At 36.4% G+C, this 72,089-nt stretch overlaps 1 protein-coding gene and 1 long non-coding RNA gene across 5 annotated transcripts; both read right to left on the bottom strand.

Annotated features, from left to right (window-relative positions):
• Positions 1–4,371: 4,371 nt before the first annotated feature.
• Positions 4,372–54,475, bottom strand: LOC129758244 (longitudinals lacking protein). Of its 4 annotated transcripts, none has more exons than XM_055755713.1 (8): positions 54,324–54,475; positions 37,694–37,898; positions 37,357–37,626; positions 37,126–37,279; positions 36,346–36,912; positions 36,188–36,274; positions 7,496–7,966; positions 4,372–6,803 (listed from the first exon to the last, which is right to left on the bottom strand). In XM_055755713.1, exons 2-8 carry the CDS (start codon positions 37,865–37,867, stop codon positions 5,638–5,640), a joined length of 2,889 nt encoding a protein of 962 aa, XP_055611688.1. In that variant the 5' UTR covers positions 37,868–37,898; positions 54,324–54,475; the 3' UTR covers positions 4,372–5,637. The 4 variants fall into 4 exon arrangements, with proteins under 4 accessions (XP_055611688.1, XP_055611689.1, XP_055611690.1 ...); XM_055755714.1 differs by lacking the exon at positions 54,324–54,475 and adding an exon at positions 39,429–39,580; XM_055755715.1 differs by lacking the exon at positions 54,324–54,475 and adding an exon at positions 38,923–39,302.
• An 8,796-nt stretch (positions 54,476–63,271) lies between these two features.
• LOC129755778 (uncharacterized) lies at positions 63,272–66,970 on the bottom strand. The gene is made up of 4 exons (XR_008739328.1): positions 64,882–66,970; positions 64,743–64,816; positions 64,595–64,674; positions 63,272–64,523 (listed from the first exon to the last, which is right to left on the bottom strand). It is a non-coding gene; the product is annotated as an uncharacterized LOC129755778 (long non-coding RNA).
• Between the last annotated feature and the right edge of the window lie 5,119 nt (positions 66,971–72,089).

The following is a 72,089-nucleotide window of genomic DNA, read 5'->3' on the forward strand; positions in this document are numbered from 1 at the left end:
TTTCACGTGTCTTTTATGTCCGGATAATATTGGCTTGAAAAACAAGAATCGCTCTTCATGATGTATGTAAAAACAAAGGTATCAAAAACAATCATAATTTTAATAGTGACTACTGTTCTAGATCACATGCACACATCAACTACTCAACATTTGTAAAATAACATGAAGGCACATGTACGAAAATGCATATTTTCATGTTTTCTAAGGAATACAAGTTTATCAATATATTCAATTTAACCTAGTTTAACTTTAAAACAATCTTATGATATTTTTATTCGTTGAGGTAAAACGTTGTTTTTACTACATTTCATATAAAAGTTGTTCTCTCACATACGATTAAAACAAACGGTAACAGAATAAGACAAAATAAATTTCGTCTGGTTTCGCTGTATAATTTTTTTTCTTAAACTTTCAAGTTTAAAACGGTAAAATTTTTCTTTGAAAAAAAAAATTAAATGTCTTAAAGAAATGCAATATGTCCGCTGAGTTTCTTTTATTTGACTGTTTTTAGGAAACTGTTTTACTGTGTTGTTCATAGTCTGACTTTTTCTTTGCCCTCACTATGTGACTTGTGTGTATATCAGGAATGGAATGCTAAATACTGAATTTGATTGAACGAATAACGGAACGTTGTTCTGTCTAATTTTTTTTTGAAGGATTACAATTTTACTCTTAAGTTTTATAAACTTTTTCTCTGTACTTGAAATCAACTGGAATGATCTTTTGAATGAATCTTTTCAATAATAATTTTCGTATAAAATATAACTTTGTGTGGAAGACTTAACAATCGATTTATAAATATTTTTTCGTCGTGATAGATAGCAAAAGTATTGCAGTTGGGGATTGATAATCAAACGTTGAATCCCATTCTGCATTCCATTCAACTTGTGAAGATAGCCTAATGAGATAATCCGACATTCGCTTCAGATTATTGATCCCTACACTGTATTATTTAAATCCAACACTAGACTGGTTGGATCTTCAAGAGCTATAACCTTATCGCCTTCCATTTTGAAGAAACGTTCTTTATGCATTCGCTCCATATGGCGCCCTATGTGCATTTTTTGTTTAGCTCTGTAAACACAATATGGACACTGAAATTGCGGTTCCTTTCCGCACTCCCACTTCTGATGATTTCGAAGAGATGATTTCAATTTGTAGACCCGTCCACAGTCTGGGCAAGCGAAGCCAGCCCCACCGTTTGTATCGAGAGATCCACATTGACCACTTATGCTACCACTAGAGTTTCCACATCCGCTGCTTCCAGTGCTACCCACGGAACCAGGCTTGGTGTCGACGGGACTCACTGAAAGATCCCGCGGAAAAATCAGTGGCAAGGCACCTTCACGAAATGTTGTAACCAACGGCATCGCTCCGCTCGAGGAGAGCAAGGGCATTGCTAGACGGGCATCCAGCTGATCCCATGTTAGACCACCGATTTTCGTGATGCTTAAATCCTCCGCTATAAGCAAAAAAGAAAAATAATCAAAATAAAAAAAAAATAAAGAATACTTCAAGCATAATAGAGAACTTAACAAAATAAAGTTAGTCATCGATAACAAAAAATCATCTTTTCTCTCGTTTGATATGGCTGTTTAGCTATGAGCAACCGAATAAAAAAATAAAAATAAAAATGATGAATCTTCTTTAAAGCCGCCAATGTAAGTAAAAAAAATAAGGAAATTAAATCTTAAACCGTGTTAGATAACCTAAAATAAATAAAAAAAATGTATGTATATATTTGTATATAGTTAATACTAATGTTAACGAAGTCATGAAAATGTCCAATCAGGCCTTCGCGAGGACAGGAAAGGTCCAATTTTTAACAGCCTTATTGAACATTTTCTTACCATTCCAATAACAATATACAGTACATGATAAAAATTAAAACGAACACATTTTGTATTTGAATATATTGTTTGTATAATGTATACATCATTTCAATAATAGGTAATGTAAATAATGGTTCTGGTAATTAAATTTACAATAAATATGACTACATTTTTTGTGTAATATACTCGTTCGGGATATTTTACATGCTCAATGGTATCTCTCGCGTAACTATATTCGATAGTTTGTAATTACTCACAAATTGATCGAAAATTTGAATCTTGGTGTAGTGTTACAATTTTGTTAATCTGATCTAGCTGTGCATAATTGTAAGTTATAAAAAATATTTGGCACAAGTTTTATCTAGCTCTTAGAACTATTTTTTTCCTTTTTTTGATCTCTAGAAAACTATCCGTCATATTTGGACCACAACATAAACTAGAAAATCAATTACAAAACCCATTTATTGGCATCTTGGTATCGGAATGCTTGTTCTGGAGTAATGAACTTCTTAAAACTTACTTGAAATCAAAGATTAACAAGATGAAATCATTAAGGTGTTAGCTTTCGTTCCGTTGTTTAATCTGCATCTCGATAAACTTACATAAAAATTTTATAACATTTTTATCTTTGGGAAAAAAACAAAACGCAAATTTACTTCCCACAACTTGTGATCCCATCTTAAAAACTTAATTATTTTTCTCTCTCTCTCTCTCTCTGTTCTTGGCGTTTAATCACGACTAGTTTTGTGGTTTTTATATTTATTTTTGACACAATAAGTGTTTAATTATTCAACAAAAATGAAAATATTATGATAGTTGTGCCTTCTTGATTTCTTTTTGACCGATAATTTACAAGCTACCTATACCTATCTATGTGCAAAATAATATTAGTGAAAGTTTTGTGATTCAAAAACAGAAATTAAATATAACAAAAAAACCTCGACAAAACCGTGACCCGGCACTGAGATGTCAGTCAAAACTATCGGATCCAAATGTTTTGCTCGAAAATAAAAAACGAGAACATTTCCAAATATTTTGTACATATTAAAAGGTGTAAAGTCCTAATTTATAAGGTTTGGAAATTTCTGTTTTAACGATGTGTTTTAAAAATTTCAAGTTGTAAGTGCAGCACCTATCCGGTTTGAATTAAATTTGCACATAGACGTAAAAATTATTTAAACGGAATGTGATTTAACAAAAAAGATAACATCCTTATTTCATTAAAACTAATGTTCTTCGAATCTTGAATCAAAGTTCTGGTTTGGTATGAACCTGATTAAAAAACAATAATTAACAGGCATTTGCTTCATCTCATCAATCAATAATTTGTACTACTTCATACTGTTCAAATTGGAAAAAGTTGGTGTTTAAAAACGGAAAGATCGAATTTTTTTTCCAGCGATCCCGAAATCGTATTGTGGTTTGCTCAAGCCTGTTTATTGTTCGTTAATTATGCCTTCTTCTACATATTATGTTGAGGCTACCTAAAAGATGTTGATCCTTATAATTACTTTAATGTGATTTAAAGACAAGAAAACCAAAAATTTTTGAAGGCATCTACGAAACTAACAGAAATTTAAAATCAACGAAATCTTAACTTAGCATCTAACGCGAAGAACATTCTTTTAACACTGATTATTTTGCTACCAAGCATTTGGGGTAGTTCTGCTTGTAAAACACATAAACAAAAAATCTATGCCACATCTTCACCAGCACCATAATTATCATCACTTTCATCGTTTTGTCGGTCTGGAGGTGTTTTGGCGACATTATTATTACGACAATTGATTGCACTAAAACATGAATCATTCAGCACATTTCGTTCTTTGAAATCACAGCTTCCTTCCCTACTACTGCCAATCGCACTTGTTAGCACCCTTGAAGAAACATCCAGATTTGATGTCGATTGATGTGTCTGTTGTAGGGAATGCGACAGTTGCAAATTTCGTGCGGAATCTTGATTGGAAGAACGTAGGTGAGAATGATGATAATGCATCGCCGGAAGAAGCTCATGTTTAATTTTGTTATGCGTCTTCAAATTGTGTTTATATTTCGTTGAGAAATCACAATGCGAACAATGGTACTGAGGTTTGACGCCACATTCTTTTTTCTCGTGACGCTTCCAGGTATATTTGGTACGATACAGTTTACCACACTGTCGGCACTTGTATATCTCTTGGCCGAGATTCTTGTACTTATTTTCCAGATACTTCCACATCAACCAAGATCGCGGTGGAAGATTTCCCGATGGCAGCAGCATATCTAAAAAGAGGAAGAAATATGTTAGTAAAATTATTTTTATCTAATGACCAGCCTTTGTCATATTTTGAGTTGATGTTCCTGAATTGATTTCATTCCTGACGGATTACCTGAAAAGAACAAAAAAATACTTATTTAGTAAAAGAAAAATTCATCTCATTCTTACACTAATTTATTGACAATGGATGTACAAAACAATATGTTGATGATTGACACACATGTTGACCTTTCTTTCCTGTATGGATATTTTTAAGATTAAATAAAACAATGAAAAAACATGTAAAATTGCAAATTTTGTTTGAAATTTCCATTCATTTATTTTCTTAGCTTGGATAAATATATATAGTCAAATTTATTGTTTATCATCTGGTTTTCTTTATAAACTTTTTGTTCGCAGATACTTGAAAACGGATTAGATCTTAATCAACTGTACATTTTAACTGGTATATATGTTGATTCAAACTGTTTGTTTACATAATCAATTAGACAATCTACTCAATATTAATGATAATCTGTCTCAAACTTTCTCAATTTTAATATACAGGCATTGATCGATCATTTCCATTTACCAATACATGTAGATCACAAACGTATTTTTGAATTTAGGGTTTCTGGTTATGTGATTTCTAAGCTTGCCTGTTTCTTCATTTTTTTTTTTTTCAATTTGACAAATCTTATTCTTTTATGAATCAAGTAAATTGCAGTTCTTTAAAGACAATTTGTTTTTTTGAATTGTCATTGATTTATGAGCAAATCAAATAAATCAATACTAACATGTTGTTTTTCATAAACATTTTCATGATGACTATTTTAATATATATCAGCATTTACAATGTTTTTGATGTTTGAGTGAAATTTCCTAATTCAACTGATGTATCAAACGGGGTAGTCATGTAAAACAGATACATGAAAGCTGCACATCTTATATCTGCACAGATATATCCATTTTAAACAGTTTTATGCATCAGATTGTGAAATGTGTCCGCATTCAAGAATAAAAACAAAAGAAATGCATTCATTACTTGACTCTTAAAATTATTCAGTTTTGGAGCAATGCCTAGTATGTATGCACTGTGCATTTTGCTGTTTTTAGCAAAGAAAACATATTTTAGTTATCGTAAACACGTTAATCAATTATGTTGCTTTGATCAATCCAGTCACTAAAATCATCGAAACGAATCTATGTGCTGCAATGATAAAAAAAACGTTTTGGCTTCAATTAGTAATCACTTACTTATAGCTGATTTAATCCTATGTTAGGGACTGTTGCTTCAAATTTGAGTACAATTAATAATAAAACACATACTTTGCTACTAGTTGTTCGTTGTTCTCTTTGATGGAATTACACGAAACTGAACAACAATGTGAAGCGAAATCGTGATTTTTAAATTTGTAATACCAGATTTTTTGATAGCATCGCTGATAGAAAGTAGAACTCTGTTACAGAGTAGAAAAAAAAATATAAATAACTGTTCACACAAAATCATTATTTATAAGTATAGCGAAGACTGCGCGTAATCTAATTCTCTTGCCACGCAAATTGTTCTTATCCCTGACTGTCCATGGATTCAGGTTTGATGCTATCCAGCATATGTAATGATTCGCGGTTTTTCGATTTACGCCGGCTCTCAAGCTGTGGCATATCAGAATGGTGCTTCCGAATATGGACACCCAAATTGCCCCGCTGTTTGGCCTTGTAGGTGCAGTAAGGGCACTGATGCATGGCTTCCTTCCCACCACACTCAACATTCTCGTGACGGCGGAGTGTCGATTTCCAACGATATCGTTTACCACAATGACGACAAACGTACTGACGCATCTCGTTCTCGTCATTATCGCTGACAACCGATTCATTCACCGTGTATTCAAAATTTTTCATGATGCTGGTATTTGCCAGAAGTGCATATTTGTCGTCCATGGTAGTGTTGAGAATTTTAGCTTCTGGTTTTAGCATCTTTTTGGTTGCGGATGCTTTAACAGCCTGCTCATGACACTCAACACCCGACGACTCTTCGATTTCAGCATGGGTAGGTTTCGATCCGTAAGTATCGCCAAAGCTTACTTGTACATCTTCCGGGAGCTCGATGTCATCGATCACCGAGTAGTCCAAATCATCGATCATGCCAGCCGTAAAATCATTGCTCTGGGACGTATTCGATGTGGAAGTTTCGTACTCATTCACCGTATATCGAGTTGTTGTAACTGGTTTTGAAATGCATGATATCGGTATTTGCTGAATATTGCTTACGTCAATGGTTTTCGGACCTTGTCCGGCAAATTTTCGCGATAACGAGAAATTCAGCAATTCGATCTTAGTTGTTGTTCCGGCGCTGGTTTCCTGCTGAGATGGGACGCCTATTTGCTGGCTGGTGGTGACTGTCGGTATGGTCAGAATTGGTAAAGCTGTAACCGTCTGAACGGAAGGATTTTTATGCTTAGAATATTTGATACGCGGATGGGTTGGTTTCAATATTTTCTTAGAAGATATGACTTGATGTTGGTTGCTTATTGTACTGACGCTATTGAGAGTGCTGCTGCCAACGTTGGAGACAAGCGTTGCTCCTACCGGAATCACCGCTGTACCGGCCGTTGTTATCACATCATTGGCACCGACTTTCAGTATTGAAACCGGCGTGGGTCTTGAATGCTGTTGCGTCAGACTTACGTTTTCAATAGATGATACTTTCGGTGTTGCTTTCAATGGTAGGATGTCTGTAATAAGAATAAATATGTACATTTATTTTAAAATAGGAATTTTATATCGTGCTAGTTTCAGGATTGGGTTAGCATGAATGGCAAGCGTCAAACACAATATCAAACGCTAAAAATGCGTAGTCAAACAGAAACATACTCTAATAAAATGTAAAAAAGTAAATATGGTTACCAGTCCTGAGTCTTCGTCAAGACTCGTGATGCACTTGTTTCTTTTGTCTATTCGTTTGATGAAATATATTACTAAAACAGGTGTCTTGTTTATGTATGTACGTTTATAAAATAAAGACAAACCAAAAGAGAAATGTTTTATTTTTATATTAAAAATCCACAACCGATTATACCTATGTGTAGAATGTGTGATCTTGAAAACAATGATGCCCTAAGGAGTAGGTTAAAGTTGAACTTATGGAGGTATAGTGTAAAATTTGTGACCTATTAGAGAAAAAAAGCGTTTCCCCATCTTACACAATAACTTAGTTGAATCCAATGAAAGCTTTGTTATACAAGAAAGTTTTACATAAAGAAATTAAAATTAAAATGCTGGTTCATGTTATTGTGTAAAACGGAGAAACATCAATGAAGAACTCTACACCTTTAATCGAGAAATATGACGGAAATAGAAGAATGATTCCAAAAATCCAAATTAAAAGACCCATATGGAAAGAAGAAGGGGAAGAATTGAACATTACCGCACTCATCGAATATGTAGGTCGTAGTGGTTGTGCCATCGCCTTGTAATTCGGTTTTCTTGATAATTTTGTCCTTTTTTAACAGCTCCTCGATGCGTCCGGTGTCTATGACGGTTGCAGTTTGCACTGGATTAACGGTGGCGCCATGTAACTGGGTCGTTTGTATAGATTGCGATGTCAGCTGAAGTGGTGGAGGTTGCTGTGGTGGCAACGCAGCTGTGGTGAACAGAATATATTTGTTATCCTTCTTTGATACCACAATATTCTTGCTCTCTAGCAGGCAATCATTTAGATCATTCAGAATAATTGGCGTCGATTGAGTGATTTGGGTCATCTGGGTTGTACCAACGGAAACAGACGGCAATGCTGTTGTGGAAATTGGCGCTGAAGTAACCGATATGGTTTTGATTTTCTTTGCAACACCGGAGTTTGTAGGAATAAGTGTCACTTTGGTGGCAAGCGGACGTTTATCTGTAAGAAGGATAATTTATTAGCAACATCTTAAAAGGGCTTAAGTTATTGTTTTACAAATAATAAGAAAGCACCCGACAATTGACCATTTACTCCGTGCTCTATAAAATTAAAAAAACCAAGTTTAGTAGGAATAAATCGAAGAACGAATTGTCGTGTTTTGTATGTACACGTGCATGTTATTTGATATCAATATCTAATCTAAAAGTAAAAGAGATTATATATAAACGAGTGTTTATTTTAGATAGACTATTATTAACTATCGTTAATTTTTATTTGAACTGCAATCTTATCATATCACACACGAAATTTTATAGAAAATTGTCTTTTTTATCCGGAAAAGATAGTTTGTCATATTACACTATTTTTAATTGATTAACAAACGGAGATACAATAACTTGTGGTACAAAACCCACCCTTCTGTTGTCCTTTTTTCACATTAATTGTGAAATAATTTACTGATAATATCCCTATGTGTTTGGATGCCTGGATTCAATGTGCCGCTGTAGTTGATTGTTTCGTTTACAACGTAACGGACAGTACGGGCAAGCATATTTTGGTTCCTGGTTACACTCCAAACGGGCATGGCGACGCATATTTTTGGCCAAAGAATAGGCTTTACCACACTTCGGACAATCGAACCGGGTATCGGATGTCGTTTTGGGTCGCATATGAGCTGGTATTTTACGCTCTTTTCTTGTTATAATAAGATTTTCTCGACCATCCAGAATATCTATTTCACTACTTCCGGTGGAGATAATGAATTCCAAAGAATCTGAATAAGTCGATTTCATACCATAACCCATCGGTTCGCAACGCTCGATTGATGATTCGGAGTTGTGAATATTGTTTACTTCCTCTAAATATTCAACATTTTGGAGCACAACACCTGTAACAAAAAAAAATAATTAGACATAATTCTAAAATAGTTAATTCTACTACAACTTTGAACCTATACAACATGGCAATCAATCATCGATATAGAAAAAAGTCTAAAATTACATAAACATTATATTTTCAATTCAAAAATAAATCTTAAGTACTCAAAGTGGGTGGGTTTCTTCAAAATGCTTCAGCAAAGTCTCCCGAATGGCACAACTGAAAACACAAAGATGACACTTGAAACTGAGGTTCGAAAAAGCCTGACGATCGATCTTCCCGTAGCGTTGATACGATATAATTTCCTTCGCATGTTGCTCGGGTTGTTTCATTGTAGTATTGGTCGTCCCACTGCTGTCACTGCTATAATTCCTGTTGTCTTCTCTCAATAAATCGGGAACGTGCTGAACAGCAATATCAACCGAATTTATATCGATCAATTCGCTACCGGCTATTATCACTTGTTCAATTGCCATTCCTGGAGTAGACATTTCCAGCGTTTCTTTAGCGGAGCCAGCTTACATGAAAAAGATAAATTAGCAAAACAAAAATCGATTATGATTGTAAGAGAAAAAAAGAGAAAGTATAATGCAATAGGTTGTCTAGCTTTACCATGTGCTACAATAACGAGTAACATATTTGTTTCCCTCATACAAATCATGAAAACAATTTAGGTTGAACTAACATGTTAAAAAAACCTCATTTTCAAATAAGGATATCGGCATCATATAAACTCCATATCCAAAAGCAATTCGAAAACTTTAAAGATAGCTTGAAAACCAATTTGAGATAATTATTGTAATAAAAAACACCATAAATACATTTCTTCTGGAGAATCTATTGATATAAACATAAACTATTTTGACTACCAACCTCAAATAAAATGTTATAATAAATGAAACATTTGAAGTTAAAATCCCTTGAATGATCGTTTATTGGCTACAATAATTTGGTTTCGATTACAGCTCTTTGTGTGAAAGTTATAAAATATTTGATAAACTTTTTCGTCTTCTATCAAATCGATCTTAGAAAATAAATAACAATCGTATGATGAGTCAACAAAAACAACAAACTACAACAGTTTTTCTTATCGATAATGATATACACTAGCTTCCGAAAGAAGCTCGGACGACTCTTTTACACTTTGAATATTAACATGATCAATCGCTAAGCGAGACTAGGATTCCTGCATTAATTTTCACGTGTTTGTATGTTTTTGGTTCATATTAATTTAAGTTAATACAAATGTAAAGCAAAACTCTGCTCTATTCTTTGTTTTTCTGTTTTGGCGTACATTATGAAGGTACTTTTAAAAATAGTACTTTATGCAAACACCGGATTCAAGGTGTCGTTTCAGATGGGAACCTTGAGAAAAAGCTTTCCCACACATGACGCATCGAAACTTTTTCATGCCACCGCATTCGTATCTGTGAAAAGAACAAGTATAGGAAAATATGTAATCATACGAAGAAAGAAAAAAAAAGGCTAGACAATGTGAAAAAAATTGTAGGAAAAAAAGGTGAAAACAATAGTTTACCTGATATGGCGTTGCAGGGAGCTTGCATCCTTATAGTTTTTATCGCAATTGCGCCTCGGACACTGATAGCGGCCATCGGCGTTAAGAAACTTGGACAGATCGGAAAATTTAATGTTATATAACAGATCGTTTAATTGTAGCAGACGCCTTCCATCCCGGCAGCGGGCGTTTGCACTTGTTAGATCTGGAAAATTGTAGGGGTTGAAGTTGAAGTTTAATTCGTTCTTCACTTTGTATAACGGCATTTTGCTAATTATTATTTTTTAACAGGTAATGTGGATTCGCAACACTGGGTATCGATAGCAACAAACGAGAAAAAAAACGTAAAAACAAGAACAAATGAAATCAAGACTTATTAAATTTGGCGCTGTAATAGGAGAACGATAAAATGAAAAATAAAAACGGAAAGAAAATTATGAAAATGGAAGCACTAGAAAGATAAGGCTGATGGATTCATTCTTCGTGACAATGTGGGCTCGGGTTTTCTCGCTTAACCTACAAAAATAAATCGTAGTCTTGGTTGATTTTACTCAATGTTTATGCACTATCTTTTATTGAGATTAATGTAAATTACATTTTCTTAATTTTAGAAAAATATCTTCAAATGATCTCAACCACAGATGTGTGATTTTCGTTTATTACATTAAATATCCCAAGTATATTATAATAAAACTAGAACTAAAATGGCATTTTCATTTGGTTCGAATTTTCCCTTAAAATTAATAGTTGTAAGTGAGAAAACCATATGATGGAGAAAAGAAAAGTTAGCAGTTAAAAGAAAAATACATCAGTCAATATGTTTTGCAGCTTAGATTATACAAATGAACAAAATGAAATGACACGTCGAACAGTTTTGAAAGTTGAGTAAAACAAAATGACGAATACACGAATTGTGAAATTATTGAAGTTGAGTGGGTACATTCTTCAGTGCGTAATCAAAGAAAAGTGTTTTGAAGTTTTGCAACAGCGACGATTGCGAGGTAACTTGGTCAATCACTTCCTGTTTCATCATCAGGGCGTCTACAGAGAATTTATCTCCGCCTTCACTGCCGTTTGGTTTGTTGAAATAATCATTCTCGGTTTTGATTCCACCGACTCCGCCGAGCTCTTTATCCATTTGGATACCGTGCTTGGAGGCCATGTGCCGAACTAGATGATACTTGCGGCGAAATTTAGAATCGCAGTGATCGCAGTTAAAACGTGGCGGAATTCCGATGCATTCATCTCGCATATGTCGTTGCAGGTGGCGTTTTCGTAAGTAGCTTTTATCACAAACGGTGCACTGGAATCGCTGACCTGAGTTTGCATAGCTCGCGTAAAATAAACCTGCCGAGGATTTGAAGTCTGGAAACAGGCGAAGGTGAGAAACAAAAAATGGTGAAGAAAATGACGAAACGAAAAATGACTGGAAATAACTCAAAAACCTACGGAAAAATATGTATAACAACATAAAATACAAACAAACCAAAAGAAGAAGAAGAACAAAAAATAAACAAATATAAACTACCGAAAAACGCGTCTAAGGTTCTTGATTTTCTATCTAAATAATATTCCTAGAATACTTAATAAACGTGCACTAATTCTTCTATTCTCAAACAGTTTTGTTTTGTCTAACTTGTTGTAATGTGTACAATTTATTTATGCCTTATAACTTTGTTATCAATAGTTTTAACAAATAACGAAAGAACGACTATTTCACAAATTCTTTTTGTGTACACCGTGTTTCTGCTTGAGGTGCAGTTTGAGGTCATACTTCCAGGAACAAGAAAAACTACAATATTCGCACTGGAATGGGCTTGAATTGATGATCATTTTCGGTGAAGCGCTTGACAATGACATAGCAGCTGGGGTTGAGGTTGAGTTTATACTACTCAAAGATATTTGTTTATTCGTTTTGGTTCCATAGGTTGGACAGTTGGAACCGCATCGTCGATCGCAACATTTGTAGGACAGTTGTTGAATAGTTACTTCCGGTTCGAATGCGTGGTGCGCCAATTTCGAGGTGACCTGTGAGTACATGGATTGTACTGTGAAAGCCTGCGCCGACGATGGTAAGCCGGAATGCAAAAACGATGCACTGACAAATGAGGATGTGGCTGAGTGAGGTGACACCGTGCTTAGCACATCTGTAAATGCACATGGGAGTGGGAGGAATGATTTTACACAAAACTTCATCTCGCACACACTATCACCTATTGTAGGTTAACATGAGTTTTATAATTATATATTAGAAACAAACTTACAAAAACGAAGGAATAAAAAATAAGTTTGTATAGTGTGAAATGAAAGCTAGTTTTTACAAGTGCCACTGTTTATTTCTGTACAAGCGAGTTTTTTTTTACACAATCAATCCCATGTGCGACGATAACGTTTAACAGGTATTAGTGGTGCGATATCAGGGTGTGTCCGGCGAATGTGTCCCAATAGTTGATCGTTCCGTTGGGACACATGATGACAGTAGGGGCATTGAAAGTTTTTATCTATGCCACATTCGTGACGTAGATGTCGGGCTAAGGTTATTTTACGCCGGTACACTCGAGGACATCGAGAACAACGATACATTGGTTCATCTTCTTCGGGTGATACCACTATCGAAGGGTAAGTTGTGTACAGGAAAGCGTGGCCTGAAATTTTTATGATTCAATTTTTGCACTGTTACTTCAGACAGGTTTACTAGAAATTAAAATATACATAAGCACAAGACAAAATATATCACTGCAAGCAACAAAAAAAACAATACGAAATTTACGAAATAAAATGACTTTATTGATCTCACAACTACAATTTTTTCCCTAGACAAATTACACGTTAAAACTAAGTAACATTTTCGAATGTATTGTGTTTCGATACTAAATGCTTGTGAATGCTTCCGTTGGCCTCCTGATTTTTGGCACGCTATTCCAAGGTACGATAGAAAGGACCATTGCAATGCAATTTTGTGTTAGAGATGTGCGCCTTGAGAATGTCTTTCCGGGAAAACCGTTTGCCACATTTGAAACATTCAAACTGTTTCGCAACTCCGCATTCATACTTCATGTGTCTGTCTAAGGTGTACGACAAAGAGTAAGCCCTTGGACACCGAGGACATTTGAATGCGGGTAATGCGGTGGGATCCATCATAGAAGGGTCGGAGCAAAGGGATACCGTTGATGAACTACTTAAGTCCGCCGGAGCCCCATCAGCAACAGCGGCCGCGTTCTTGAGCGTGCTTGTCAACAGTTGGTGCGTTCGTTTAGAGCATAAGGTACTGAATGCGCACACCGGAGACATCATACAAGCCGCTGCAAAATAAAATTTATGAAAGAAGCGCTCATTAACGTAGTTTGAAGAACCGCTTCCTCGATACAAGGAAAACGAGAGCCAAAAAATAATAGCCGATATGTATGAATGAGTGAGTACGTACACCATCACATGGTTAACAAACTCGAGTATCTTCATTTTCGACGACTCGAGTTATTTTTTTAATCAGCCCTGAGATTTGAATTTATCATACACTTATGATGAAATTGATAAATACTAAATGCTATTTAAACGTCTGCACATTGTTGGTATTAAACTGATTTTTAAAGTATGTAGATAAAACTCAAATAAATAAAACCCACTATTTTCTTTTCCAAGAAAGATTATTAAATTTTTTTTTTCATTGCAAAAAAATAACAAAAGCACTAGGTGAAAATTATCACGAAACCACCCTAATTTCAGATGCGTTTGTTGCAAATTAAAAACACTTAATACAATGTCAAGCTGATGTAAAGTAATGCATTAAACTAGCAAAAAAAGACGAAAAGTATGATTGATTGAATTTTCATGAATTAGACTAACAAAGACAAACGTTATTATTAAATCATTGCTTGCAAAACTTATCCCTAAAAAAATTTCAATGATGTTTTCATTTGCATGCACAAAAATCTGAAAAACCTAATGTTGGACAAAATCTGATTCGCATTCAATGGTTTTGACGAATGGAAGACCACTTCAAAGTCGCACCAACAAAACTGTGCTTTCAACTTTGTTGGAAAAAAACCATCACATTAAAAATATGTATAAGATACTGTTTATTGAAATAAGAGTCTGAGGGCAAAAAAAGGTAAACTAAGTTCAAATCATTTTAAGCCCAATGATGTTCCACTTTTTTTAAAGTTGTCACTACATTTCAAAATCATGGGGAGTTATTACATATTAGTTGATATGGCATTGAAGAATTCGTAAAATTTGTCAGTGATTTCATTCATAGTCTATTCTTGAAATTTTTATGAAGAACTCAATTTTTATTAAAAAAACAGCATCATTTTTGGTGCCTATGTTCTGATAACTGATTTTGGTGTTTTGAAATCGAACCTTTTATCAGAGGGTAATTATCATCTCTAGTTTTGGTGATATGGTGTTTGGAAATTTTAAAATTAATGAATTTTGAAACAAATCAATTATTGACAGCTGATGAACTAACAATGCTACATAAAATAACAAAAACTGATTTTTGATCTTTTTATAATTATAAGAGATACAAAGTTTTGAAAAAGTAAAAGAACTCTTCGAGAAAACCTCAAGTGTCATTGAAACCCTATGGCACATTCCACGCGCTTGTGCCACTGTCCGTTAGCATATAGAAAAAATCTCAAACTTGTCAATAATTTTGATAATTCAAATCATACAAAACCAACGGAAAAAAGAGAAAAAAAATTTAACATGTTTCATGTATGTAATCTTGAAAATCAAATTCTGGCCACCGCATAGCCTAGACTAGAAGATTTCAGTCTTCTAAGCCACAGGTCATGAGACCGAGTCTTGGCCACGGCATACATAGTACTCGTACTGTGGGCTGGTGGTGTTAATAACTTTGTTTGACGAGAAACTACGCACATCAAATTGTAGATAATTGTTTTCTCTACAACTTGTTTGAAGACACCTATAGAAATCAAAGTTGTATGTATCGAAGTCATAAATGGTCAATTCTAGCGTGAATTCACGTCAAAAAAGTCATCGATCACAACACAAACAACAAAATGACGAAATATATTCATTTTGAAGAAAACTCTATTTGCGACCGTTTGCTTAAATATTTTGTTCGTTTTCAAGTAAATTAGTTAACTTCTAAAACGATAACAGTTCAGAAAAGCCCGGAAAAGCGATTTCACGTCAGGTTTTAATATTCCTTTTTAATTCAGAAACTTTCTTTTTATTTAGAAAATTTCGAGTAGAAACAGGTGAATTGACCATTGACGCTTTCTTCATCATTTTTATTCTTTTTTGTAAGCTATCCAAACGTATTATTCATAACGTTTGTGGTAACATAACAAAATTTAACAGAAATAATATATTGATATTGTTGTTTATTTTTATTACATTGAAAAGTTTAAGTCAACATATTGGGAGGTCAAAATTGAAACAAAAAAGTATCAAACGGATTTGTGTTTCTTTTGGTGCCAATAACAATTGTGCAGTTTTCGGTGGCTTTTAGATTTTTCGTGAGCTGTAGCCAAAAAAAAAAACAATATCATTGGTATGGAAAAGGTAACTTTTTTGCATTAAAACCACTTTCTTAAAGCTGCACCAAGAAGCCGATGTCTGTGAATCATGAAATTTGCAAAAACCCGTAAGGCTGTAAACAGTTTTATGCAAAAATTATCCGAGCAGACTTTGATGCCCAAAATCGATAACATACTGTTAGCAATATGAGCTATCAATATCTACATTGAATCATTGAAAAAAAAAATGTTGAAAATACTGGCAAACCAATTGATAGCTAAACGATAGAACTAGTAGGCGCCGATTGTTCTTTCTACGATCGCTCAACTAATCATTGGGCTTTAATTCATTTTCATCGGCAGAAAAGTGAGATCCTAATGATAGCTTGTTTTGGTATTCAATGTTGTTCGATTGAAAATCAGATTTTCGGAAATATTAAAAAAAAAAAATAAATGGATCAAGAATCAACGTTTATGGTGCCTTTGATTTAAAAACTGATTTTAGAAAACTTACGATAACTACGATAAATAAACAATAGAGTGCCCCAAATGACCCGACATTTGAAAAAGTTATGCGCTCCAGGCTTAAATTGACCCAAAGTCTCATGCCAAATTTGGGCCAGATCGGATCACGGGAAGGGGTCGCCTAAAGTGTGTATGGGATTTTGAGACATTTTGTTCGGTAGGAACATGAAAATCCAATTTTTCATGAATAACTTTGATCCCCTTTGGCCGATTTCTTTTGAAAACGGTTTTTCTTAAAATCTAAACTATGAAAAATATGTCATCCCAAGATTGCATTTCGATTCGAGTTCAGTTAAAAATGTTATCCGAGATCCGATCTGGCTCAAATTTGGCATGATGCCTTGTACTAGGCCTAGGATCAATTTAAGCCTGCAGCGCATAGCATTTCACAAGCTTGAAATTTCCCAAATTTGGGGCAGTCTAATAAACAAGTTAGTGAATAGTCCATCTTTCATTTTAAAAGTGTCTCACAACAGAAAAGATTCTTAAAAGGAACAGCAATTGAATTAGAATGTTTTTTCACTGGATATTCTAATTTTTCTTACTAAAATATGATCAAATATAGAGAAAAAATAATGAACCCAATCACGATTAAAAACTCTCGTATGAAAATTTATCACTCTCTTTGTATTTTAACTAGGACAATTTTTATTCCAATCACAGAAGAAAAAGTTCGACCATAAATGTTTCCATTTTGATGAATCTCACAGTCTGAATTTAAAGAAACACAAAACTAGCATATTTCTTTCAATAAATAAAACAATGGATGCTAATGTTTTTTTTCTAATTTATTGCACATACAATTTACATAAACTACAAAATCGTGAACAGAAGCGGCTTAGATTCTGGATGGAAGTACACAGTAGATAGTAACACTACTTTAAACAAATAATTAGAGCAGTTTCATCTTGTCGCTGTAATTGATGACTCATTTAGTTCACCTGAAATGCTGAACTGCGTCGAAACTACCTATCATTTCGAAGTTTTGTGTCACACATTTTTCCTGGACGTGACATAGCTCCACAACATTTTTTTGACAAAACATTCCCCAATATGCATTGCTCTTCCTTGCCTTAGCATATCAGCGGTGCAGTATTATGGAATCTCAGTCGGTTGATTGAGACAGAGTTTAAAGACTTACAGATTGGCCAAGGTACTCTTATCACATGCCAATAGGGGCCCATTCAGACTCCAGATGAACACGAAAAGTTAGATTTTGACCTCCTTTCCATCCATGTAGACAAGCGTGGACATCTGGTTAACCCCTACCCCTATGTTCACGTGGACATATTGAAATTGTTATTTCAAAAGTGTATAATTTAGTTGTTTGTTTATTCAGTGACGATAACCTTTTTGTAAAATTACATTAAGGAGTGTATTCGAAAAAATGCAACACTTTGTTTTGTGAGTTTTTTTGGGCAGGATCGCGAAAAATTCAGGATAGTCCTTGTGAGAGACCCAAAAATAGCTGGAAATCAATTATTGAACCGAACTACATATGGTTAATCGTTCATGGAGTCTTATAGAATTTAATACAGAGCTAATTCATTCCAAATTTCACTATTTATGAAGTGCAGACGAATGATTCCATGAAGGTAGGGAATATTAGAGATTTTATCAAGCGCAAGCCAAAAATTACGACCAGGGTAGTGACAAAACAATTTATTTTTTACTAGCTCGTATAGCCGTCTCATAAACAGGCCTGACTTCATTTCTGCAAGTTTGAAAAGCTACTCGCCGTTAAAATAAACAAAACACGGTGGTCAAAATATTGAAACCGCTAGCGAGGAGATATTCTGAAAAATTACGTAATGGCCAGCCAAGAACTCTTTAGCGGGCACCTGACAGGTTTCCAATCAAAAACTTATCGATGATAACTCTCGCCTGGATGTTTCGGAAATTCGGAGGAAAATTTGATGTCTAGCACTTGAGGTGGCTGTCGATCTGTTAAAGCTGCAAATCAGTCAGTATTACATAACTATTGACACAATGAATGGCTTAATATACAAAGAAGGCTGCCCCAAATTCGACCCTTTTCCTTGAATAACACTTCTTTAGGTCCTAGAAATTTGATACCCTGTTTTGGTTGGATCTGGAAAGGTGCTGATTACAAGGAGTGATTACAAGTCAAATATGTTTTATTTCTGCCGAAGGAATACAATCTGCTAAATTTGTCATAACTTCGATGAAATGAAAAAAAAAATAACCAAAGCTTCAAGAAACAGAAAAGTAGTCAAAATTAGCCTTGATTTGGGAAAAGGGTAGTTCATAGTATGCATTAAAGATGGCGCACGTGGACGCTATTTCAAAAATCACTTTACAGAATGTCACAAAAATTTGAAAATGTGAACATTTTATCACTAGGCAACTTCACTGAAAATTTCATCAATTTCCATCCATGCATTCAAATGTTATTCACAAAACAAAATGTTGCATTTTTTTTTCAAATACACTCCTTATATCAGGTCAAGGAAAATCATATCTTTATAAGTTTATAACTTTTAAAAAATTTAAATTTGTTGTTTTTTTCTCAATTGGAAACAAAACCACTGAAATTTAGTTTTCAAACTTCAGTAATCAGTATATGTATGTACTCTTGGCAGTCAAATATGTCATGTTGATTTTCGAAAACCGACCATATATATATATTGTAGATTTGCCCAAAAAGTTGACCTGTGCAAAATTTCAATTTTTTCACCCTCAAAAATCACCAAAGAAGGGACCAAAGGAAATCGGAAAATCGAAATTTTGATTTTAATGCCAAATAACATAAGTCTTTACAAAGCTAGTATAATTTGGGAAAGTACAAAAAACTTGATTTTATCTGGTCTAATGTTTGTAATTTAAATGAATGCCTATTTTGTTTTTCACATTCCATGAATATGTAGAGGAACAATTTCTAAGTATTATACGGAAATAGACATATGGGACAGCTTTGTGCAGAGGTACAAAGTATTCATCGAATCCCATGTTAATGGAAAATCATTCCCTTTTTGTTTTCTCCACTGGCGCGGGGCAAACTTTTTCTGAATAAACAAACAAAATCGTCACCCGGGACGATGCAAATATATGGTTGCTATATTCACCCTTATGCTCACCTCCAACACTGACAACTTTTACGGGTTGCAACCGCCTGCTTGAGATTCAAACCTCGGACAAAACTGGTGAACTTCTGAATTAATAAACGAACACAATGACAGCAGTTAGGGCAAAACTCGTGGATAACTAGGTTGCCAAGGCTAATAAACGAAAACTCTATCAGAGATCATCTGGTGAATTCTATCTGCTGAATTTTGCAGCACATCTGATAAATTTCCGCCCGTTCTAGCACGCACACACCTCAGTGTGCTACTAATGTGGTTTCCTCGCGTTTCAAATGAAAATTTCATACCGCTGGCTTGGCGGGTATATTTTATATCGGACAACCATGGCAAAGTTTATATCTATATGTTGGGAACAAAGTTATGAAAAACAATACTGAAGAATTTACTGTATTAAAAAGATTTTTGAGATAAACTGAAAAATGATAAGAACACAAAAAGATTGCTTCTTTTTCATGGTTTGCTTGGTTTTGGAAAATTGTGAGAATATTACTTAGGCGGCATCCATAAATTACGTAACGCAAAATACGCACTTTTTTGACCCCCTCCCCCCCCGTATGTCTCAAATCGTAACGCTTCGACATACCCCCCCCCCCCCCTATGAAAATTACGTAACACGGACAATTACCCCCCCCCCCCCCCATCTTCTCATGATTTTCGAAGGTAAAAAATAATAATATAATTTTTTTAACGTTCTTTAAAACGGAATTATTATCCATCCAAATCGCTTCTTAGTACTCATTGATGATAACTCACTGATAAAATAAATTAGTTGTCTTATTACGAGTTGCTCTGTGCTTGTTAACTGGTAATCTACCTTGTTTACTTTATTTTGTTCAAGCAGCATAACTTGTTATGCAAAATATACTCCACTTAGTAATATTCGTCAGAATAATCAAAATTGCTGAAAGGAATAATCAAAATCAATTGAGAAAAAAATAGTAAAATTTTCGTCTTAAGATTGGGATGAGTTCTTGGGGTAAAGGTGCGTAATATTCGGTTTTCCAACGGTTATTTCACGGATATCCAATACACGTTTAGTCTATATTAGAATCTTTAAATAGTAATGGTTACAAACCAGTTTCAATCTTGTTAATGCTTAAAAATTTTAAAGTGATTTTAGTTTGCTTATCATTTAGCAAAAATTGCATGATATCAAAAAAGCTGCGATTAAACTGAAATTTTTTAGGAAAAAAATCGTTACGTAACGATGAGCATACCTCCCCTATGTCACAATTCGTAACGCTAGAGCTTACTCCCTCCCCCCCCTAGGAGCGTTACGTAATTTATGGATGCCCCCTTATGCTGATGTAATTGTAAAAAAGACATCATATCAAGCTCACAAAGCGGTTTACTTGATTGTACTGTCAGTTGGATAGGATCTACAATGTGAAAATACTACACAGTAAATGAAAATTACCGAGTTCGGTAATTTTTTTACCGAAATCCTAACATGTGTAAATCGTTAAACTGTTCGGTAATTTTTTCGGTAAAAAATAAACGAACATCGGTAAATCGATTCTTCATTTACCGATGTTCGTTTATTTTTTACCGAAAAAATTACCGAACAGTTTAACGATTTACACATGTTAGGATTTCGGTAAAAAAATTACCGAACTCGGTAATTTTCGTTTACTGTGTATGATACCAGAAGAATCATCTTCGTGAACTTCGATCAAATTTTGAAGCACGTATTTAAACTAAAAGGTTCCACAAATGTTTATAAACGCGAAAAGTGTAAATAGAACAGACAGGCATTTTTAGAAATGTTGAAAAATGTTTGTTTAGTGAAATACTGATGGTGACGCATGTTGCCTGCTTTGCGCAGGTTGGGGATGAATAAACCAATTGGTTCCCCAAAAAAATGTACCTCGTTCCTACCGTCTACTGCATCCAGATTTTGATCACATTAACGCAAAATTTTCTAATTAAAACAATATTTTCTACTAAAGAAATTTTTAGAGGAATAAATACAATTACGTTTGACAGGTTAATTTTATGATTTTGTCAAATTTTAATTAAATAATTCGAGTGTTTTGAAAAGTAACATGTGACAATTATTTATAAATCGGTTGTATACAGTGCAGAATTTGAGCACTCAATGGGGTTGAAAAAAATTTTAACGCTATTAGAATGGTTAGAAAAAGTTAAAAAGTTCCGAACAGAGTAATCTTTACTGATTAAAAAAATCTAGTAAATTATCGAAGCATTGCAAGAAAATCAAATATTTAAAAACAAATCCAATAATAAGTTGTCCGAACAAAATCTTTCATTTAAAAAAAACTGCTTAATTAAAAAAAAAAAAAGGGTAAAACCACACGTAAGTTTTGTTCAAAAAGAAAATGTTTAAGATCTTAGGCGTTTTGAAATTTAAAAAAGTGCAAGTTTGACACATTCAAATGCATATTCGTCGGATTTGTATAGTGATGCATCAAAAACTCTTTCTTTTTCTAAATTTTTGTTATTATGTAATAAATTTCAAGTACAATCAATCTGTAAAATCTAAAAATTCTCACATTTTGCAAAATTGGTGTTTAAAAACCATATCTTATGGTTCATCAATAACTTTTTTTTCAGAAGTCAAAATTACTCGCGGTCTTCGGGAAAGTTGAAATTATCATTAAATCATCAATTTCAAGTAAATTTCTTCCCTTGATCTCATTGTCAGATTATATTTGTTTTCAAGGTTTAAACTAGAAATGCTTTTTGGTTCATCGGAATTCGTAAAAATTCTGATAAACAAGATTTTCAGATAGAATTTTAAACGATTTTGGCGATAAAAACTTTTATTAGTTCATTTATCTTTAACGGAAATCCTTCTGGTAATAAAAATTCACGCTGAGAGAACTAGAACTCACCTTCTCTGAGGATGACTAGTAAAATATCATTAATTAATTCTAAAAATTTTCTATTTTCTCTCGATCATAGTGAAAAAAGTTTTTCTTAAATTTTCTTAATCAATAAATATTATTTATTATTAATATTTTCACTTATTCAAAACTTCAAAAAAAGAGATTTAGATGGTTTTAGAAAGTCGAATTTGGGATTTGAGTTTTAAAGTTTATGAAAATAAATTAGCCAACACAAATTTTTCTTTTAATCAAATTTAGTTATGAAAACTTGTCGCATAAATAACTACATATAGGTACATATTCATGTTAATTAATCTGTATAGTAAGTATAAAATGTGGTAAACCGATTGGATTTAAATCATGACTTTCAGATAAACACTCATAAACTACAAGTTTCAGATATTTGATACTAGATGACAGTGCATTTTATAATAAAATCAAAAATATCACACTATGGAGCAACATTTTAGTGCCTATGTTTTGAAAACTGTTTTTGGAAGATTTTGGCGATCTGAATTCAAACCATTTATCAGATTTAGTCATCACCTTTAGTTTTAGTCACATGACGTGTAGAAATTTTGAAATTAATCGATTTGGAATAAAACCGATCATTTTGATTTTGAAACTTTTTATTATTCAATGAAGGATTCAGATGATTTTGCCTAGATATTATAGATTCAAATATATAGCTTTAAAAACATCTACGATTTTCAGAAAATCAAATAGATAACATTTCAAATATTTTTGATTTAAAAACTTTAGACTTTAGGTATTTTCAATTTGGGTTAAAATTTCTCTATAAAATCGTGAAAATAACCGTTTTTTTTAAAATTGCCTCTTTAATATCGAATTAGATGCAAGTTGAATTTGAGCAAGATATCTTCAAAATTCTTTTTAAAAAGAACGATGATCTTTAACCTTAACATACCATACTTTCAACCTCGCGGTAGGTATTTCAGGACATTTTTTTGGAAATTTGTGAAAAAGGCCAAATTTGAACAAAATTCAGGCCAAAAATATACAAGAGGAAAGTATTTAAAAAAAAATTGAAATTGAAAGTTTTGATTGGATTAAACAAAAAAAATTTTTACATGATTTAGCAAAAAATTTGAATGAAGTCGAGTCGGAAGTTTTGAACAATATCTGGGCAACCCAGCCAGATTTGAATCATCTCGATATTTTATAAAATGTATGGGCAAGTCTGGATTTTTCAAGAAAATCTAGAATAAACGATAATCAAAGTATAAAGCGATAATTGTCAGCATTCCTGTACGATCTACAGATATAGGGATACACCTCAGATGTTTAGCTAAAACTATAAGTTTTTGAAGATTGTGTAATTTTTTCAACATTAGTTTAGGATATTTCATGAATTATCAAAAATCATTTGAAAAAAATTAACAATTGTTATTGTATAAATTTTTATAATAAATATTCGGCCTATTCGGCCAAATACTTAGCTCAACTATTCGGTGAGCCGAATAATCGGCTAAACGGTTTTTAGGCGGTATTCGGCCGACCGAATATTCGGTACATCTCTAGTTTAGAATCTTATAGAAGTTGTGGCCCATCGAAGTTGCATAATTTTTTTTAAATTATTGGTTTATTTCAATACGATATCACAATTTTTCTCAAACATTATTCGTCAGGTAACGGAAGATGTTTGTGATTGAATGAGATAAAAAAAATGATAGAATTTCCAAATCTGAAGAAATAACAGCGATTTCTCATAAACTACTTAAAAAATAAACAAATTGGATTGTTGCAGTTTTCTTAGATGCCTCACACTTAAATTGAAATATCGTTATAGAATACCATGGACCATGGAGAATATTTTTTGAGAATGCATAAATAAAAAATATTCATGCGTTTCCAGATAATTGAGTTCTAATTAGTATTGTCTCAAAACAACACTATGTGGGTTAGTTAGAGTAGACCCGGATGATCAAAGGTCTCTAAAAATTATTAATAATAATAGTTAATTAGAGGACGTACCAAACCAAAAAGGAATTTATTTTAGTTCTGAAATGTGTTCATCTTTGCTTTGCCATGAAAAAGGTATAAACTTTCATATCTTCGTGATTGTGTCAAAAAAAATCCAATATGGCTCGCAATTACTTTCCTTCAATATTCTATGGAGGTTATTGAGAAAAAAAAATGTTTAAATAGAAGTAGTGTTACAATTAAATTGACAAGAAAATGTATTTTGAAAAAAAAACCACCTGAATCTATGTGGCTACGAAAAAATTATCAGCTACATAACTCTAAAATGGAAGAAATTAGAATATTTTAACTCACTCTGCTACCGTTTTGTGCAATTTATGAAATTTTAATCTATGATACCGTGAAGTATTAAACAGAAATATCAACCTAAATTTCAACCTAAACATTTACAAAAAAAGCACGAATTCATAAATCTTGTTTTGAATATTTGATTTTAAAGTTAAGAAACATTACTTGCATAGTTCAAAAATTCGACTTTGAGCATTGATTATCTTTTGAAGTTCAATTGTTGTTCTGAATTGAATATACAAATTTTTAATGAAAATATTTAAATTAATCTTTCGTAATTGCAAACACCGTCTTAGCCGATTTAGACATTGAAGACTGAATAAACGACCTGGAAAACCTAAGAATACCGTACCGTACTCCGTATATTTCTGTTAAAATCAGATCTCGTGTGTTGCAGCATAAACTGCACACAATAATCATTGAAAGATGCCTTTCTAATAGTACCATGAACTAATTGTGTGTCATAATTTAAGCTTTACGAAAAACAATATTCAAAAGAAATCGGTCGGTAAAGCACGAAACTATTGATGGGGAAAACATGGTTTATCATGTTCTTCCAGAACAAAATGACTCATATTTCCGTACAAATCTTATTGTTATAACAAATAATAAGTTTTGTTGGAATTTCCTTACTGATTACTTTACCGATATAAGACTGGGATTTTAGGTTTTAACGTTATGCTGAAAACTTTTCTGCGATATATGGATTAAGCCATCAAACTTCACTTAAATTTGAAATTCTGAAGCTGTTTTCAAATTTCCGAAAGTGATTCTTAACTCTGAATTTCAAACCAGAACTCGTATGTTCAGTTGTCGGTTAGAATTTAAAAAAAAACATTCCAAAAATTTTCTCGTACGTAGCCCGAGAGCAAAATTTGAGATTTATTTGGAAAAAAAAAACAATGAAGAATGAAAAACTTTTTAATTGTATAATTTATCGAAGCAGATTTGCTATGTTTAAAATGACCTCATTCAACAATTCTTTATGTTTGTTCAGATGAAAATTATGTCTCGGAGTAAAGGATAAAAATTCTGAATTTAATGAATGATAAATAAACATTCAAACCTTCAGAAACTAAATTGTTTTTTTTTAATCGCGTCTAAATGTGTTATAAAATTTTAAAAATTATTGTTTTAGCAACCATCAGCTACATGCTTGGCAACGGAATAACATACATCATAGTAATCGTTGAATTTTAAACTCTCCACTAACCTTTACCTCATAAAGATTACTGTAAATGCTCTGTATTATTCATTAATTATCGCAAAATTTGACATTCATAAATCTGTTTCTAACCAATTTTATTCTACTTCTTAGTAACCAGGAGATTTAAAATTCAATAGGGCACTGATTTAAAAAAACGAGATTTTCCTTACAAAATATTTATTGTTTTGTTTTGAATATGTACTATTACACAAAGCAACAAAATTAACATATTTCCGAGGCACAAAGAATATAAATGCAGATTTTGACTAATTTTGGGAAGCTGATTCCAAATATTCATTAGTTTTTTTTTCTAACAGCTCTTGTTTTCGAGATAACTTTTGGAAATAGCTAAAAATTCGCTGAATAAATGTGTGCACTTTTTTGACAAAACTAAGACATTACAGATATTTTGAAAATAAAGGTTTTAACTTAATTATCAACATTCTCGAAGACCGCTAGTAATTTTGACTTTGAGGAGAAAATTTTTTTTGTGGCGCTGACGCTGAGAAGGAAATGTGGATAAATCGTTCAGGGAATTGATTTCTGAGGAGAAAGTTATTAAAGTTTTCTTTTTGTTAATTTTTTTCCAAATCTAAAAAAACGGGAAATTTTATGAAATTTTAAAGTCGCTTAAACTAAATTGAATCTTCGATATTTTCAAAGCGCTAAATCAAATCGTTTTGCATTCTTCAACAAAGTTGTTAAATAAGTCAAAATCTTTAACACCAAATACTCAAACACTCTTTTAATGTCAGGATTAGTTATAATCTTATCTATTCTAATCTCCCAAAATTGTAAAATTAAATTTTTTAAAACGTTCTATCACTAAAACAAAAGAATCTAGGCATGTTTGGTTTCCTGGATTAAATGAATTAGATTCTAAATAAATACATATTTAATTTTTGGGTAAATTTATTTTTTTAGAAAAGAAAAGCGCAGTAGGAACAATTCTTCATTTCGATAATTCAACAGTTTCAAAATTTTACAGATACATTCTATATAAGCAACTAATCTGAACCAATTTTTTCAAAAAAGTTTCTTATGTAGAAAAAAAGTTGCTTATATAGAAAAAAGGAGTATAAATTTTAAGAAAAATCAGTTTTGTGATTTATGGATAAACAAGCAGTTTTATATTTTATTACATAGTTAAAATAATATTAATTGTGTCTTTTAAAAACTGCTTTCTCTCGAATTCGTCGCAAAAACAAGATCTCATTGCTTGTAAGGTTATTTTCATCTGCCCATTCTACCGCGGTGTTGAAGGAATCTATCACATTATCGATGCTGATTCTGCTCTCTTCTTCCATATGACCCTTAAAAAATTAAATTCTATTGCGTCGATCGATGAAAACAGATGTTCAAATGAACTCATGACAACGGATCGTGGGACAGGCTTCCAGGTTTCAACTATCAAAAATGTTTTTGAAATTAATATTTTTAAGAGCTGAGACCATGTCGTTATTGCCGTTTACACATAACGCCAAGAGTGTTGACAGAAGGTGCTTTCGATACCGTTGCTTAAGGGATTTTATGACATTTTGGTCAAGTGGTTGCAACAGGGTGTATTGTTGAGTGGGAAAAAAATAACCTTAAAGTTTTCATCATGGGAAAAAGTGTTTGCTGTCCCATGACAGGTGGCACTATCGACCAATAAAATTACTTTTACTGGTAAGCTTTTAGCTTCTAAGTGACGAGAAACTTTAGGGATGAATAAATCGTTGTACCACTACTTAAAAAGCGCAGAAGTTTGCCAAGCATTTTTGGATTATTTGTAATACAGTGGTAAATTTACATTTTTAGAACACCGAGGATTTTTAGATTCTCCAATCATCATCAAATCGAGTTTATGCGTCCTAGTTGCATTTACACAAGGCATAATGGTGACCCTTTCCTTCATGGATTTCCGTACTACAGCAGTTTTTTTCGAAAACGGTAGCGTTTGTTTTCTTGTGCAAACCTTTGTAAACCAGACCGGTTTGGTCACAATTGTAGATCTGTTCCGGTAAAAACCGATTTTCGGCAATAATCTTTTTGAAATCGCTTGTAAATGTAGCAGCACTCTAAGCATTGCAGGAAAGTTTTTCACTGGAAACCGTCAAAATTCTAATGCCGTTGCGTTTTTTGAATTTATCAAGTCAGCCATCACTGGCTGAAAATTCGTCGTGTTCATTGAGTGACCTTTTTAAATCTAGTGCTTTAACTTTGAGCATCTCGTTTGAAACCAATTCGTTTGCTTCTCTCCGTAGTAAAAATCATGCGTATAGTTTATCATCAAGATCAGGATTTTTTAATGGCTTCATTCGCTTGATTTTTTTTATTAACATACGTTTTTGAGACGAATTCTTCCAAGTTTTCTTTTCATTCTTCGTCTTATGAATGTTGTAGCTTCTGCAGATCTCTGTCGGTGTCTTGCCTTCTTGGAGTTCATTTAAAATTAAGAATTTTGTTTTCAAAGAAATTGATACTCTGCCTTTCATCTCCAATTTTACGGAAGAATGAAAATTAAAATGAAAAATAAAACCATGGTTGCTTGTACAGAAATTTTGGAATAAAAAAAGTTGCTAATGCAGAGGTTGCTTCAATAGAATGTTGCTTGTGTAAAGGTTGCTTATAAAGAAGGCTGACTGTATATGATGTTGTCTCATGATCGGGTCAAAATATTCATGGTTTAACCCTTTCCTTCCCATCCATGGTAGCACAGTTGATCCACAACTTTGCATAGCTCGCATTTGAATTGGGCGCTTTGGATCAACACAATTTTTTGAGTAAAAGAATCATTGCACAAAATTGGAGAAAAACGATTCATTGGTTTTCGCTCGGCATATCCAAAGCCGCACTAAAGTCGGCTTATTTTCGAATCCTCTAATAAAATTACTGACATGCAGAAGGTTGCCTATGCTAGCAGAATCAAGTGACGGTTTACTTAGATTTCAGCTAAATCATATAAATTTTCAAATGAGCAGTGAATCACTGGTGATACACTTAGAACAAAACGTACTTTTCTTCTTGTAAAATTTTTCATCAAAACTCAAGAAAACCATTCCGTCGCAATTTTTTTCGTTTCGAAATAGAACCAGAATAATCCAAAGTCTCCAGATCAGGCATGAAAATTTTCATTCATTCACGTTGACAGCGAAATTTATTTTGGATCACTATACCCAAGAAAATATGATCAGTCATGGGTCATGTCATGACAGAGATATTCCGATAATGTGAATGTAAATACCATTCATATTCACGTGATGTAAATATATGTCACGTATGAGAAGAGTGGGCAATGAATGAAATTTGGGAACCAAAGGGAAATAAAAAAAGGCGTCTAGGAAGGTCATTTTTTATACTTTTTATGCAGGTCTGCCCCAATGGGGCATCGGGAGACCATGTGTATTGGACCTAAATCACTTCTTTTCCTCACTGTCCGACGGTACAACTCGACTGGCTGGTGGTGGTGGTGAAGCTGTGGTGCCTACCGAATATATAGCCGAAAGCCGAATGGGCGTCGTCTCACTTCGTGTAACCGAGGAATAATCTTCGGCCACACACTATGGTTAGTTAGAATTTTCCGTAGTATAACATTTGATAATCAGCTTGGCAAACCAAGTTGCAAAAAATTACATTGGTGATATTTCTCTGACTCATTTTAACTATCATGTCATGACCGATGTATTGGAGATTTCAATGATCAAGACAGAATGGAAAAATCTTTCTTTACCAAAATAATCATTCATAGCATGCTTTCATTTAAAAAAAATCTTAAACTAACGACATATGAGGAAAAGAATGGGTCACTAGTCGCAGTTTTTGACTCATGATTATGACATTATCCAGATAGAGAAGTGATAAAAATAGATTGAAACTTCGTCGGCAGGTTAATAAACATGAAAAATCTCATTGTCATGTATACGAAAAATTATAAAAGGTTTGTTTTTTATGGCAAATTTAGCTAATGTTAATAAGTGTAAAAGGCAGACACGAAACGCACGTAACAACAATTTTTTGAAAAATCTAAGAAAAGTTCAGATGAGTCGTTGTCGGAAGGTTTTTTACAAAAAATAACATTAAGTCTTTTGAGGAATATTTCCATAACATTTTTAGAAAGGGGCCTAGTAGAATTGGACCAAAAAAAAAAAGAAAAATTAAACATCTTATCGAAGCTCATAAGCAACCATTCACGTCTACCAGCTCATCTCTACCGGAACCGAATTATCCAGAACGACACCTGTGAGTGCGGCGCGTCTAACGCAGATCCAGATCACTTCCTGTTTACCTGTTCAAATTATGGAACAAGGAGATGGACGATATGGAAAATCCTGTTGGAGAAAAGAATTACACCACATGTTCAAATAATGCTCAAAAGTCTTAACACAGAAGTCCTCAAAGTAGTAGCAACTTTTTTATTGATTGCAAAATAGATTTGTAAATTTGATTTATGTTTTACCACTTGGCCCGCTATGTGTTAAAAGTTAAGCCAAAATTGTATAGTTTTAAAATAAAAAAAAAAAATTAAACATCCACAGTTCTTTTGGAGAATCAGAAGTTGCTGCTGCTGCAGTTGCTAACGAGAATGAGTCCACTTCTGGAGAGTCAACTGGCCATTCATCAAGACCCCGAAAATGCCAACGAAATCATGGATGAACACATATGCAGGTATTCTTGTGTATCCATTAAGGAAGAAGAGATATTGGATGTTTTCAACAAATTTTGGGAATGAGGATCGTCGAACTTGCAAACCTCGTTCATTATAAGTTGCATGGAAATTTGTACCCCAAAAAAAACACAGAAAATCAAATATGTGAACAAAAACAAAACAGCTTGTGTTATACCGAAAATACTCGTTACATACAGGTTCCAAAAAGATGCGATCATATTGTTTGGAGTCAGAGGGGTGCAAGTGTCATTCTTGGGTTCAGAAGGGTGCAAGTGAAAAATATCAAAAAAAAGCAGTTCGTCGTTTTAACATAAATATCGCAAAAACTTTGGGTTTTCTTTCAGAGTCATTCATTTTAAACCTCTTGAAACACACTCCATCGAAAATTGAGTGGAAAAAGCGATTCGATAATTTTGATTTAGAAAAAAAACTTTCGAGGTCTGTTTTCTCGAAATCATCATTTCGGCACTTGCACCCCTCTGATCCTAAGCGCCTCAATTATAATCATCTAGGAATCGATTACAATATTATTATAAGTGATAAAAATTTGATCGAAATACATACAAGTCCGCTGTTTTTAAAAAAAAAAGAACTTCAATCAACTGATTTTGGACAGTTGCACTGCCGTTCTAAGCAAGATTGTCCTATGTGGAAAAACGTGCAAACAAGAAAAACGCGATTGAAATATACGCTATATTTCCAATTTTTCTCTCAAACTAAAAATTCACCGACAATTTTTTCGTAGTGAACAGTTCAAGTTAATCATTTTACAATGTTTTCCGCCTAAAAATTACATTTCTTACAACAAAAAAAAACAGCGAATTAGAGCCAAAAATGCTCCGTGTGACACTCTTGCGTAGAATCAGAACGCATGCCGATGCTAGTTCTACGAAAAATTGTCACACGGCTACAATTTTTCTATCATTTTAAAAGCTTGCGTAGTTTGAGAAACCGTAATTTGAGAAACACGTTCCTTTTTGTTTATAAAAATGTATAGTTGAGTATGGATCCTGTAAGTAGTGCCTACCGAAAAGTGTTTAGTGAAATTTCTATGAATAAAACACTCAAGGCTTCTCTTCTTCTACTTTATTGCTCGAACCATCCAAAATTTTGAAAAAAGTTCGTGATACTATTAGTAAGGCATCTTTCAATTATTATTGTGTGTGATTTATGTTGCAACTCACGAGATCCGATTTTATCAAAAACACAGAACAAAAAAGTTCTTTACCCAACCTTCCATGATCCAAATGCTAAATATAGCTAAATTGTATTGGATGAAGAGCCGTCCACACTTACCCCAGGTAGGGTTTCGAGACAAAATTTTAGTTTTTTTTGTAAATAAACTCTTTTTTGTTCATTTTCAATCGCCGTTTCTTTTCCCAACTGGTTGTTTGGAATGTAAGGATTGTTTCAATATAGAGTTTTTCCCCAAGAGGAAGCTAGTTTACGAGAAATTTGCAATTGAAAAAGATGCAGATCAACTCGACATCGTAGTTGAAAATAAAAAAAATCCGAAAAGTCGCTGTAAACATCCGTTATTGTCGGAATCGTATCTTTTTCACAGTTATTCGATAGAGTACAAGTAAATTGAATATTCTGCATTAAAAGTTTGAAAAAAAGTGCACAGTATTGTTTTTTAATAGCCATCGTCCACACTTACCCCGGTGTACCTTATACTTGTTTGTGTTTTTATTCGAAAATTAACACTAAAAGAGACCGTTTCCAGCAAAAAAGTGAAAATGACCCAAAAGTCACATGGGACATTCTTGCTTAGAACGGCAGTGCATTTTTATCAAATTTAATGATTATGATCCACAATGGTTTGAATAGTTTCGTTTTTTACATTGAATTTCTATGCGATCCTCTCACTTTGAAAAAATAAAATTCGTTGTTGCAAAATATTTTAATGTGGATCAAATTTCTTGAAATCAGTTCAAAACTGTTTCAATTGTGCCTTATTTCCATAGATTCTGTATACTTAACATCCAGTTAAAGGTTTTCTGGAGTACGTTTGTGTGCTAAATTTGGTGAAAAAACAGAAAGGGCTTGGGATATAGATCAGTTGGCAAGTCAGTTGCTTACTGCGCCGATGTTCGTGAGTTCGAGCCCAAGATTAAACATCGATCACAGTCGTACCGGATACGTTCTTCAATGACTGTCCGCCGACTGCATCGTTGATGTAAGTCGCGAAAAAACAGAAAATGGTTCGATTTGATAATGTATGGGAGCTAATTGCCTCCATCTCTTTCAAAGTAGGAGAGATCACAGAATGCATTGATTTTTTCGCTAGGTGAAAACTTGTTTCATGTTCCAAATTTCATGATAGTCATTTAGGAATTACTTGAGCCGTCTAGAATTGTATGATTTTATAATATGGGATCCTATCATTTCTAGATTGGTTGTTTCTTCTTGAGTAATAAACTCTCTCGATATGTAAAAATCATTTCATAAAATGACAATTGTTCGAATTTTGTTGTAATTCATATTGATTTTATCTGGAAGCTCTCCTCTGCCAACCCTCCCCTCCGAAAAAGGTTGAGGGATTGATAAGTTAAAAATATTATCCCATGAACCATACTTTTTTGCGTTGCTTATTTGATGAAAAACCTCGAAAAAAAATCAAGGAAAATTTGTTAGGAACCCCTCTCCAGAAAACTGATTGTGCAGCAATTTTTAACAAAATTAGCTCAAATTGTTCAAGTTGCCTCGATTGATTTTGTATGGAAGTCCTTCTTTTTTCGCGAAAATTCTTTTAAAATTGTTTGAGATAATTCATATTTTAAGTTGAATTAGTATGGGAGCCCCCTTGTACTAAGCGGGAGGATTTTCAAACTATTATACAAACCATCCTTGGCCCAAAAAAAAAACAAATCTAGGATAACAAATTAAATCAAAGTCACTTAACAATAGTACGAGTTATGTCATATTACACGTTGAATTTGTTTAGGAGCCCCCAGGATTAAAAGTGGCATAAACCATTCATTAAAACAAATTATTTTACCAATTCAAAACTTGCATGTGTACCTAATTGTGACGGCGTTTTGTTTATAACTTTTATATGGGACTCCCCGTTACAAAAGCAACAGAGTGAACTCTAGTGAATCAACTTTAATAAATGCAACAGCACAATTATACATTTTCTTATAACAGCCGTAGTTACAAAAAAGGTGTAAAATTTGATTCGGACGAAACGCAAATTTACTGTAATAAGTGTTTTATTCCATAAGACCTTTATGGAATTTAGGTTATCATATTAGATTTTTCACTTAAAAAAAGTTAGTTGTAAGTTGTTTCAATGTTGCATGTTACCAAGTTGACGGTTCTGTTTATAAATTACCGATTAATTTAAATGGAAAACCTTTTCACCTCATATAAACTTATAAAAGAGACCTATTTACACCAACCCCACGAAATGAGAATGAACGGCCGTTTTAAAAATACGCGAACTATTCTAAAGAAAACAGAATGTGAGATAAACATCTGAGGTTAAAAAAGCTCTTCTCAATCCATTGTTCTTTTTTCTATTATTATTTGATTCTTGATATGCCAGATCGACTAAGCAAAATACTTGCATTTGATGTTAACGGTTTGTGAATACTGCTTTGAATTATTTTAGAGACAATTGTCTATCTTTGGAGTTGAATTAGCATTATTTTGATCATTACCCCCGCCATCATATTTCCTACCAACCCTGATATACCTTAGTGCCATCGAATGAGGATCCAACCTTGTCAAAAATCTTCTTCATAAAACGTTATACTTACATGACTTTCGTACATCTGAGATGAAAATGCATACGCACTGATCAAAATGATTTTTCTTTTGTTACACAATAAATAACTACAGAAGAAAAAAAACCCGTATGATATTCACACGCACTGCTGAAAATTTTAAATGCCTTTTAAATATATAGATCTTACAACTAAGAATGAAATAATGCCTTTGCCCGCATCGATACAAATGCGTGCAAAGTATACTTACGCTGCGTATGGTGTGGTACTCAACATTAAGACACGTTTTACAGCATCCAATAAAAATGTATTATTCATCGAGAATGAAATTTTTTTATAATATGAAGATTACCGTAGACTCAAATACATGTTTCATTTTTATTAGCTGCTGCAACGTAGATTCTTATGTTGAGTAACCGTTCGCTGTAAGTTATTTAAAGCTTACAGCTACAGAAATCACTGCTACGGACATCTCCCATTATGCAATATGACATCCAAAGTTGCTTGCTGTTTTTAAGGGACCTTTCGCTGGCTTGGCTGCATTGTCGTACAATCCATTTGATACATGTTGTTGAACTATCCTTCCATTTGGATTTGTATAAGTTGAAGAATTTCACTTTGACACGCGTACATAGTTTCGATTATTGACAGAGACCGTTTTGAATATTGATTATTTTCAGAAATTCTGATGGAAAGTTCCAACTCTATTTTTACCCCGAACGCCTTTTAGGTTATATTCGAACAGAAGTTGGGAATTTATATTTATGCAATGACTTGGATACTTATTAATAAATAAAAATTATGTTATTCATAGTACGACATGCGAAACTAAATATAAAATTTAACAAAAATGCAACCTTAACCTAAATATCTACCCCTCACTCCCAGAGCAAATGTAAGGAATTAAACAAAAGCTAAGGAATTTGTATGGTGTAATGATTAAAGAATAAATAACTCAACCAATGCCAGAAGGAATCATTCGGTAAAAGCTTCCATTTGTGTGATCAAAGCTTGTTTGACTTTTCAACACATTTTCACAAAAATATATCACTCAAAAATATAATCTAAAAAAATTATGATGTAATGAAAAAAAATACAACCGAAAGTTTGAAATTTTATTAAACAATTTAAACTCAATCCTTCCGTCGCATTTTTTTAAATGATTAGATGGGAAAATAATAAACTAAAGGTAAAACAATAAGCTACACAATCACCAATGAAATACTCAAATGATACATAGTTAAGATATTACTAGGAAAAACGACAACCGTACTAGCGAGAAAAAATAACCAATTATTTAGCAGCGGATTGTGAATTAAAAAACACTAAAAGCTGTCAATGCTGTTCTTTAAATTTCTTGCAACAACTCCACTAATGTGGAGATACTTTAAGAGCATAAAAAAAACATGAAAATATTGAAATCCTCAGTTCAAACTTGAAAAGGATCAACAAACTTTTGGGAGATTCTTTGTCTCACTTTTTGGCTTAACATTAACTTCAAGATTCTAATTCAATGCTGATATTGACGTCGCATATCTTTTAATTGGTTGTTTCATCTCGCTTCACTAAATGTGTTTTACTTCATTCGTTTGCAAAATAATTATTTAAAAAATACGTTATCGACGTACGATCCATAAAACTATCGAGAGAAAGAGTTTGCGCTTCATTATTAGTTTGATGTAGTGGAATATTGGCCTACTCAGCGACTAAACTTCAAATTATCATTAAAATTTTAAGTGCGCAATCGCCAACTTATGACGATCATAAACTTTTCATGTTTATTACAGTACGCGTATAGAAACAACTAAATAGAAAATGCATTGAACGCTTTCAAGTAGAAATCGCACGATGACGCGATCGACACAGAAAACTACATCACATCTTCTAGTCGCCTAAGTGTTGAATTTACACACGCGGTGACACTCCCTTTGGCCTCCCGAATGTTTTATGCATCGTAACTGTCAGTAAAGGAAAATGAGCTTACCTTGTGCGTCTCGTTGTCCACCCACTGCGTCTTGTGCAGCCATAAAAGCTTCGCTTTGTTCCCGTTCCATTTGCCATTGTGCATAGCCTGTTGTTGAAAAGAGAGGGAGAAAAACTTCAATGCCCTGTTGAAAATCAAATCAACAACATTTAATTTACCTTGACTAGATCCTTCACCTCCATGACTAGGACCGGCTTGATCCAAGTCATCCAACAGTTCTTCCTCGTCCAGCGTTAAATCCTCCACATTTTCATCATGTCCGTCGTCGTATTCATTTTTCGGTTCAATCATCAGCTCTGATTGGTTTATTGGTTTATCTTGACTTTCGGTAGATCCCGTTCCTCCCGGTGCCTGGCGTTTGGGTTGCGGTTCATCCAGATCGTTATCGGAATCTCGATCGTCTTGATCGTCACCCTGTTCGGCACCGCTTCGCTCTTCATCATCCGTGGTTTGCTGTTGGGTTTGTTGCTGCTGTTGCTGATTTTGATGTTTCACCAGCTGCAGTTTTAGAGCTTCGGCTACCTGTTGCTGTTGCACGGGATCAGTCTTTTTGATGGCAGCAACGGAAGTGGTCATTACGGTCGGGGGAGTAGTAGCTGATGTTGGTAGGGAGGTAGCAGCGTTGGTAGTTGCAGCGACACCAGCCGCTATCGACGACGACGTCAGTGCTAGCGCTTGTGGCTGCGCTGAATGTGATGAGGAATTTGAGTGCTGGTCGTGATTATCTGTGAACAGAGCTTGTATCAATATTTTTGCTTCATGTTTGGATCATAACATACGTAACATCCTAGTTCAGAAATCATCTCAAAATTATGTTTTTAGTTTCAACAACTTTTTAACCTTATTTTTGTGAAATTTTCCAACTAGAGCTCATATATTATTCTCTTCAGTATTAATGCACAACAATAAATATGCGCGAAAGCGATAAGAATTCTTACCTATTAGATTACTCGTATCAACACTTCTTCGTCGAATTTTTTTACGCTTCCGTGATGTGGTGGGACTAGTAGAGCCTTCTCGGGAACCAGAAACGTCAGAATCTAACAATTCCGGTTTCAAAGGCCTTTTGTTTTCTATGGTCAAACCTGAAGCCTAATGAACAAAAAAAAATTTAAAAAAAAGTAAAGAAAGATGTTCAACTTGGAATTGGAAGGTGGGCTGTAATTTACCTTGTTTGCAGGTACGGGTGGCGGTAGCGTTTTTGTAGCCGAGGCTTCACTTTGTTTTTGCTGCGATGGAGCGGAGGCGGTCGATCCTCGATTATCGGATAGGCCTTTTATCTGCAGGGATTCAGCAGCTTTCAGCAAAGCAGCCAGCTGATCCTGTGAAATGTTCACCTCGCCACGGTACATGTAATCCATCATGGCGCGAAGTTCTTGAAATTTCACATCTTTGAGTATGAAGATGGGGTGTTTATCATATTGTTGTGAGAGTAGTGCCTGCAAGTAGATCAGTTGACGTTGAAAACTGTGCCAAAATATTCCGAACTAGTGGGGGGTTACATACCGCGAAATACGGACTACATGCCGAGAGAACAACTTTATGTGCTTTCAGGAATTTTCCTTCAGCAGCCAAAGTGCAATCCACGAGTGTTCCATTCTCCAGAAGAGTATCGAACACTGAGATGAGTGTGCTCTGGTGATTGTTCCATCGAAGACAGAACTGCTGATCATCATCCATGGTTTTGTGTGGCTGTTTATTTTTGTCGGTTCTGAAATGCACAAGAAAATTGAAGAAAAAAAATTAAATGAAAGAAATGAAAATGTTGGAAGGAATCATGAAATCAGTTTTACTTGAGCTCCGTTTTACTATCAAATTAATACATTCTTTGCTACCCCTAAGCTTTAAGTTGTCGATTCTTTGAAAATGTATTCAAATTAGACGGATTGTTTAGAAATCTTATCTTTTTCAAGTAAATTTATGTGTTCATGTGCTATTTTAAATATTGATTACCTACAAAGCAACCTTTTAAAAATATTTAACTTATCTGTTCTATGAATGTTGGACAGAAACGCGATTTTTTTATGTCTTTCATACCATTCTACTGATATGGTGCAATAAATGTAGTTTTGATGATCAGTCATAAATGCGATAAGATAAACCACTTTTTTACATCTGATAGTTGAACCCTCTGGCAAGATGCAAGCAAGGATTGAAACACACCTCACTCGGCTCGCACATCCATAGAAAATTCTGGATTTTTATTGTTTTTCACTTACACACATAACATATTCTGTGCACGGCTGTATTGACACCAATACCGCAACCTAATATCCTACTGTGGCTGCGTGCGAGCAATCGCTTGCTGGTAACCATGAGACACTATTTTTTTATAAACGGGAATGGAAAACGAAAGAAGAAAAAAAAACACGGCGAAAATACCTCCTACATGCGATCTCAAAAGTTCAAGAACAAATGAAGTTGAAAATTCCAATGACGCATTAAAATAAGAAAAGCATTTCACCGTTATTTCTCCATGAATTTCACCGTTAGAACTTTTCCATACCCAAAATTAATGTTGGATTTTAGCTCTTTAAATTCATAGAAATGAAAAATCAACTCATCCATAAATAAAATGATGACCTATTTAAAGGTAATTCACATTACCTTACCCTCTTTGAATAATAAGTGAACGTAAATTCTCAATAAATTAAGCACAAATTTAAAGTCATGGAACTATTTGACATATGTTTCAAGAAAAACAACATTAATTGAACCCGAAAATATATGCTCACACTCTTATACACAGTTGGAAAAGTACAAGAAAATGGCGACCCACTTAAGCGCACATCATTCTGTTCTTCAGTACGTGGTGCTGTCTACCTCTGCCGTTTTACAAAATACACACCACACATCATGCCTTCAGGGAGAAAAACATACACACAGGGCAAAGAGGCGCATTCACACTTTTCCGGTGGTACACAACACAACACATACGATCTCCTACGTTTCCCTTTTGTTGATTACTTTATGGACACCATTTGGGGTAGCACTGAATTTTACGGCATTCACAGAACGGAAAGTGCAGGTCATCACACAGCTTACGCGAAGCTTTTCAAAGTAAAAATGTTCATGCCTCTATAGCTTCTTGATCCCGATGGAACGAATACTATTTAGTAACATAGCTTTTCTTTAAACTTTGAATACCGTAGATATAGTACAAAAACTTGTTTGTTTAGAAAACCGAGCTTTTGTTGTAGGTTACTAGAAAACCACTCTCAGAATGTATATTTTTATATACCTCCTAACTCTACTAGCTCTCTTCTATAGCCGCTGGGCTGGCCTTCAAGTGGCGCGATAAACTTTCATGAGCAACGACGGGACCGAACCATCCAAAAGCAATGACGACGCAGCACCTACTGGGCCCGATCGTCTACGTAAGGCAGAAAACAAGCAACGAACGGACGGACCGGAGACGAAAAATGGTTAATCGTCGTCGTATGTCTTTGTGTAAAGAGAGCATTGCTGCTCGCTTGCTACCTTCCTCCATAGATGTTGGCTGCTTTATAAGGTACATACCTACTGAGAAACATTGAGTGAACTAGCTTTATCCAGAAATATACTAGGTAGGTACTTATATGAATTCGAAACATTACAAATGAAATAAAAAACGTCATCGAAATAGAATAGAAAAAAACGTTCATCATAATATTTTGAACAAACAACTTTTTCTAATAAAATGAAAGTCAATGTTTTTATTGCGAATCATATTATTCTTAATTTAAATACGTATGATAAAATCAGTTCATTGACTTGCACTCACCGTCAATTAAACAGATTGAATACCTGCATTACTTTTTAAGATAGAAGTCTAAACGAATGCGGATTTAAGAGACATAGAAGTTTTCTTAACACCAGCTTATTTATATTATGCTTTGGTTTATTATTAAAACTTTAATTGTGCATTAAGTGTTTTTCAACTTCTGTCTACCCACATGATTGAAACGAGAAATCGAAGCTCTCCGATTTGTAAGCTAAGCTGCTGCTGAACTACTGTAACTTCGTTCTTACCCTGCCTCTGTGTAGGTAGGTAAGTAGGTACAGGCACATGTAAAACCATCATCATCGCTTCGCTCACTAGTCGCGTTGATTTGTCCCGCGAAACAAGGGTTACATTTTTGCCTTTGAGAACGCCCCCCTTGAAATATGTACCTCCTGTGGCACAGAGAGTTCGAGCTCAGAGCTTGTTCCTACGTAGAAACACGCACCTATACTGCTGCTGACAATCGAACTTCGGAACGAGTCAAAAGCTCTGTAAAATTAACATGAAGATAGGAATGGTAGACCCCATAGGAATAAGGGTTATAATTAACCGAACCCAAAAAAAACTTAAGTACATAAATAGTGATGTTTCATTCTTTTCAGTTTCCGGAATCATTATCGTTCAAAATTTTTATTTTTTTTATGTTTATTCGATCTACATAGAACAGCGATTGACTGACAAAATCGTTCAAGTAAATAAATAGTTGAACGATTTTGTCAGTCAATCGCTGTTCTATGTAGATCGAATAAACATAAAACATTTAAATTTTTGAATGAAAATGATTCCGGAAAAGAATGAAACATCAAACATCCTGTAGTTTATGCTTACCAAAATTGTAGTAAGACGGGATCTATTCAGCAACTTTTCGTAAGATTGTTCTATTTGCATTTTCATTATTTTCAGGATATCTCAAATATCGTCATTTGGCAACGTGAAAGTAAAAAAATATGAAAATAAAAACGGGGTTTAGTTTCATGACATAAACAATGTGTATTGTTTATGTCATGAAATTAAACCCCGTTTTTATTTTTCTTCGGAATCACTTATAGTAAAATTACAATGTACTTAATTAAGTTCAATTCTTTGTGTTTGATAGCGATCCGTAGACATTGTGCAAGCCGCACGCACATCTGCTGAAGACGCACGCATGTCACAATAGACTGAGTTGATTTGGTGTCATTTGTGAATTTCTCAAGCCCTGGGGTCTAAAAAGCTTTGTTTTGGTTCAATTCTCATCCATGATTTCTCACAGAATTTTCAAGTAACATTTACATCAATAAATTTGAAGGTTTTTTTTCTTTTTTTTTGCCAGGAATTTATCACACCGTGGCATTCCTCTACCATGAATAAATTTGAGCTTTTAGTGGTTGGTATGGGAAAATTGAATATTTTGTCCTGAAAGATCAACATCATTTTTGTTTCTTCTGTGGAATCGATCCTGCTTATGAGTTTTTTGCCAATTTAAAAATAAAGGAAATTTTCCGTTTAACAACTTTCTACAAGACCTTAACTTTGTACCTTTTTAGACAAAAGACTTATTAGATTTCAACCAACTTAATCCAATAGCTCAGATCACAAATCACTTAAACTTTTGAACTCGGCAAACGTATCAACTGATTGCCACATAAATCGAGAAAAGAATGATTATTGGCAAACGAGCGTATTGACCCCCGGAAATTGTAAATACGAAATCAAATCCCACTAATACAATAAATGTATTATCCGATCGTAATCTCTCGGAATTGGTCAGAAATTCCGTAAACCCGGAGAGATGGATGATCGGACGGCGATCGGTTACCAAGTTGTGGTTCTACCTCCCACCACTAGGGGCGCAAATCTAACTTTAAACGGAACTGAAATTACTACTTTTAAATTGAGCAACTATGCCTCGACTCGATTAACGTAAGGAAGAAAGTTCGCCAATCAATCGTATAAAAAGATCTAATCGATTGCTGCAAAAATTTACAACAATCTATTAAACCTCTTAATCATTTTGTAACAACGTTACATGGGGGCATGTCTTTTGGCATTGAAAAACAATCAATTCAATTGACATCACTGCTGGGTGCCTAACGTGTTATTGCATGACTACACGGAAAAAAATTGCGTTGCTATTCCAAAGACGTCGTCATGATAATTTTACCATTTCTGCGTTATAGTATTTTCAACCACGCAAATTATGAAACATTATTGAAATTACTATGTACCTGGTAATATTCGATAACTGTCAATGTTTGTTGTCGAAAATACTATGGTCATGATGATTTCATCATAATTTCTATTACAACTAGCGTCTGCATAGTAATTTAGACATTGTGGCACCAATTCATATCAACAAAATACTACGCACATGGTACTTTTGAGAACAAAACATTATTGACTCAAAAACATAAGTGCGTATGATAATTTTACCATGGTAAACATTCTTGTTGTTTGTACTAATGAAGGATCATCAATCATCAAACCCGTGAGTAACAAACAAATTTTGAGCTGCTTTCAAGTTTCATAACTTTGAAATTCTTTAAAGATCATCGAGAGAACACACTGACATTGACGGACGTGTGTCGGAAGTGTGAATTTTAATGTTTTAAATAATGTTTTAACGCATGCATGCAAATAAACAAACAAACATACATAGTAATTTTACTTTTTAAATCAAGCTCCTCACGCATATTAATCTTTATCATAACACATACTTACTAGTTTCATCATGAAACATATCAATTTTACTAGGCACAAAGTAAAACAATGCATCGTTTCATTGACAGTTTTACTAAAACGCAGTCGAATTTACTACGCGCAGCCAAAACTAACACAAAGTAAAATTACTATGTGCATGGTAATATCAAGAACAAAACATTATTGACTCAAAAATATGGTTGCGTGTTGTTCATTTAAACCACGGATCTAGTAATTTTACTATGCTTTTTTTTTGTGTGTACTTTTTATGCAATATTTCGCAAGGCACCAGCAGTGGTGTCAAATAAATTTATTGTTTTTCAATATCAAAAGACATACCCCTTTAACAGCTTACACAGTAAACGAAAATTACCGAGTTCGGTAATTTTTTTTACCGAAATCCTAACATGTGTAAATCGTTAAACTGCTCGGTAATTTTTTCGGTAAAAAATAAGCGAACATCGGTAAATGAAGAATCGATTTACCAATGTTCGTTTATTTTTTACCGAAAAAATTACCGAACAGTTTAACGATTTACACATGATAGGATTTCGGTAAAAAAAATTACCGAACTCGGTAATTTTCGTTTACTGTGTATTACTCTTTTGCCTATAATAAGATATGAAATTGTCTTCGACAACGTTGTTCAGAAGAAAATTTTCTATAAAGAATAAATTGGCCCAAAAAACATGAGCATGCTCGGTTCCCAAACAAATCCAAACTTTTAAATTAATTCATGTAAACGTTACTTAAAATTTTTGCGAAAAATCATGGATGAGTTTTGAACCAGAACAAAGCTTATAAAACGCCAGGTTTGTGAAAATTCAAAGATCTAAATCGCCTAAGTCTAATGTCACAACATTATTTTTTCGGACGATAAGTTGTTTATTCTGGAGGCAGCTTTGAACATGCAAAATTAACGTTATCTTCGTGTTATACCAGCCGATAAAAGAGCAGTCAAGCGATATCAAAATGCGTCAGCTGTGATGGTGTGACGACCGAAGTAAAAATCAACATAAAGGACGTTTCGAATCTTTGGCGCCAAAATGCTTTTTGGGAAAGACTTAACAACAGGATTCAGCGCGAAAAGCATTGATCATTTAGAAATGGTGTAAGCGGAATTGGCCTTGTGTTCATCAGTTCATCTGAATGGCCAGGCTTGCATCGTCATCGGATTTGAACCCGCTAGACTTCAGTATTTGGGGATACATGCTAGGGAAGTTGGACGGCGTTGGGAATTTGAGTTTGGGCTTTTAACAAAAAAAAACGTTTGATAATATTTGGGACGAAACGCTGAACAAAATTGTGCGTGCGGTGTGCAATGCCAATGATTCGAAAAGTGTCTACGTGTCAAACACAAAGGTGAAAAAATTGAACTTAGTTGAACTATGTTGTAATTTCACTACTGTTATTGAAATCGATTCCGAAGATAAATAAAAATTGTTTTGTGTTTCATACAAGCGGGTACTTTTACTTCGAACAATTCTATTAAAAACCTAACAATGTTTGCGTATAAAATTTTAATAACAAAAAAATCGAGTTTTATTTGAACAGTAAAAATTTTCAAAATTGTATTTTGAAATTTTTAAAATAGTTTTTATGTTTGAAATGAACTATTTAAGTCTTCCGTTAATTTTTTTAAATAATGTGAAAAATTCCGGGCATAGAATATCGAAGCAAGTTGGGACAAGTTCGCACATGACAATGTCTCTATAAATACAAAACTAACGGGCATTTTATAAGCAGCATTTTGAATATACTTGCAAATTGAGTTGAGATTCCAAGATTTTTTTTTCTTTATTATAGACTTCCAAGAACAACAGTCATAGGATTTCCAAATTTTCTAAAACATGAAAGCGATTGAACAGTTTTCATCCCAGAGAAAGGTGCTCCACCTTGATCAACTTCATGAAATTTTCGTCGACAGAGCAGACGGTTGATTAATAACCCAAAACGAGTTGGAACCCCTCTATGAGCGTAGCCATGAGCCCCTGTGAAAAGTTTTGTAGCATCATATTGAAAAAAAAAAATACAAAAGATCCCCTGAAGCAAAATGGTGATCCATTTTGTCTCCCTCTTTAAGTGGTTGAACCTACACAGAGCCGTTTGTGTGTGTTTCTGTACTTTGTTTCCTGCTCAAAACTGCACCCCAAAATAACAGATTCCTAGCATTCTGCCATTCCTCGTCTACATTGCAACCCCTCGTCGTTTTGTATTCGTTTAGGTTACTCCAACTACCAAGAGAAGCGAAGGAAAGATTGCCTATTCTTTTTTCAGCGCGTCATTCACAACATATGGGGAGAGTAATGCACCACGACGACATTGAGGATCGAACATGCGCAACATGGGTTTCGTTGAGGTATAATCCTCGACCATTAATCGTTTACACACCCATATCTGTATGCAGCCTTAACCCCCGAAAGTGTCGATATTGCTTGAAATTCAAGCTCTAACTAGGTGCCTCAACTGTTCCATTTGGCACCACTACGTATCCATGTTTTGTGCCAACTGTACCCTATTATGTCATTCGACCTTAAGCGCGAATACCGTTTCGCTTACTTAATGTATGTGAGAGAGAGAAGTGTTCTCTCTACCCACCACAATACGGTTCGTGATCTTATCATACAAAATATATGATCAGTTTACATTTGGTCATCAACTGATAAACAAGTGTTTTTATTATAACATCTCCGAAACATCGAAAGTGACTGTAAGTGTTAAAGGTTGCAGTCATAGAGTAGTGACACTTAAATTGACGACGAGGAAAAGTGTAGCGAATTATAAATTCACTTACCGCGTTGGTCAGTTTGTGTGTTTTACCGCCGCATCTATAATTCGTGCTAAGCGCGTGATTGCGAATTGAACAAACTATAGCTTTGAAGAGTCGGTTTCGGCTGTGACAAAGTCTATCTGTTTTAGAAAAGTATTCAGTGCGTATTTATACATTGTTCTTGAACAGGCTGAGCAAAATTGCTAGAGTGCCACATCGCAAGCTTGCCGTTGAATCGGTGTATAGCTAAGTTGGAAGTGCCATTTTGTACGTGGAAGTTGAGCTTGCCTGTTAAAGGTGTACAGCTTTGTTCGACATTCTTTTGTGTTTCGCCATTTCGGATCGATCATCAGTGGATAAGGGAATCATCATCGCCATTGCCCAGTTCGACAAGCGCCTAGAGAGTGAGCTGCCAAAGTGAGATCATTTGCCGAGAGAATTCACGTATCATCACGTAGCGATTTGGTGAGTGAATTGAGAGCAACACATCCAATAACATTGGTGAGTAAAGCCTAGTCCACACTAGGAGACGATTCGTCTCGAGACGGTCTCAGCGTCTCCCATTTTCTTCGGGAGACACTGAGACCGTCTCATGTTTCCAACAACAACAACAGACAACAAAGTTTGTCTCACAACAAAAATCGCAGTTCATGTTGCCTAGTGTGGACTAGGCTTAATAACCGTGAATTTTATGCTTCTAGTGACCGCATCTCTCAGCTCTGTTTGAGATGGCTAATGTTCAAGCTAACATTGTAGGATCCATGGAACCTTATGTTCCTGGAACATTATTTAGCCAATACGCGGAACGATTCGAGCATTTCTTTGAATTCAACCAAACTCCAGATGAACGCAAAAGATCTCTTTTTATCACGCTCAGCGGCCCTATTATTTTCAATGAACTGAAATTATTATATCCCGGACAAAACCTTAATACTGTTAATTATAATGACATGATCGCTCGACTGAAAGCTAGATTCGACAAAGAAGACACAGATGTTGTACAATGTTTCAAGCTGGAATCCAGAATTCAAACGGAAGACGAAACGGTTGAAAGTTTCATTCTGGACTTGAAATTAATTGCTTCACAATGCGATTTAGGTGACTATAAGGAAAAGGCTATACGGAACAGGATTTTAGTAGGGATTAGGGATAAAGATTTGCAGAGAGAACTTTTGAAACAGGATCGTTTAACCTTGCAATCGGCTGAAAGGATTGTAACGCAATGGGAATTAGCCTCAAACAGAGCAAAAATTCTGGGCAGCAATCATCATCAAAATGCATCTGTGGGCTCAGTGAGAGAGAGATTGGGTAGGGCGGTTCACGGTGGTAATAGGTACCAATCTACGAACGAAAGGAATGTTGACTACCGTAGTCGTAGTAGAAGTCGTGGAGATCCGAGATCCAGAAGGGTATCTTTCGACCACAGGAGCAGCAGCAGAAACCGAGAAAGCAGATATGCCAATTTGACTTGCAATCGTTGTGGTCAAAAAGGACATATTAAACGGCTATGCAACGTTTTCATCCACAACAGAGCGGGTCCAAGCAGAGCAGATCGTGTTCAGAGTGTTGCTATTCCGGCTCCTTCGAGGAATACGGTTAGCAATATAAATCAAGCGCTGAACCGACTAAGAGTAGAGATGAGTGAGGAGTCTGAGGAAGAAAATTCAGGTGATTTTTATTGGTGTATGATGGTATCGAACGATAAGGGATCAAACCGCTCATGTTTAGTTGATGTTGTTGTTGAAGGTCATAATATTATAATGGAAGTTGATACTGGTTCAGCTGTGTCTGTTATGGGCGAAAATATGTTTCAAAAAATTTTCTCGGTTAATGTTTTTAAAAGCAATCGAAAATTAGTGGTTGTGAATGGTGGTAAACTTGATGTACTTGGGGAGGCCAATGTGTGGATCAATTTAAACAACCACATAGAAAAATTACCTTTGGTTATCTTAAAAGAAAATGTTCAACGATCCAGTCATAATTTATATCCGCTGTTAGGAAGAGAATGGTTAGATGTATTTTTCCCTCGATGGAGAGATACATTCGCTAGGCAAACCTCAAGTATTAAACATGTTTCTGTATTTCCGCATAAAGATTCTATAATTGCAGAATTGAAGACAAAGTTTTCGAACGTTTTTGAAAAAGATTTTTCTGAGCCTATTCGCGGATATGAAGCAGAACTTGTATTAAAAGATAATAAACCCATATTTAAAAAAGCCTATGACGTTCCCTATGGTCTTAGGGAGAAGGTTTTAGAGCATTTAGAGAAGTTAGAAAAAGAAAATGTAATAACTCCAATAGAAACCAGCGAATGGGCTTCGCCAGTTATTGCTGTAGTGAAGAAAAATCAGGATATACGTTTAGTTATAGATTGCAAGGTATCTATAAATAAATGTATTATTCCGAATACTTACCCCCTACCTGTGGCACAAGATATTTTTGCTAAATTGTCGGGCTGTACTACATTTTGTGTTTTAGATCTTGAAGGAGCTTACACACAGTTATCTTTATCAGAGAAAAGTAAAAAATTTATGGTGATAAACACAATTAAGGGGCTATTCACATATAATAGGCTACCTCAGGGTGTATCTTCTAGCTGTGCCATTTTTCAGAGCACGATGGAGAGAATTTTAGATAATATTGAAGGGGTTTCTGTTTATTTAGACGATGTTTTGATTTCAGGGAGAAATGCTGAAGAGTGTAAAAAACGATTAATTCTTGTACTAAAGCGTTTGTCAATAGCTAACATTAAGGTAAATTGGCAGAAATGTAAGTTTTTTGTATCCGAATTATCTTATTTGGGACATATTATTTCACACAAAGGGTTGAGTCCTTGCCCTGATAAACTTACAACTATAAAAAATGCATCCATACCAAGGAATACAACTGAATTGAAGTCGTATCTGGGACTTATAAATTACTATGGTAAATTTGTGCCTAAACTTGCATTTCAGCTTTCACCACTTTATAAGTTGTTGAAAAAAGATAGTAAATTTAACTGGACAATTGATTGTCAGAAATCTTTTGAACTAAGTAAAAATGCCTTGCTAAAATCAAAAATGTTAGATTTTTATGATCCTACCAAGCCTTTGGTTGTTATAACAGACGCTTGTAACTATGGATTGGGTGGAGTTTTGGCACAAGTGGTAAATGGAGAAGAGAAACCCATTAGCTTTACATCCTTTTCGTTAAATAACGCACAAAAATCATACCCTATATTACATTTAGAGGCTCTGGCACTTGTGTGTACTATCAAGAAGTTCCACAAATATCTTTATGGCCACAAGTTCACGGTTTATACGGACCATAAACCTCTTATGGGTATTTTCGGTAAAGAAGGAAAAAACTCAATCTTTGTTACTAGATTGCAGAGATATATATTAGAGTTGTCGATATATGATTTCGAAATATGCTACAGAAAAGGGGAAAAGCTTGCAAATGCTGATTTCTGCTCAAGATTTCCTCTGCTAGAAAATGTTCCTCCAAACCTTGATACAACAGTTATACAACATTTAAATTATGAGAGCACTGTGCCTTTAGACTATTCAAAAGTTGCTATGGAAACAGAAAAAGATAACATCTTAAATCAGGTCTCTAAATTTGTTCAATTAGGTTGGCCACAAAGAATTGAAAAAGAATTTAAAAATATGTTTTCAAAACAAGTTGATTTAGAAATAATGAAAGGCTGTTTACTTTTTCAAAATCGGGTGGTGATACCAAAGAGTCTTATTCCAAAAATATTGAAGTTGTTGCATGTAAATCATTCCGGAATCGTTAAAATGAAGCAGCTTGCTAGAAAAACTGTTTATTGGGAAGGAATAAATTCCAATATTGAACAACATGTACGAAATTGTATCACATGCTGTAGAATGGCGATAGAGCCGACGAAAGTAAAGGATTCCTATTGGATTCCGACAACAAAACCATTTAGCAGGATACATGCGGATTTTTTTTATTTGGGACAAAAAATATTTTTAATAATTGTTGACAGCTATTCTAAATGGATCGAAATAGAATGGATGAAACATGGTACGGACGCATCCAAAGTAATCAAGAAATTTGCTAAAATATTTTCTGTTTTTGGTTTACCAGATATCGTAGTAACAGACAATGGCCCTCCGTTTAGTTCACAAACCTTTATCAACTTTCTAAAAAATCAAGGGATCGAAGTTCTTAAGAGTCCACCTTATCATCCTTCAAGTAATGGTCAGGCAGAAAGGATGGTAAGGCTGGTGAAAGATGTGTTAAAAAAGTATATGTTGGAGCCAGAAATCAAGTCATGGGATACTGAAGACCAGTTAAATTACTTCCTTTTCAATTATAGAAATACATGTGTAACTAGTGAGGAAAGATTTCCATCAGAAAAAATATTTAAGTATAGGCCAAAAACACTCATAGATCTGATTAACCCAAAATATCATTTCTCGAGAAATATGATTGAGCAACCCGTTGAATATAAACACCGAAAGCAAATTACCGTTGACAAAAACAAATCAAGTGATAAGTTTGAAAGTTTAGTGTTAGGTGACAAAGTGTGGATAAAAAACTATAGACAGCATGAGTTTGCGAAATGGATAGAAGCATCATTTATAAAACGAATATCTTTGAACACATTTCAGGTGGCGTGTGGAAGCGTGACTACAAATGTCCACAAAGATCAGATGAGGATACAGAATAGAATGCCATCTCGACAAAACATTCTTGTACCCATTGTATCCAAAAATAGAAAAAGAAAATTGTCGATAGAAGATGAAGAAGATTTCGAAGGTTTCGGCAATGAATCAAAATTATGTAATCAAGATGAATATTCAAATGAAATAAATTCTGAATTAGAAACAGTTAGAAGATCAGCAAGAATTAAAAATAAAAGAATAGCACTCAGTAATCAAAGGGTAAAGCTCAAATGAAATTGAATAGGTGTATTATGTATTTATGTAAGTAATATTTTAAAAGGGGAGAATTATTATGTCATTCGACCTTAAGCGCGAATACCGTTTCGCTTACTTAATGTATGTGAGAGAGAGAAGTGTTCTCTCTACCCACCACAATACGGTTCGTGATCTTATCATACAAAATATATGATCAGTTTACATTTGGTCATCAACTGATAAACAAGTGTTTTTATTATAACATCTCCGAAACATCGAAAGTGACTGTAAGTGTTAAAGGTTGCAGTCATAGAGTAGTGACACTTAATACCCATCACCAAAAAAATAAATATGCAGGCTCTGGCTGTGGCGTCCTTTTTTTTAGTAACCGCTGTTTTCCCGACAATCGGGCCAGATGTTTGCCAACGAAGGGCAGGATATTGCCATAAAAGGGGGTTCATAGAAAAGGAACTCAACATGAAAAAAGCGACAGCATAAAGGGGGAACATTTTTTTTGGACTGCAAAGGTGGATGTTATAGATGTCGGTTCAAGCTTTCACATTTATTTTTGAGAATAGTTTTGAATCATTTTTTTTTTTTGCAGAATGTCAAATTCATAATGTTTTTTTTATTTACAAATGGTTTAATCAAGGCATTACACTTATTATGTTTTTTGTGCCGGGAGTTAAATTCAGAATGACTACTTATTATTGATAATTTTAACTATGACCTTTTTTTTTTAAAAAAAAAGCCAAACATGAAACTTTAAAATACCAAATTTCTACAATTTGGTCCACTGATTTCCAAGCTAATTTGTCTAAAAAATTTAGAACATGAAAAGGAAACAAATAAAATGTCAATAAGGAAAACTAAAGCTTTTACATAACCATCGTTGAATAGAAAAACATTTTTAATTTATTAACTTTAACGTAGCTTGTCAGTTACCATTAACTTTCAGTTCAGTTTACATACTATACTGACTTAGCTACTTGATCTAATGTTTCAAGTAGGTAGCCGTCATATACGACACGACGATGGAAACAAAAAGCTATTCTTTCTCCCCCCCCCCCCCCCCAGAAAAAACACGGTATCTGTCTAAAGTTGTATTCAAATTCTAGCTGCATCTCACTTGCATTCATGCGAAATCAATCTTAATTTTTATTAAAAATGGTTGAATAAATGGAATGACATAAATGACATATTCGCAAATTTTACGAACATTTCTTAAAAATTTTTGTACGGATGTCCACACGCAAAATCATTTAGAAATTAAATATACGTGATTTTTCACGTAAACTAAGCTTTTGTGGTATCCCGTTGATCCTACGTGTGACTTGTGCTTTCAAATGTCTGACACATGTATTTCACGTAAAATCTAAGTGGATAGATTGCAATTTTTTCAAGCGTGTGTTAGTAAATTCTAATGGGAAAAGGTATTTGTCGTCAATCAGCTTTACATATTGATATTTATTTCGCTGTAAAAACTGTACGGATGTGACAGCTCAGGAACATTCAACGTCTGAAGATGAGCAGTAAATCACACTGAACATCCTGCGCGGAACCCAAGGAGATAAGTGTTTATTGATAACCCGTCGAAAATTATTTAAAATTAAACTGCAGTTTGCTTGTGTTTTATTCTAGCTTCGGGAAAGCTTCTGGAAGTCTGGTCACGTCCGCTGATCATGCTTTGGCGAAACTCCCGGAATTCATGGCACAATGAACAAGTATTTAAATTTTAATAAATTTATATTTTTCAAATTCTACAGGATCATAACAACCAAGCGCTGGCGTTGATCAACCACCCGGAATCCAGTTTTTATTTTTCATTCAAGTGATAGAGATTGATATAATGAAAGTGATTAAGTTTAAGTTTATTGTTCGAAATTACGGTAGCCTCAAAGTTACCGTTCAAAATTAAAATTGTCGCTGAGTTCCCAAACCGGAGTTTTCGTCAACATCAGCGACGGCGACATTTCATGTTGACCAAACATCTTTCAAACATCTTCCGAGTGGAACCGAGAGGAACCAAACAAAAGAACGGGTTGCCAATCGCCGGGGTGTAAGAAGAATTGTTCATCACTGCGAAAACTTCGGATTTCAACTGCATTGACAATAGTGGTAGTGAATTATAAAATTATTTTAAATTTATAATGATGTTAGACATTCTTATCATTATTCATAGCAAGAAAAAGGGAGAGAAAACTTAAAATCGACAAACAATTCGAACAGTGTTCGAAAAATGTTTGGTATTCTTATTGCTATGTATAGCAAGAAAAAAAGGAGAGCAAAATTAAAATCGACAAACATTTCACCATCACATCGTGTTGAAATTCACGTAAGTTGTAGGTGATTTTTATCAAGCATCAATTCCTATAGGGACGCGTTTACATATTCGTAGCATTTACGTGAAAATAATTTGGTTAAAAATTAAGTAGTTTTTCACGAAGGCGCTATGTGCAGATTATTTTGCGTGCAAATTGCCCGCTAATTTTTCAGCTGTTTCAACTTATTCAATTTCTATTCATTACCTCAATTTTTTTTTAAATATATTATCGTTTCCTAAACGTTTTTACGCTGTTTCAAATCATTCACTAACTTTTATATTTATTGTTTGGTTACAATATTTTGCTATTCGGGTTGGCGTTCGTAAATCATAAACGAACGCTCTCGAAGGTGGTTTCTTGACATCTATAGATCGTAAATGGATTTTTTGGTATACCAAAAATATCTATCAATAATACTACGAAGAAAACTTGCTTACTTTACATGTCAAATTTTGTTCAATTCATTTAAAAATAACATGTAAACTGTGAACTGCATTTCTTAAGCCGCCCTTCAAAATAAATTCAAATTCATGATCTTCCACCGAGTCTGTTTTCTTGGCTGAAGGTATATGACAGGATGACATCATCCGAGAGCATTAAAATGATTTATCTTGGGTTGGCAATTTCCAACCTCTTCAGCGAATCGCCGTACAGCACACGATCGAATTGCTGCTGTTAGCTGTTGCCCTCGAGCTTAAATCCGAATCATGTAGTTACGATGTTGATTTTTATTTATCTTTTTCTAACCGGACAAAAATGCTGCGGTTTCTCTTTCGCTCTTACGCGTATTTCGCTGGCAATCACTGTCCTAAAACTTCCCCGGACTTAGCATACACTAAAACACAAACATATCAAACTAAAGCCTGTTTCAACACACTGCCACCCTCAACGATATAACGCAGAAATCAACCGAAGGTATAATTTACCATGAAAATATCGTAGGCGGCGGGTACAGAAACGAAAGCTCGACCCATGCCATGCCCTGTGTCGTGTGTAGCTCTAGCTCTGTGCAGCATTCCCCAACAATCTCTGGAAAACGGGTACATCTTTGTGTGTGTTTGCGATCTACTACAAAACCTCCATCATCATCGTAGTATTCTTGGTTTTCCTCGAGCTCCTTAATTTGTGGTCGCTGGCTGACTCAAAACAGCATACACATACGCATATGAAAATGTGTCACTCAGGCCAGGCCAGACCAGACCAGGCTCTAGCTGCCCACGAGGCATATTTTGAATATTATATTCACCAACATCTGCACACAGGAACGATCTTTTCCCTCAGCCTAGGATCCACGATTCAACACAACAAAAATAGCAAATATTACGTTCTGGCCCATAAGCTAACATTAGGCCTGGCGAGGCGAAGCGATGGGTTGCCGAGAAACTTCATTCGCACTTACAACTACATAAGAAAAAGTATCTCATTACAAAAATACAATTATGGCTGATTTTCCGAAATTGAACAAAGCCAACATAAAACAAAATGGCGGACACTGTTATCCACAAAATTCAATTTTACTTATTTCAAACCCCTAAAACGCAGGAATTCATCCAAATTTCGCCAAAACTAACATTTTTCGCACTTATAAAAGCTCATTACATTACTAAAAATATAACATTAATTTTCTATTCTAGAGAAATCATGACCACATTCCTAGAATTAATTACGGAAACATTTTTCACTGTTTCCTAATCTTGAAATAAATCAATTGGTAATCAAACTTTAAACTTACCTTAATTAGCACAGTCTTCATTTAATATCACAAATTTAATACTTCACTTCACCTCAATAATTGAAATTCGTGCAATTTTCCACAATGGCGACCAGTTTGTTCTCTTCTCAAACTCACTTTGAACGAGCAGAAACTTTGATCGGATGAAAGAACCCCTATTTTCACAATCTACATGACACATTTGATTGTGTGCGTGCCTTTCGAGAGAGTACCGAAAGCTTTTGAGAGAGAAAAAGAAAAGAGAAAATAACAACAGCGACCGCGGCTCTCGTACACTCTGAAATGAAGTTGGGGTTTATTTTTGAAAATTTAATCTGACAGCGATTGACGGACCCGCTTAATAAAATAAATGCTTGGAATGCTTGGATTCCAAGCATTCTTCAAGCATTCCTCCCATTGAATTCAAGCATTAAATGGCCCAACCGATTCTACTTGAAACTGGTTTCCCGGTTCAGGATGACAGATCTCGTTGACATTTCTCATGTTTTGAATGTATTTGTGCAATATGTAAGTGCTTATGTGTGAGTGAATTCTAGTGTGAATTTGTATGTATTAGTGAGCTCCAAATTTCCATGGCATTCAAAATGATTTCAAAATGAAAAAAGACAATTAGGTTCTCTACTTTTATTTATTTCACTTCGTTATAATTATCACTTTAAGAACACTTTCACTTTAATAATTAAAAATTTCACACAAAAATGGTATCTTCCTTCGACTTGGTCGTAATAAAACTGGACACCGCAGCCGGATCTTGTTGCTGTTTGCCTTTTAGGTGCTGACGACAGGATTTTTTCATGTTTTCGGCTCAACGCGGTATTACGCTGGCTGGGGCTGAAGTGATCACTGCATGGAGCGCACCGTCGTGATGGACGGAACAATGCCATGATCTCCTGGGGCACATTCGGGTTGTCATCATCCTGCTTCAGAGCTCCTGCTGTGGATTTTTAAGACCTGAATCCTTCGAAGAAAGATGTTCTGGCAGCTTGCCCGGCTCGTAAGGCTGTAATCAGAATAAAGGAAAATTAATAAAGAGGATTTTTATAAACATCGCTCAACTTACCTTTTCTTAGTTTAAAAGCACACCGGAGCTCGGTTCCACGTCGACTGAATGCGTCTCCATTTTAAATTGTTGTTGTCTGACCTAGGACCAGTGAAGCCAGATTATATTCTGTGTAATACAGCATGTACTATTCAACTTTGTGCTAGTATGTGGGACGCGCTGATTTGGCGCCAAAATATTGTACACACTAATTCGATTGCACTCAAATTTGACGGTTGCTACGCTGTGAATAGTTCGTTCAAGGTTTTATGACAGAATCGGGGGACATTTTGACTGTATAGTTTTACAATCGAGAGTAGACATAAATATTGCTGATCTACTCTTTTTTTTTCTATTTCTGCGATAGCTGATTTGGGCTCCCGTAGGGTACCACTGTGAAAAAAAATTACAGTATTCAAGAAAAAATGAGCATTGTTCTACATAAGGATTATTTATCGACTGAAATTAAATCGGATGAACAAGCGGAAAACATTGAAAGATGATTTAATAAAAAGTTGTCAAACAAACATGTATACCAAATATTATTATTGGATTATCTATTGTTTTTAAAACAAAAAAATGTGTTTGCCTTGAGCTTGGTCAATCAGCGATCAAAATCACAGAAAAATGAATAATATTAATCGCAGCGCACTAAATTGGACTGCGCACTCATGACTGCGACATTTGTGCGAACTTGTACATTCGTGCGACCTGTCAAATCAGTGTACAATCTGTCGGAGTTCTTCACGCTAACCTCTTTTCAGTCAAACTTTGTACGGATAACTACGACTGCAAAACATTGCACGAAATCCCATTTTCAATGAAAGAGATAATAAAAAAAACCTGTTTGCGATGGGGTCAATCAGCGGACAAAATCACGAAAAAAAAATGAAAACCTGTAGTTGTTTAAATAAGTTTAGAGTTCGACGACGATTTGCAGTCGGAGTTATCCGTATAAAGTTTAACTGAAAAGCGGTCGGTTAGCGTGTAGAAAACCGTCAGATTTTATACTGATTTGACAAATCGCACAAATTTCGCAGTTATGAGTGCGCAGTTCAATATTTTGCGATGCGAATGGTATTATTTCCTATAATAGATTATTCACCGTACACAACTCCTTTTTTTTAACTTCTCATATACGATTTGTTACATTTTAACGACAACATAATTGAATTCGACCAGCATATAAAGTATCAAAGACGCATTTATCGCATCAAAAATCTTCGTCATGCCAAATTCGTTAATTCTCAGGCTATGGAAAAATGTGTTTTCAATAATGTAGATTGTTTTTTGTTTTGTCTGGGATTTTAACGCTCGTAATTAATTCAATCTCAATGAATTCTAAGAATAATAATATTTCATTCCGATGACTTCATGTTTTATCCTCTATTGCAAAAATTATTTTGCATTAGATCATTAGATTGGAAGATTGATTCAAGAATTTACTTCTTCACTTTTCAATGAAATTAGTGAGTAAAAGTGAATTTTTTAACTGTGTTTACTGCTCCGGCTAGCCTACCGCACGGAAGGCTATCGTCGCGCGATTAGAAATTTTCCCAGTAACCGCAATACCTATAAGAGTACCAGCAGCGGTCAGGCAGGTGTCAAAGCTATAACTTACTTACTTACTTAATGATCCCGCGCCGATCCACCGGTGCATAGGGCCGTGGTAAAAGACCTCCACTGTTGACGATCCGGAGCCAGCGTCTTCACCTGGTCCCAGTCAAGATTCTCGTCAACAGTTCGGATTTCAGCGGCAGGCTTCGCCGCCACGAGTTTCTGGGCCTGCCTCTTCTTCGATGACCTTCTGGATTCCAGTCAAGCGCCTCTCTGCAAATCTCGTTTTCATCTTTTCGCAGCGTGTGCCCAATCCATCTCCACTTACGTTCCCGAATCTCGATTTCTAGCGCCCTTTGATGACACCGGCGATGTAGTTCCTCATTCGAGATCCAGTTGCCAGGCCACCAAGCGCGGATGATGTTCCGCAGGCAGCGGTTTACAAATACTTGCAGTTTTCGCGTCGTCACCGCATATGTGCACCAAGTTTCGCACCCGTACAGCAATACGGATTTGACGTTTGAGATCTGGCATGACCGCCAGATGTTTCGGAGACTCGCAAACGCAAATCGGGCCTTTCTGATCCGGGTTTCGATGTCTTTCCTGGTACCACCATCAGGCGTTATCTGGCTCCCAAGATACTGGAAGCACTCCACTTTCTCAACTTGTTGCCCAGCTACCATGAAACTGGAGGGATTTCCTGTGTTGATCTCCATCGACTTGGTCTTTCCGACATTGACTTTGAGACCTGCTGCCTTGGAACTTTCGGTGAGGTCGTCGAGTTTGCTCTGCATGTCCGGTTGTGTTTGGGCGAGCAAAACAATATCGTCAGCCAGGTCAAGGTCGTTCAGTTGCTCCATTGTTAAAGGATTCCACGGCAATCCTCGGTTCGGTGCACAGTCGATCGATCCAGTCAGAATCTCATCCATTACGATGAGGAAAAGTAGCGGTGATAAGATACATCCTTGTCTCACTCCAGCAGTTACCGGGATTGGTTCGGACAAGACACCATCGTGCAAGACCTTGCACGAAAATGCCTCGTATTGTGCTTCGATGAGATGGACTAGTTTCTCTGGGACCCCTCGTCGCCTTAGAGCCGCCCAGATGTTTTAGCTTAGCTTAGCTTAGCTTAGCTTGATTGACTACTCACATCCACCTTAAGTCATTGAAACCGAAATGCCGTTATGAATTCGGATATAAATGATATAAACTTCTTGTTTTCCATAGTTCGTTCCATCATAATAGTACTAAAGCATTTCGAATTCCATAACCGCTGGTGTGGCTCAGTAGAATGAATTCTACATCACCAATGGTTGCTACTCCGTGATTGACCGAGGCCATCAATTTTGCCCAGAGGTCAAAAGAATGGTGTCTGGGATTGACAACACATTCGCAATGAACAAAACTGATGCTCTCTCTTTATACATCAATAACGGCGCCGGCCACGTCCTAGTAGCCAATAGATAGATAGGAAAATGAGAGAAAGGGATGACAGATTATAACTTCATGCTTTAGGACCGAGGTCACCTCTGCATCCTAGCAAAAAAAATTGTTGAAGGGATGGGGGAAAAGGGATATGATCAGGAGACACCTTTGACAAGTGTATAGATCTTAGTGAACCTATTCTCCGGTACTTTCATTGTTCCTAACAAAATGTTTTTTAACTCTACACAACAAAACAAAAAATCTAGAGACATGTACATCAGTTAACGGAAAAATTATAAAACTTATCGTGAATAACATATATTGGCCCACTAGCGTAACAATCTCTCTATTAAAACAATGTAGATAAAGTAAAAATAAAAATTATTTAATTTAAAATTTTTCTTCGGCTGATATTTGTAAACTATAATAAACCCAACCTTTTTTAAAGAGACCGTCTTTTGATATCAACAAATTCAACAAGATTATTTCAAAAAGTTGCAAATGATGTATAGTTAACTAAAATGTAAATTCTTTAACTCCTGTTTCTTTTTGGAAAAATAATAGAATCTTTGTTATATTTTGAATGTCGAACAAAAAATACAATTCATCATTGATCAATTTCAATATATTATTGTAATTTATTATAATTTTGCACATGTGTTATGCTATGCTTCTCAAAATATTTAAAATTGTTCTGTAAATGTTAACTGAAAGCAGTGTTTAGAACTATCAGCCTACCAAATCGAAGTTCGTATCTGAAAAGCTCGAATACCTAAGCAATTCCAGAGACAATAGAAAAAAATTGCTCTCAGATGATACGGAGATTTCTTTTTTGCTGAAAAATTAATACTATAGGAACTACAAAACTGTCCTCATAAAAATTTATTTGAGAAAATTAGTACTTTTGTGGAAAAGAGGAGTGCTTATTACGCCCCGGGTACTCGGTATGTCCTTATCTCCCCTATTGCAGTGAAAGACTTCTTTCATATGTATATAGAGAGCTGAATTGGTGAACATTATTATATCAATTACCAAGTGGTTTTATTTAACTTAGAACTAGCTTTGAATAGTTAATTCAAATACGAAAAAACTTTTTAGAGATGCATCGCAGTATAATTATTTATATTAAAAACCTCTTTTACATTTTTTCAACGGGAGTGTCCAACACCCAATCATTGTAAAATACGACACAATCCGAACAATTTCTAATAGAATTTCATCAGATTTAAAACACAAATATTTCCTGACATATGTACATGTGACATAAATAAGTAGAAGATTTATAGTATTGAAAAATCTCTTGCAGACTCGAGCTCACATAAAACTGATTTTCCTAACTTTAAATTCAAACAAGCATTGTTATAAATCTATGCTTCTTTGCTTCAAAAATACTAAACGAAGGCTCAACTTGACTGGCACATATAGAATAGTAGGAATCACATATATGAATAAATAACCAGTGATGTGATTCTCCGTAGAATTTGCAAAAAAATGTTTTGGCTAAGACTATTCCAATTTAGTTGATAGTGAATTGTAACGAACGTTTTAAAGAATTTTCTTATTCGCGATTCACTAACGATTCAACAATAAATTTAACTGACTGATACGAGGCAATAATATTTTGATAGACAACTGTCAAAGTAATTATTTTTTTCATATCTTAGAATATTTAGAATACAACGATGATCATTAAAATAATTAATTCATAGTAATTTTTAACAAATAAAAGATATTAGACTAAGATACGCACACATTTGAATTCCAGCAGTAAAAGTTTTAGCAAAATTAGGATATTATAGTAAATGGAAATCCTGTTATCAAAATTACAGAAAATATCATGATAGTTCAACATGTGACATCGAAAAAACATGGAGAGAATACTTAGCTTTTATCCTTTCTAGAGACCCGGTAATGGTTAACTTCGGTTCATCCGGAGGTACGATCTCTGGCGAATGAAACAGCCGACAGGATTCCGGGATCAATATTAATTGGCGTGGTTTGGAGCTTGGGCATCAGGTTGAAGCAACTGATTGAATGATGAATTCGAACTTTCACTTTTTACTATTTAACAATTTTTCATTTTTTCGCTATTCAACTTTACACTAGCAAAAACCTCCCACTTCCTCCCTTAGAGCCGCCCAGATGTTTTCATGATTAAGTCGGTCGAATGCTTTTTCGAAATCAACGAACACCAGCAGAAGAGAGTCCTGGAATTCGTTGATTTGTTCCAGTATGATTCGTAGCGTTGTGATGTGGTCCACACATGATCGTCCGGATCGGAATCCAGCTTGTTGCCGTCGGAGTGTAGCGTCGATTTTCTCCTGGATCCTGTTCAGGATCACTTTGCAGAGTACTTTGAGGGTTGTACAGATCAACGTTATGCCTCGCCAGTTACCGCACTCTGTCAGGTCTCCTTTCTTCGGGACCTTTACGAGGATACCCTGCATCCAGTCGGCCGGGAATGTTGCAGTATCCCAGATGTCAGCGAAAAGACGGTGCAACATTTGTGCTGACAGGGCAGGGTCGGCTTTCAGCATTTCAGCAGGGATGCAATCGATCCCAGGTGCTTTGTTGGATTTCATGTTTTTGATTGCCGCTTCTATTTCAGCCAGCGAGGGCGCTTCCGAGTTGACGCCATTTATGCGACTTACTGTTGGCGCTTCAAGCTGCGGGTTCTGTTGGCCATCGCTATTCGTGACTCGGAAGAGTTGTTCGAAGTGCTCAGTCCATCGTTTGAGCTGATCTGAACTGACCTGCTCGGTCTTTCAGCGGCATTCTTGCATTAGTCCTTGCACCATTGAGGCGGCGAGAAATGTCATAAAGTAATCGGATATCTCCATTGGCGGCGGCTCTTTCCCCCTCTTCGGCTAGGGAGTTTGTCCAGGCTCTCTTGTCTCGTCTACAGGCTCGTTTAACTGCCTTTTCCAGCTCCGCATATCGTAAGCGGGCGGCTGCTTTGGCTGACCCGCACGCATACTAAAAAACTATATCTGAAACAGTCCATACTATACATCCACGGCTTCAGAAACAGTGATTGTCTCTGTAAACGTAGCTGTTCTATAAAACTTACCTCGAGAACGATAAAAACAAAACATGAACGTTCACGTGAAAAAGTGATGGTATCTAGAAAGGTGAAAGAATGGTAATAACGATTTCCTTCTATATTTCTATAATCGTCAAAATGATCTCTAATCGTAACCCATATCGTCCATTTCTTCTGCCATATTTACGTCAAAAATGAACGAAACGCCGATCAGAGATGCCAGATGATTTCGCACAAAATTCGTACACATTTATGAAAATATGGAAAATATCCTTCCTAGAAAATGCACGTTATTCTACATTTTATTTAATTAGTACAAAACAACAGTTTAAAAGAATCAATCATGCATCATGAAAATCATTTGAGCAAGTATTTTAATAGTCTAGTCGCAAATTCCAGTCATTACATTACATCTGATTTTAGGGGCCCCTTTTTGCTTGGTTTTGAAATATGAAAATATTTATAAGCATAATAGTTCATGTTTACTTATTTATTTTTATTCAATGAAATTAACATAATATTATTTGATACTCTAAAATCCTAATTTGTGATGTTTTTCCTTTCTCGATTATAGTCGTTTACCATTTTTATGACATTCGCGACTTAATTTAAACTTTGCAGTTATTCAAAAGGTGGACAGTTATTCAAAAACTTACCCGGTACAACTTTATTCGATGTTAAATCTTAGGCTGGATACGGACATCGACTTAGGAAGCCTGACTTGCCAATGAGCTATATCACAAGCCCATGTGTTTTTGAGAGTAAAATCTTAAAAAATATATTTCTTTTTTCGAAAGAGATAGAACTTATATGTTTATAAACCCGAATCACATGATTTTAATATCCGAAGTTTTGTTTTATTGAACCTGAATATTACTCTCAGAGAAATTATCAAACACTTAAAAAATATTTTTTTAACAAATATTTATGTATTTCTAAGTGTATCGGTATGGTTGGCACCACTGAACCGAACCGTCAACAATTTTTTGCTTCGGAATCGAGTTACGTTCCTCCAGCCGTCCGCCGGTTTCGCGCGTTTAGATAATCGCAATTCAAAAAATAAACCTGCGCAACATTTATAAAACGCATCACGTAAGTTTAATACATTGTTATTGCTTTTAGTTTTTTCCACCGTTTTTCATTTTCAGGTAGTCATCGACTTCACATGAAATGGCGGCTGCAAAAATTTTAATCTGCTGTCTGGGGGAAACTATGAATTTCCGCAACAAAAACCATCAAATCCATCCAGCTGATCCTTTCTCGGTGTTTTTTACTAGACCAGTTGCTGTTTTACAACTCCCGCAGAATATTCAACTTTGGGCGAAGGAATCATGGGGCCACTACCACCAACTTTCTCTTCCGGAAGCGAATTAAACGGCCCTACATTTCCAATAGCCGTTCCAGGAGCAAGATAATATGGAAGAGGAGAAAAGTGAGACTGTGAAATTGTGAAACGAAGAAATAAATTGAAATTATTGCTTTCAAAACTACATTTTGTGTTTTCATTTCGAAAAAAGTAAACAAATAATCTGCATGTGTGGGTGCCTTGTTACAAACGGTTTGGAGAGAAGTCTGCATAACGTTGGAAGAACGATGTGTCAGACCCGTTCAAAACTGTTACTGTAAACATTATGTTACAAGAGAACTTTTAGAAAAAACTGTTTCCCATATAGTTTGATGAACGGGATACGTTTTCCATAAGCAGATTTTGGATCTTAACCGGACTGTTAGTAGAAAAGTTTTTCCATACAACTGTCTGAACGGTTTTTAACAGTTACATAACCTAACAACATATTTAAAATATAATCAATTTAGTTTTCACTATTCAAGGAATGTATTTAACGATTTCCATAATCGTTTGCTAAACGTTTTTTTACACTTTATCAAATCTTCGTTTGACTATTGAGGAAATTGTTTGGTAACAATCCTCAATTATGCGGGCGGTACATGCCTGCTCAATTCCGACTTTCGCCTTTCTCCGATCATCGACCATCCTCCAAGTTTCATCCGACATCCATTCACTTTGTGACGGATTGCTTACCGTAGTCGAAGCTACGAAATTAATAACGCTCGATAACTTTAAATTTGAGTTTCTTTATAGATCTTGCAACATTTTACCCACATTTCCCCCATAGCATTTTCATTCAGATTCTATTTAACTTACGGCATTCTCCATGAAGGCGCTGCAGCGCACTGAGTGGCCACGAAGCTTTTCCTCTTCCGCCTTGGTGTGGGCAAACCTCCTCTCGCCGCCTCCGGCATCATGCCCCAAATGAATTTACCGATGTGTTCCGTTGTTGCGACGACCGCGATGTAGCCGAGTAGTGCCGTTGATGATGAATGGCCCAATGCCACAGTCGATTCGACGATAGCGGGTGTAGTTGAAAAGTGCGGTCGCAACTTCCGATGATGGTAAGTGGCCAAATGCCACCGTTGATTGCACCACTGCAGGTGCAGCCGAGAAGTGCAGTCGAAGCTGCCAATGATGATAGGTGGCCCGATGCCACAGTTGATGTAACGACCGCGGATGCAGTCGAAAAGTGCAATTGAAACTGCCAAAGATGAGTGGCCAAATGGTACCGTTGATGCGACGACCGCAGATGCAGTCGATGAGTAGAGCCGAGACTGCCGATGTTAGTGGATGGCCAAAGGCCACAGTTGATTCCACGACCGCCGGTGCAGCCGTAAAGTGCAGTTGAAGCTGCAGATGACAATAAGTGGTCAGATGCCACAGTTGATTGCACCGCTGCAGGTGCAGCCGAAAGGTGCAGTTGAGACTGTCGGTGAAGTCGAATGGCTAATTTCCACAATAGATGCTACGCCTACGGGAGCCTTAGAAACAAAGTGTCTCTACGAGGATGCTGTGTGGCTCAACGCCACCTTTGATGTTGCACCGCGGGTGCGTTCTAGCCGAGAGAAGGCAGGCAGTTGTAGCCGAGACTCCCGGTGATGTTAAATGGCTAATTGCCACCTTTGAAGTTGCCAGCGCGGGCACGTTGTGGCCGAGGCGAGGCTGGCAGTTATAGCCGAGAGTTCCGGAGATGCTGAATGGCTAAATGCCACCTTTCCTCCGGCAAAAGTTGCAGGAATCGATGGAAACCTCGAAGGTGCTTGATGGTGGATAAAAGAAGGCCGCCTGTGTTGGACATAAGGCGTTTGTTAGAGGAAAAGGTTGCAGGCTTTTTTTTTTCGAAGGTGGTGTCTTACCTGAGCGACCCTCTTGTTCTTCTTTTTCTTTTCCGCAGTCTTGAGCTCGAATTTACCCTTTTAGGTGGGCGTGTGTGCACCTAGAAGCCGTGAATAGAATGGTATTAGCACTAAACCATTAGTTTGTTAGGTCAGTTAGGTGTCTCACCTTCCAGTGGGGCTCTGCCCTCTACGCTTCTTCCGCGAGCACGTGCCGCGTGGCTGGTATGCGCCTTGTCGGAGCTAAAGCGAAACATACGCGTTTTCTGTTAATTTTACGGCACTTTGCCCGCTCGAATTTAACATACCTTTTCCTTTCAGTGCTGAGGAGCTGTCGTTTGCGGGTTTCCTCCGATTTTCCTCCGATTTTCCTGTGTGAAACACTACCTCGCTACACTTCGCTCTCGTGGCGATCGTTTTTCTTATTCGCACCCGGACGGAAATGATAATGACATTTCCCGGGTTTTCCAGCTCACGCTAAACGTGAAATACCGTGTATTTTACACGCCGAGTATTTTGTCGTGTTTTTGGGTAAATTTTAACGACACGCTATGAATTATCAACATGGGGATGGGTTTTTTGGTTGCCAAATTATCGTATCATATTATTTAGGACTAGAAACATCAAATGAAATTTAAATTGTAACACAACATTGCTGCTTAGGCAGAAATTTTCATGGATCATGACAGGGATCCATGAAAATTTCTTATCCTGTTCTAGAAATTCGATGGAGTTCAACGACTACTTTCCGATCCAATCTCGGAAGCTTATCACCTTCTCTATAGGTGTCTCCGGCTCAATAAACAAACTCAATACAAACGGTACTCGATACCAACAATTTTGGCAAATGTCCAAATACAACTACAACTCTAAGCCATCGAATTATGGCAGATTGTGTCGGTAGGTACCAGCAAATGTGGCAGATTTTTCCATCGAACTCTGAGAAAATTCAACAATATTACTCCCACTTTAGCAGCTTACAAATATCCTAGATCTAATAGCCATTGTAATGAAGAATGACTGAGATCTTACGAGTAGGACTTAACGAAACATACTAGGCGGTACTGGTATACTGGTTAAAACGAAGCAACAGAAGTCTAGGGAAGAGAGGGATTTAGTCCTCTAAGTTACGAAGAGCCCAAGATAGAGGTTTTACCGCGCCTCCAGATCGCGTTCCTTTTGAATTGTCTTGGCAACCCCCTTTGACAACTGTGCATGATCCTTAACATACGATTTTAATACGATTTCGCATTTATAGAAGACAGTTTTACTGTCGGCACTTATTCTAAACGATGTTCTATTGTGTATTAATGGCTTTGACCGTAGTAGGTCTTTTGGCTTTTATAGGGGATGTTGGGAGATTGTTTTTTGTTTCAACGACCAATTTCTTGATCGGGAGTCTTAATCGGGAAGTCTTGATCGGTTGGTTGAAAATAGTCTTGATCGGTTAAGTCTTGATCGGGTCGTCTTGGTTGGTTGTGGGTAGTCTTCATCGGGTAGTCTTGATCGGGTTGTTTTTGATCGGGTAGTCTTGATCGGGTGGACTTGATCGGGTGGACTTGATCGGGTGGTCTTGATTGGGAGTTCATGATTGGTTGAAGGTTGTCTCAATCGGGTAATCTTAATCGGGTTGTCGTAATCGGGATTGTTTATAGATGTCACTATTCGGTTCTTCTTTCATCCAGGATGCTTGGTCGAATTATGGTCCTCCGGACTAGGAGAAAGTCAAAAGAAAACTTGCAACCTCTTTCAAGCAACACTGGGCGTTGTCCTGTTGATACAGTGCTTGTTAAGCAGTGTTCGTGTTTGTGGGACAAAATCGGATGTTGATGCTGCTGCGAATGATCTCCTTCAGACGGCGCCTTCTTCCGGAGTCGTCGAGCATGGCAGATGAGGTGGTGGTGACGATAGACGTGTTTTTGCATCGACGATGATTTTGTTGACTACCTTGGGTAGTGGACATAGCTAGACTTGTTACTGTACTCACGAGGAGGTAGATGAAAGATATTGCTCACTGCGTTTTCCAGATGCACGATTTTTCCCGATCGGCCTAACGGTGTTTCCTGCGCTGTTGCGCTTGGTTGACAGGCTTTGGCTGTGGTCATAGCTAAAGGTTTTGTATTGATTCGGAGATTGTTAGAGTTGGTGGATAATCTCCTAGTTGTTGTAGTAACGACTGGCGTGTTTTGACCTCGAGAGGCTCTTGTCGACTACCTTGGGTAGCGGTCATAGCTAGATTTTGGGCGTGTGGCTTTTGACAGTTAGCGAGAGATAGTCGATATGGTAGTAGCGGCCGTCATGATGTCTACTCCTCACAACTTCTTCGCTTAACTGTATTCTATGGTGCTGAATCCTCTTCTTGATGTCCTGACAATCCTATTAAATTGCAGCGACGTGGTGTTTGGAGCTGCTGTACTTGACTTTCCGAACATTCCAATATCCCGAACCTGGATGGGTTCTCTGCGATGGTGTGTAGCGCCTGGCTACAGTGGCTCACCAGTACTACTATCCCCAGCGCTGCTACGCTGCTTCAGATGACAGGATTGCATTCTGGACAATGAGTGGCGGCAATCCCACGCAAGGTTGCCAGCCCTCTCCAAATTCTGACGAACTTCCTGGCAGAGTTCTCAGAATCCATTCAGCCGACGCTGGTCCCGCGCAAGGCCGTTGTCTCCTTCATAAAGGCCTACTTCGTGGTGTTCGTCGATGTCCTAGTGACGAATTAGCATCCGCTGTGTTCCGTTGAGTAGTTCGAATGGAAGAGTTCTGCATAATTTACTCCGAGTTGTTGGGGGCGAGGTTTCAAAGATGATGTTGGTCCTTCAGCCTTCTCCCTTTCGTGTTTTGTGCTCCGAGTGAGCTTATGGTCAGCGTTGTTGCTTACATAGCTTGAATGTTTAATCGGGTTTGATGTCCTTCACATGGTAGCGCCCACGCTTTCCTGTGACGACATCCTCTAACACATACAAATTCGCTCCCAGTTTCTCCTTCACGATGGCAGCGATGAACTTCGGATCCAGCTTCTTGTTTATATGGTCCGCCTTCGACGATAGTACAAACGAACGACGCCATACTAGCTCGCCCGGTTGGAACGAGACAGTGCGCTTCCGTAGATCGTAGCGTTCCTTCGTTCTCTCATGGTTCTTCTTGATTCGCTGCTGAATGAACTTGTGAATCCTGTTGATCGTGGACAACCTCATCTCCTGCGCGACCTTTGGATCATCTGACACGTTTAAGTCTTGCTGAGTGTAGAGGTCCGTGTGCAGCAAAAGTTCCCGACCGAAGTTGGCGAAGTGTGGACTGACCCCGGTAGATTCGTGCTTTGCACTGTTAATAGCGGCGGTAATGGCTGCCAGATTCTTGTCCCATTCGCGGTGATCTTCTTCCAGCAAAGAACGAATACATGTAATAAGAACTCTGTTCACCCGCTCGGCGTTGTTGACCTGCGGTGCGTAGAATGCTGTCTTCATGTGGATGATGTTATGACGGCTAAGCAGCGCTCGAAAGACTTGTGACTCGAACTGCTTCCCGTTATCTGACAGTACTATCCTCGGCCTGGAAAATTTCAGGAATACCTTTTCCTCGAGAAACTCGACCATCTTGGTTGAATCGGCTGCTCGCATCGGGTGGGCAATGACGTATTTGGTGATCCAGTCGACGATGACCAGAAGAACTGTGTTGCCTTTCTTGGATCTTGTGAGTGGTCCGACGAAGTCGATGGATATTAACTCCCACGGTACCTTTGCTGGCTTGAGCTTCCCCATCTGCGGCATCATTTGCTTGTTAGGAGCTTTGCTGGCTTTGCACGTTGCGCAAGCCTTCACGTAACGAGCGACGGTGTCCTGCATTTTTGGCCAATAATAGTGTTGTTGAAGTTTGTGCCATGTTTTGTAGAAACCTAGATGCGCAGCTGAAGGCGAATCGTGAAAACGACGGATCAATTCTGCTCGCTCTTCTTCTGGAACGATCTTCTTCCAACGATGACTGATGACACCCATTTCGTCTTTAACCTGGCAATTCTTGTAGAGTTCTTCATTTGCTATTCGGAAGTCTGGATACTTTCCGCCTTGATTCTGCACCTGCTTGATGAGGTCTTTGTACCATGGATCATGTATCTGCGTGATTGAGAAGACCAATGAACAAGCTATCCTGGACAGTGCGTCTGGAACGATGTTACAGCTGCCTTTCCTGTATCGTATCTCAAAATCGAACGCGTTGAGCCTCAACAACCACCTGCTCATCAGTGCCGTTGGATTCTTCAAGGTCTTCAGGTAACTGAGGGCGGAATGGTCACAGTAGACCACAAAACGTACTCCTTCGACGTAGCCACGGAACTTTTCAATCGCTCGTATTACGGCCAGGCATTCCTTTTCCGTTACGGTGTACTTCCTTTGAGATGAAGAGAGTTTTTGTGAAAAATAGCAGATTGGGTGTTCGTCTCCGTCGATTGTCTGCGTCAACACGGCTCCAATTGCCATATCGCTGGCATCGCAAGAGATAGAGAATGTCTTCGTATAGTCCGGCATCGCTAAGACCGGAGCTGTTACTAGGGCCGACTTGAGTTTGAGGAAAGCTTCCTCGGCTACTGTTGTCCAACGAAACTTCGTTTTGGTTTTCGTAAGCTCGGTGATGGGAGCGGCAATCCGGGAGAAATCGGAGATGAAACGACGGTACCACCCACACATTCCCAGAAACCGTTGGACTTCCTTCCTGGTTGTTGGTGCGGGGAATTTGACAATACACTCTACTTTCTCGTCGTCCACCTTCCAGCCTCCTTCGCTGAGAATATATCCGAGATATTTGATCTGCTGCCGACAAAACTTGGACTTCTCCGCCGAAATAGTGAGCTTAGCTCGATGTAGTCTGGCCGCGACCTCCTTGAGAACTGAAATGTGTTCCTCAAACGATTTAGAACATATGATTATGTCGTCCAAATAATGGAAAACGTACGGTTCCATGTCCGCAAACAAGTGAGTCATAATCCTCGCTAGACCTTGGCTGGCCGTGCAGAGTCCAAAAGGGACCACCTTAAATTGAAAGTGCCCTCGGGAAGGTACGGTGAATGCCGTTAGTGGCCTCGATTCCTTGTGAAGCGGCATTTGCCAAAAAGCATCTTTGAGATCTATCGAAGATATGAATGAACATCCTCCTAGATTGTTGATAATCGAAGAAATCTGTGGGATTGGGTAGCCCTCGTTGACCATAATGGAATTCAGATGCCTTGCATCCAAGCAGACGCGGTAACTCCCGTTTTTCTTCTTAACTGCCACAAGTGGGTTGTTCCATGGCGAAAAAACTGCCTCCTCGATCACATCCAACGAGATCATCCTGTCTACTTCACGGTTAACCTCCTCCAGGACATATTGAGACATTGGATAATATCGCTGCTTCCGTGGCGTGGCGTTGCCCACATCTATACGGTGTTCATAAAGCTCTGTTCTTCCCAATTTCCCTTCCTCGGCTTTCGGAAATAGCTTGATTGTCTCATTCAGTATCTGGCGTTGTTGTACCGATAGTTCCTTCATCGGCTCTGCTTCAAGTTCTTGCTCATCAGTTATCATTGAACAGCATACCGCTTTGACTCCGAACGTTTGCCAAAAGTTCATGCCCATGATGGCGCAGTCTGGCAGACTTGGCACAAGAAGGACTGGTAATATTTCATTTCGATTGTTATATGATATCGGTAGACGTGTGAAGTGATTTATTTTATGTGGCGTCCCATCCGCTGTCTTGATGCCACCGTTTAGTGCTTCCTTTCGTAACCCTAGCTCTTCCACAATTTGTGTTTTACTACCACCTAGCAACGAACAGTTCGCTCCACTGTCCAATAAGGCTGTGATTTTCTTTCCTAGGACGTCCAGAACGGCGTGTGGACGGTTGTCATGTCCGGGATTGATGATTATAGAGTTGATGTTTTGTAAGTCGGGAGGTATAGACGGTTGATTGATGTGTTGCGAAGAATCTGGCCCTCCATCTACCATTTCCTCGCTGCGGCGTTTTCCGCTTCGCTGTTACAAACAAGACAGCTGCGTAACGTGTAACCTTTTCGACCGCATCTGTAGCAAAAGAGAATTGCCTGTGCCTTCGTGCAATCCGGAAACCTGTGCCCCTCCTCATCGCAGTTCCAGCAAAGCGCTGGACGGTACGCTGTATGCTGAACAGGATCTATATCGTACATGTTGCTGCCTGCTTGCTGAAGCTGCTGGTTCTGGAGCTGTGAAGGATAGTGCTGTTGGAATTGACGTTGAAGCTGCTGTAGTTGAGGCTGTTGCTGTTGAGGCTGCTGCTGTTGTTGCTGCTGCTGCCGCGGTGCCCATTTAGCTTGCTGTTGCAACGGATGCTGTATTCGATAGTTCTCCGCTTGACTGCCTTGCCGATTCACTATATTATTCTGCCCTGCCGAAGTTGTAGACGGTTGCGGACGCTGATCCGGTCGCTGTAGAGAGTTTTGCTGCTGTAGCCCTGTATTGAAACGATTCGGTCTGCGTTCCAGTTGAAGCTTCATGGCACAAACTTGCTCGTACAACTGCTCGTATTTCTCCTGCCAATCGACGAAATCTTGTGGAGTCGTGTGCTCCTCTGTCTGGTGATAGGACGTAGTCGGATGCTCCATTACCACTCGTTCTTGACTATCGGCTTCCACTGCATGAACCCTGTTGAAACGCTGCGGTTGATGCTGCGTCGCTTGTGCACGACCCGGTGCCGGTGTAGCGAAGTTTGGTTCCAATAGAGCTGTATGGGGTATTGGAATCCTGCGCTGTCTGCTTAGCAATAACCTGGTTTCATCGAAGTTGCTGCATACATCTAATAACTCCACCAGTGTTCTCGGTTGCCGTGCTGTAACGATGGTAGCGTACTCCATGTTCATGTTCTTCTTCACCATGAACATCATTTCCTCTTCGGTGAGCGGCGGCTCGATGAACCGAAATAGTGTTGAGATGTCTCGATAGAATTTGCCAAAGGGTTCATCGGGACCTTGATACCGGAAACTAGCTTCTTGACGCAGTATTTGTGCGTATCCACTCGGCAAGAACTCACGTCGAATTTCTCGCTTGAACGCTGACCACGAAAGAAGAAGTCCTTGTGCTAACGCCCTGGAATACCAATCAAGTGCGTCTTCCAACAGAAGGTGTTTTACTGAAGCAAGAATAGTTCGATCGCTAAGCCCTTCGGATCTGGCAAACGTCTCGACCCTGTCGAGGAAGATATTGAGTGACGTCGTGTCCTTTTCACCCCGGAACTTGAACGGCCAGTTGTGAATCGCCTTCACCATTCGCTGCTCCTCATGTCCGAAGCTTCTGCTGGAGTGTGGAGAACTGCCACCAAAATTTCGCTGCCTCCTCTGCCGATGTTGAAGATCCACACGCAACTCGTCGATAACGTCTACGGACCTTGAACCCACTTCTGCTTCGATGTTGAAGTTCGTCGGACTCCGGACGTCCACTTGCTCTTGCTGCTTACCAGCTAAACCTTCGACCTGCTCTCGTGGTTGACCAGTAGCTCCCCTACGTCGATT

This window comes from Uranotaenia lowii, chromosome 3 (genome assembly GCF_029784155.1).
Source record: "Uranotaenia lowii strain MFRU-FL chromosome 3, ASM2978415v1, whole genome shotgun sequence".
NCBI classification, from domain to species: domain Eukaryota; kingdom Metazoa; phylum Arthropoda; class Insecta; order Diptera; family Culicidae; genus Uranotaenia; species Uranotaenia lowii.

Bases quoted from the DNA above. Each gene is read 5' to 3' on its own strand.
- LOC129758244 (XM_055755713.1), bottom strand. From the start codon at position 37,867: ATGGATGATGATCAGCAGTTCTGTCTTCGATGGAACAATCACCAGAGC. The intron at 36,913-37,125 runs GTAAGAATTCTT...CTCTGTTCACAG, and splicing joins TGATACGAGTAATCTAATAG to ATAATCACGACCAGCACTCA. The intron at 36,275-36,345 runs GTAAATTAAATG...TTTCAACAACAG, and splicing joins AGGTGAAGGATCTAGTCAAG to GCTATGCACAATGGCAAATG.